The 72,089-nt window shown below is 37.6% G+C and overlaps 2 protein-coding genes and 1 non-coding gene across 4 annotated transcripts; 2 read left to right on the top strand and 1 right to left on the bottom strand.

Moving 5' to 3' along the window:
* Positions 1-35,302: 35,302 nt before the first annotated feature.
* LOC125236953 lies at positions 35,303-65,413 on the top strand. Its single transcript, XM_048143872.1, has 6 exons — positions 35,303-35,339; positions 38,570-38,655; positions 60,942-61,109; positions 61,849-61,992; positions 62,905-62,981; positions 65,169-65,413. The coding sequence occupies exons 1-6, from the start codon at positions 35,303-35,305 to the stop codon at positions 65,251-65,253; spliced, it is 597 nt and encodes a 198-aa protein (XP_047999829.1). The 3' UTR covers positions 65,254-65,413.
* On the top strand, positions 36,049-36,120 carry Trnat-ggu. The gene has a single exon. It is a non-coding gene; the product is annotated as a tRNA-Thr (tRNA).
* Positions 40,409-42,171, bottom strand: LOC125237081. Of its 2 annotated transcripts, none has more exons than XM_048144033.1 (2): positions 40,848-42,171; positions 40,409-40,530 (listed from the first exon to the last, which is right to left on the bottom strand). In XM_048144033.1, exons 1-2 carry the CDS (start codon positions 41,950-41,952, stop codon positions 40,439-40,441), a joined length of 1,197 nt encoding a protein of 398 aa, XP_047999990.1. In that variant the 5' UTR covers positions 41,953-42,171; the 3' UTR covers positions 40,409-40,438. The 2 variants fall into 2 exon arrangements, with proteins under 2 accessions (XP_047999990.1, XP_047999991.1); XM_048144034.1 differs by having other exon boundaries at positions 40,852-42,171.
* Positions 65,414-72,089: the final 6,676 nt, after the last annotated feature.

Raw genomic sequence — 72,089 nt, 5'->3', positions numbered from 1 at the left:
GTCGGGCAAACAATAGACAACCTTCGCAGAAACACTTTCGGTCGAATGGTAATTTTGCAGAAAACTTAGTTGGCATTATTACTACCACGCCACCAGTACTACAAGACACATTTGGCAGAATATTGTTTTACAGTACATTACTTTGGTCGACTTTGATTTAGCATAATTGTATGTAACATAATAATCTCATAGCATAATATTACGTTAGCAGAATTATTGCACGTTATCTATGTACGCGACCACTTTCCCAGAACAAAAACTTAAAAACTTTCCCAGAGTCACCGTCAGGTACGACGACGAGCGAAGCGAGGAGAAGTGTTAGGTATCTTGCATCCTCACTTACACCCATTCAACTCACTATCAAATAGCAAATTGCAACTTTAATTGCAACACTAAACCGCCTAAATATTATGCAAAAATATTATCTGCAAAAGTATTGTTAGACTAGAAGACTATTATGCTCATCAACATTATGACAACAGACGATTCGGTATTACATAAATCTGCGAAATGATTTATGCCAAAGCATATTCTGCGTAAGGTGTTTCTGTCAAACGTGACTTCTGCCAAGAATCAAATATATGCGTAAAAAGTTTCTGCCAGATAATAGTGAACCATGTATTATACCTATTTTTAATAAGTTCTATTCAAAAACTAAAAATTAAACCAAATATCTCGTCATTTCAGGAATTTAAGATAAATTGGCATATTTACAACGTAATAATGTTTTGTCTACTCAAATGCAGTACAAAGTCCACTGATTTCAAAATATCAGGGATATTTCGAATTCCTCTGACATAAAGGGCTTTAGAGTGAAAGAGATGGCTGCTTTGTTCTATGTGGAGTGAGGGAGAGGGTAGAGTAGGGTTGTGCGTAGACTGTTTTCGTTAGATTTTCTGTTGTGAAGTATTTTTAACACACGATGCAAAAATGACGGAGTGTTATAAGTTTGACGTGTCTGTCTGTCTGTTTGTCTGTCTGTTTGTGTGTGTCTGTCTGTGGGGTCAAAATTTTCAAGTACTTATATGACAAAATTACCGAAGACTAAATTTATGGCGCTCTCCGTCATCTCTGAGGTAGTTCGACCTCCTAACTGAATCAACACATGTGATTACGAGCTAGCGAAGAGAGATGGTGCTGCCATGCACTCATACTAAACGTTACGACTAAAAGTTATTATGAGTATGTCTGTGAGTATATACTCATACTCAACATCTTCTCATACTCATTTTCACAGTCACATCCCTAGCATATTGTCCTCATCTCAACATTACGATTAAAAGTTTAAGGTGTACATTTGTGAGTATATACTCATACTCAACATCCTCATACTCATTTTTACAGTCACATCCCTATCGAATTGTCCTCATTTCAATATTAAGACTAACAGCTGCGAGGATTGTGTTTGACTATATTATACTCATACTCAACATCCTCATACTCATTTTCACAGACACATCCCTAGCGTATTGTCCTCATCACAACATTACGATTAAAAGTTATAAGGTGTATATTTGTGAGTATATACTCATACTCAACATCCTCATACTCATTTTCACAGACACATCCCTAGCGTATCATCCTTATCTCAATATTAACAGCTACGAGGATTGTGTTTGAGTATATACTCATACTCAACATTCTCATACTCATTTTCACAGTCACATCCCTAGCGTATTTGTCCTCATCTCAATATTGAGATTAAAAGTGCCGCTCCGCCTGGCGCGAATTATCAGGTAGCGTCAACACAAGTAGTGTTGAAAAAAAAAATGTTTATTTTGCTGACGTTTTTACAAGATGAGATTTTTTGTGAGACAACTGAGTTGGGAATATGTTTCGGTGATTTCATTATTTTTTTTAGGGTAAAAGGAAAAACGGAACCCTTATAGGATCACTCGTGCGTCTGTCTGTCAATCTGTCACAGCTAATTTTCTCCAAAACTACTGAACCGATTAACTTGAAATTTAGTACACATATGTTAACCTGTTACCCAAATATGGAAATGCAATTTGAATTAAGAATATTTAATTGTAGGGGCCACTTTTGGGGGTAAAAGTGAAAATTAAAAATCAAAGTTTTTTGAACTCTATTGTGTTACATATCAAATGAAAGAACTTTTTATAAGTATTTCAAAAATATTTTTTTAATTAATTATTAGTCAAGTAATTTTCAAACAATTTAAGAAAATAAGCATAAAATTACCATTACATGTGATCTGAGATATCTCTTAAATACTTTACTGGTTTAGGTATGTGTTGCCTGTTATTGCCATGGTTACGGTCCCCTGAATCACGCTGGTTTTATGCAAAATTATGCTACTTAAAATGCAAACATGCATTTTTCTGGTTCAAGCCCTTTCCAATTTGCCACCTACAAACATGGACTACATGCATGCTTGCATAATTTCAGTAGGATTAATTTGTATAAAACCAGCGTGACTCAGGGGACCGTAACCATGGCAACAACAGGCAAGAAAAAGTTGATTCGCCCATGTATCTAATCTACTAAAACCTTAAAATAAAAGTATGAAATTACATACATACAATCACGCCTTTTTCCCAGAGGGGTAGGCAGAGATCACGGATTTCCATTTACTACGATCCTGACAAATCACTTTCGCTTCACACACTTTCATAACGTTTCTCATACACGCTCGTCGGTTTCGAGTACTTCTGCTTCTGACCTGGCCTTTTTGCAATATTTCCCCGATTTGAACAAGAAAAGTTCGCCTAGGGGCCTATTGCATAACAATTTACAACTTGTATTACAAGTGGAACTCTCTTTCTTATAAAATGAATTGGAGGGGGACTACCGCTTGTAATATGAGTTGTAAATTGTTATGCAATAGGCCCTAGGTCTTCCACTTCCAACTGACCCTTCCACTCTTTTTTCATATACTTTCTTCGTCACTCTCCTCTCATCCATCCTCTCTACATGCCCGAACCACCTTAACATACCCATCTCAATCTTTGTCACCACATCTACATCCACTCCACACTTCTCTCTTACCACGCTATTTCTGATCCTATCACTCAACTTCACACCAGCCATGCTTCTTAACGCTCCACGACGTTAAGTATGAAATTGTTTACAATATATGTAAATGCGTAGGATTGAACCTGCTCCCTATAGTCCCGATCAGTGTAATAAGGGTCGTACGGGATCGACAGTGGAAAGGTCCCGTAGGGCGACACCTTTATATTGTGCTCATTGTCGGCCAACGGATAGGCCGAGAGTCGGTCACCTTTTGAATAGTAGATTGTGTCAATAAGAGATCAAAATGACATATTTACTAGCGTAAATTGAATATAGAAATATTTTTGAACGCCTTTTTGTAAATAAAGTTTACCTAACGTGGAAACTATTTTGCTGACAAAAACCCATACGAATTGCATATTTTTAAATTAAAGGAAAAATGGAAAAATTCACACCTCCGGCAGGACTCGAACCTGCGACCTCTGGCCTTGCCGGGGCCATCCCGCTTCCAACTGGGCCACGGAGGCCTGCTTGATGTGTGCGAATTTATCCATACCTTCCCTCAATGAATTGCTTTTCACATCATCTATAGGAATATTACATCTGAAAAATATTATTTAACTTACTTAAATTAAAAATGTACGCAAAATTGTATCACCAACTTATTTCTTATCATGCAGAAACGTAGATCTACGAGTGATACTACATATTTTTAAATAAAAAAAATAAAAAATTTAATGGAATTGAGGGAAGGCATGGAAAGATTCCCGGTCGACGGAAGACGACCGGTCTGGCACAGTCGGTAGCGACCCTGCCTGCTGCGCCGCGGTCCCGGGTTCGAATCCCGGTAAGGGCATTTATTTGTGTGATGAACACAGATATTTGTTCCTGAGTCATGGATGTTTTCTATGTATATAAGTATTTATATATTATATATTATATATATCGTTGTCTGGGTACCCACAACACAAGCCTTCTTGAGCTTACCGTGGGCCTCAGTCAATCTGTGTAAGAATGTCCTATAATATTTATTTATTTATTATTTATTTATTTATTTATTTATTTCCACGCATCTAGCAGGCCAACGTGGGTAAGTTGGTCATGGGCTGCTCCGGCAAAGCCGTAGGTCGCAGGTTGGAGTCCTGCAGGAGGTGTTAATTTTTTTAATTTTTCCTTTAATTTAAAATTATAAGGTATCATTGAACAAAGAAGTGAACTATGTTTCGTCCTCTTAGCAGTAAAGTATTTTTACTTTGAGTCCCTTTTTAACCCCCGACGCAAAAACGACGGGGTGTTATAAGTTCTGTCTGTCTGTCTGTCTGTCTGTCTGTCTGTTTGTCTGTGTGTCTGTCTGTCTGTCTGTTTGTCTGTGTGTGTGTCTGTCTGTGGCACCGTAGCTCACGGGTGAACCGATTTCGATTTAGTTTTTTTTGTTTGAAAGCTGAGTTAGTCGGGAGTGTTCTTAGCCATGTTTCATGAAAATCGGTCCACTATGTCGCGGTCGGGGGTTTTTTCAAAATTTTAATTTTGTGGTTATACGAATAGACGATATGAAATAAATATGTCACTCAATCGATCGCGTCACAAAAATATCCATAGACATGTCCATAGACACATTATTTTAATTACATACGGAAGGAAACTCACAAAGCATAAATCGCACGTTATTTTTGTTCTTGATAGCACAATATAAATGTAGTGGAATAATAGAACAATGAGTGAGTAAATATTAAATATTACATATTTATTTAATCAACATTATTATAATACAGAAAATATTTTACTAGACGTTCACTCGAGCGTGATTATGGCAAAAACGACGGGGTGTTATAAGTTTGACGTGTCCGTCTATCTGTCTGTATGTCTGTCTGTCTGGCTGTTTGTCTGTCTGTGTGTGTGTCTGTCTGTGGCATCGCAGCTCCCGTCCGGATGAACCGATTTCGATTTAGTTTTTTTGTTTGAAAGCTGAGTTATATCACACTTTAATTCAATTCAATTCAATTCTTTATTGCTTCCATGTTGGTACATAATTATTACAGGTGGCAGATATAAAAGGTAAGGCACAACACAACATGAGACCCTGTTAGGGTATTGCAAAAAATATAAATAAAAACTATAACTAAAATATACACAAATAATAAATTAATAAAATACATTATTGAATACATTATTGAATAGCTTATTGAGTTACTTTTGGAATTTATATAAATTAAAATAATCTTGTAAGGAATAAAAACAATTGTCAATTAAGTAATTTTTCAATTTTATAACAAACTTATTATATTTAGTCTCTTTGGTTATCTCTTTAGGCAAGTTATTGTAAATACGTATAGTTGTCATATGCGGGCTGTTACTACTCATTTGCAAGTTGCTACTCGGGATAGCTAGTCTGTCTTTATGCCGCAGATTCATGTGATAGTTGCAATGATCTTTGACTTTAGAATACAGGGATGGGTGCTTTCGCACAAATTTACAGGCTTCTAGTATATACAAAGATGGTAGAGTTAGTATACGTAATTTTTTGAAGAACGGTCTGCAACTATCTAAGGTGTTTATATTTGCGAGAATTCTAACACACTTTTTTTGAAGTATGAACAGGTCTGGAGCGTCAGTGCTGTTACCCCACAGAATAATTCCATATTGGAGCCACGAGTGAGTGAAAGCGTAAAAAGCACTCATGGCCGTTTTCAAATCGGTGGTTCTTTTGATATTTCTAAGGGCATACGTGAAACTAGAAACTCTTTTCGCAATTTTTTCTACATGTGCTTTCCAATTAATGTTCTCATCAACGGTAATACCAAGCCACAGAGAACCTCCTATAGAGTGGCAGTCTTGTATATTTGGTTCGCGATACGAGTCACCAGTGTTTGGGGTGCGAGGAGCGGGCGGGGAATGTGTTAAGCGCGCTGTGATTGGCCGTTTCAAGGACGGCGGGCAGTCGCGCCAGATGAAAAGGGACAGAAGTATGACTGTCCCTCTACTGACGCGTAAGTGGCCAATGTAAGTTGACCTATGCCGGCTCTGAATAAATTATAAATATGACTTATTTGTGGAATGTAATGCCGTCTGTTTTTAAATTTGAGCTTCTTGTTACCTTTCCACACCATTTCACACTACAGGTGGACATCTTTAAGACATCAAAATACCCTTTTCCAATTTTTTGTGCGAAAAACACGCGCTGCTTTCGGGTCTGTTACTTGGTCGATACTGATCGGGCACGGCGAGCGCCCGCGCTTATATCAGTGCAAATACTAGGAAGGCTGGCGACCGCGAATCGTCTTGTAATAGATGTCTATAGGGGTTGGTCTGTGTACCAAGCAGACTACAATTATTTATTTGTTCAAATTCAAAATCTAAATACTTGTAATTAAGGTCTAGAGGTTCTCTCTGATAGGGTCGAAATTGAATTAGATTTGTCTTTTTTAAGTTCAATTCTAGGTTATGGTCTCCTAACCACGTTATTACGGTGTCAAGTGTGGTATTTAACTCCAAAATCGTATCATTTTCGTCCTGGCTGGATATCACAATGGACATATCATCTGCGTACATAAAACACTTAATATTATGAGTATTTAATATTTTTGGCAGATCGTTTACATAAATTAAGAATAAAATACATCCCAACACACTGCCCTGCGGAATAGAGCATGAAATTTGTGTTTTTTTCGATTGTGCTTGTGTTAAAGTGTTTGTGTTTTTATCATAATGGTTTATTTCGACATATTGTACTCTATTTTCTAGGTAGGATTTAAACCAGTTATGGACAATACCACGGACTCCTATCCCATACAGCTTATTTAGCAGGATATTATGTTGGACTCGGTCGTATGCTTTGCTCATGTCGAGCAATAACCCGAATGCATGTTGCTTTTTATCTATTATGCTAATAACTTCATCTATGTTCTATCTTTAATTACTTAATACTTTAATTGTCTATATCAAAACTATAATCAGACTTACTTTACAGTACATATGGCTCTACCTCTTTATTACTGCACTTATTAGGTAATGAGAATGAGCTTATTACGTAGCCATTTCAAAATTGAAATGGCCATATGTACTGTAAAACGTTGTACGATACATGTGCGAATAAGTAATCGAATCGAAGTGTCGATTTAAAACACTCGTAAGTTCGTGTTTTAAGTTATCGCCGCTTGTGTTCAAATTTATTATTTCGCACTTGTATCCTAATTTGTGTAAGCGCTGGTAGCCTAGCGGTGAGTACGTGCGACTTTCGTTCCGTAGGTCGCGGGTTCGAACCCCGGCTCGCACCAATGAGTTTTTCGGAATTTATGTGCGAAATGTCGTTTGATATTTGCCAGTCGGTGAAGGAAAAACATCGTGAGGAAACCGGACTAATTCCAATAAGGTCTAGTTTATCCTTCGGGTTGGAAGGTCAGATGGCAGTCGGTTTCGTAAAAACTAGTGCCTACGCCAAATCTTGGGATTAGTTGTCAACAACTCATTTTAATACCTTGTAAATAAAAATAATTATTTATTTGACTTCAATTAATCTAAATATGTATTTATGACGTTTGTTTATTATTTAAGCTGATGTAGTGACACTGCCTCTACACTCACTGCCATACAATGAAATAAATAAAAAAATGCTCTAAAGGACAATATTTTATAAAAAAAAGTTACTTTGCAGGCCTAGGCCTAAAAAATAATATGAAATCCCTTTACAGTCCTCTCGAGTTGTTGCGCCCAAAAAGCGATACTTCCCAGCCCATTTTAAGGAACGTAAAGACAATATTTCATTGCATGTTTGAGAAAATGTCATTTTTCATTTATGAGTACCTACCTATAGTAAATTAAACATTACCTGTAAGGCCATGCGACAATGTAATTATAAGTATATTATTTTTCAGTACAGATGGTGTTTTTTATACGCACTAGTGCGAGAAGTGGTTCATTATATGACAGGTCGAAACTTCGGGGGGACATCTGTACTGAAAAACGTCGTACGATACACGTGCGAAAAGGAAATTCGTAACTCGTGTCGATTTAAAACACTCCCTTCGGTCGTGTTTTAATTTATCGCCACTCGTTTCGAACTTCCTTTTTAATTGTATATAAATATGTGAATGTAAAACCTGACAATGTATAATCAATACTGAATAGAGAATATGAATATGAATATGAATACGCACTTGTATCGTAATGTACTATTTCAGAACAGATGGTGTTTTTTTTTGCGCACTGGTGCGAGAAGTCGTTCATTATATAGTATGTCAGGTCGAAACTTCGGGGGGACATCTGTACTGAAAAACGTCGTACGATACACGTGCGAAAAGGACGTTCTTAACTCGTATCGCTACTCGTTTCGATCTTCCTTTTTTTCGCACTTGTACCGTAATGTACTATTATGTACATACCTGTGTATTGGTGTAGTTCTAACTAAATACTTCGTATGAGTAATAAAAATATTCACATAAATAAGTTTATCTACTAATATGGTACAGTTAAAATGCGTAGAAAAAGGCTATTGTTAATATAATGCATTTTTAATCCAAATGCTTATCTGTAAATAATGAGTTAGGTAAGGTAATCGTTTATAATGTTATTGTTGTATAGGTTGTTGCCATGAGATATACTTGTATTTGATTATAAATAATAATAAAATAAAGTAAAATAAAATGCGTTTATTTTCAGACATTGGTCCATAGCTTTGTTAGTAGGTAAACTTGAACTTAAACACTAAAAACCGGCCAAGAGCGTGTCGGGCCACGCTCAGTGTAGGGTTCCGTAGTTTTCCGTATTTTTCTCAAAAACTACTGAACCTATCAAGTTCAAAACAATTTTCCTAGAAAGTCTTTATAAAGTTCTACTTTTGTGATTTTTTTCATATTTTTTAAACATATTATGGTTCAAAAGTTAAAGGGGGGGACGCACTTTTTTTTCCTTTACAAGCGATTATTTCCGAAAATATTAATATTATCAAAAAAACGATCTTAAAAAACCCTTATTCATTTTTAAATACCTATCCAACAATATATCACACGTTGGGGTTGGAATGAAAAAAAAAATATCAGCCCCCACTTTACATGTATGGGGGGTACCCTAATAAAACATTTTTTTCCATTTTTTATTTTTGCACTTTGTTGGCGTGATTGATATACATATTGGTACCAAATTTCAGCTTTCTAGTGCTTACGGTTACTGAGATTATCCGCGGACGGACGGACGGACGGACAGACAGACATGGCGAAACTATAAGGGTTCCTAGTTGACTACGGAACCCTAAAAATAACTAAAAACTTATCGATACCTTTGGGTTCAATTGGCGTAAAGGACAAAATGCAGGTTTTCAGGAGAAGCAAAAAACAACTTTTTTTTTAGAAAACTGTTAATATCTTTTTTGTTTTTTGACCTATATTTATGATGTATATAGAAAAATATGTAGATTTTTAGTATCCTTAACCTGGTGTAGCAACCGTAGTGATAAACTAAACGATTTAGAAGTTAGATGGTTGTAAAGGACACGTCAAAATGCTATGAACGTCCTTTACACCCACGATTTTTTTGAACAATTAGAGTTGATAGGGTCGTAAATGACTGTCTTAGATGATTTTTATATAAACTCGGGGGGTAAATGTAACCGAAATGGTACAAATGGCAACTGTTTTGAGCTTAGTTTACTATTAAGAAACTTGAAAAATGTATCAAAACGTAGTTAATATGGCATAGAATAGCAACATTAGTGTTACAGTGTATATTTGTCTAAATATTTAGCAACAACAAAGAACAAGACTATCGTATATCCAGTTTTGCAATAATAAAACAACATTTTCTTAAAAACTATCTAACATTTTGGAAAGTTATTATTTAGTACTCGCCGCTGTCTCAATAAGTAACGCATTCAGCATTTAATTTTAGCAGGGAAACGCTTTCGTAGTTTAAGTAAATATAAAAACACTAATGATAATCACGTAAACTTTAATCAGCAACTGTGAACAGAAGTGAAGTAATAGACTATACTAATACGACAGTAATTTTAAGTCTAATGTAGAAAGAAGTCTTAAGAATAACTAAGAGTTAAGTACCTATTTATAATCGCAAGTTAGGACTCGTATACAAAATGTGACCTACTAATAAATAATAGTCAAAATTAAATTTACTGTGTTGATTCATATTTTTGATAATTTTAAAACAGAAGATTGTTATTTAGTCTTTAAACCTGTTAAATAAGAATAATCTTAATTATGAGTTCAATCCTAGAAAATATAGTCTATGCTTTAAGTACCTGGGTACATAGCCAAGTCACCAAACGCAAACGCTCATTCGCTAGCGAAACGCACCTGTCATTGTCGCACTAATAAGGAAGAGTAATAGAGAGAGATAGTCACGATACGCTACTGAGCGTGAGCATTTAGCAAGTTGGCTAGGCATCCAGAAGACTTAACTCTTCTAAGTAGATAGGCTAGGTTCTTCTAGGTAGGTAGGCGTCAGACGCCGACAGAAATGCAGTCTGGTTGCAATACGCAAGAGCGATAAAGATATATAGCTACGAAATAAATATTATATATATCGTTGTCTGAGTACCCACAACACAAGCCTTCTTGAGCTTACCGTGGGCCTCAGTCAATCTGTGTAAGAATGTCCTATAATATTTATTTATTTATTTATTTATTATTATTTATTTATTTATTATTGTGAGCGTTTGTGCATTTGGGTACGTACCCTGATTACCATTAGTGTTTTTTTTAATTACCTACATCTCGCTGCAGTATAATATACTATGTAAACAACGAAAGCGTTTCCCTGCTAGAATTAAAGGCTGAATGCATAACCTACATGTATTGAGACAGCAGCGGCGAAGACTAAAATAGTAACTTTGAATTTGGTGCCAAAATATTAGATAGTTTTTAAGCAAATGTTGTTTCTTTATTACAAAACTGGATTTAAAATAGTCTTGTTATTTGTTGTTGCTAAATACTTGGATAAATAAAACACTGTATTAAATTAATGTACCTAGCTATTATATCAATTATACGCCATATTAACTACGTTTTGATACATTTTTCAGGTTTTTAATAGTAAACTAAGCACAAAGCAGTTGTCATTTGTACCATTTCGGTTACATTTGCGCCACGAATTTGTTTTAAAATCATCTAGGACCGTCCTTTACGACCCTATCAAATCGTGGGAGTAAAGGACGTTAATAGCATTTTGATATGTCCTTTACAACCATCTAACTTCTAAATCGTTTAGTTAATCACTACAACTGCTACACCAGGTTAAAGATACCAGTAATCTACATATTTTTCTTATACGACTCACAAATATAGGTCAGAAAACAAAAAAGATATTAACATTTCTCGAAACAAGGGGGTTTTTGTTTGTCCTTTACGACAATTGAACCTGAAGGTATCGATTACAGTTGCGGATAAAATATTTTTAGTGCTGGTCGTAAAGGACGAAGAACAAAAAAACTTGTCCTTTACGCCCAACTTTACCACACTATATAGAAAGTAATCGTTAAAAAGTAAGGGCTTAAAGGGCAACAATATATGTGAAGGTGAATTACGACTATATTTTTATTTGTCGATTTCCTTTACGATACAAACAATTATTTATAATTAATGACTTGATATTTACGCCCCTTCAGCTAAGCTATTTTTGCAAGTCCATAGTAGAAAATCTTGGTCGTAAAGGCAACTTTTTAAGAGATATCGAAATTTTAACTACACAGATCGATAGCGCTTGAAATTCTGAACAAAACTGTATATATAACTCATTTTCGCCAAAATGTCCTTTACGCCAATTGAACCCAGAGGTATCGTTATAACAGGATGGTTTTTGGTAACCATTTTGGTTTTATCGGATGACCGGTTTTGAAAAGTCGGGCCTAGTGCCCTAGGGCATAACGACTCTGCTCGCTAAACCTAATTTCCTAGGTTCGAATTCTGGTAAGGGCGTAATGTAATGGAAGGGTTGCCACGGAAGACCAGCGTCAAAGTATCTAAAAGGTACCTTGTCAAGCTGAGTGGAAACCTTTTCAGTAGACTTATATTGATCGGGATATAGACCGTGATTACCTTTTTGATTTTTGTCGAGCTCCCGATATTTCGACGCAGTTGCATGCATCATGATCACGGAAAACTGACGAAGGCGGGTGGATGTTAAAGTTGTTGCATAGACAGCGCGCGATCTACCCTCCTTCGCGCGCGTCGGCTGCGTTCACTTTCCGTTCAGTTTTCCGTGATCATGATGCATGCAACTGCGTCGAAATATCAGGAGCTCGACAAAAATCAAAAAGGTAATCACGGTCTATATCCCGGTCAATATAAGTCTAATGAAAATAACCGTGAATCATTCAAAACTCTTAACCTTTTCAGTGACGTTTTATTTCAATTTTTGTGACAATGAGTTTGTAATTTATATTGTTTAAGCGTCCTGAATAAAGTTTTTTCTATTTTATTCTATTTCTAGATGTGTATAGCAAGGTCAGAAGGCTAAATATGTAGTTTTGAGACAATACTAATATCTTTCATATTAAGTATTGAACATTAAATTTATTGTTTCTAATTTTCAGGCTAGCTTTCGGCCTACAAAAATCTTATATGATACTTCCGCATTTTACCGAGTTATACATACATACATACAACATACAGTCACGCCTGTATCCCATAAAGGAGTAGGCAGAACACATGAAACTACTAAAGCTTCAGTGCCACTATTGGTAAATAAGGGTTGAAAGAAAACGAAACTGTGACATTGCAGTGACAGGTTGCCAGCCTCTCGCCTACGCCACAATTTAACCCAATTTAACCCATATCCCATAGTCGCCTTCTACGACACCCTCGGGAAGAAAGGGGGTGGTGAAATTCTTAACCCGTCACCACACAGGCACCGAGTTATAATAATAAATATTTTATCTATTTTCTTAAACAACTTTCAAAATATTTATTTCAATCAGTTTCAACACTAGCTCTCGGCCTACAAAGGTCTCATATGATACGTTCGCATTTTACCAAGTTATAAAAGAAGGGGTGAGTCGGCAAAATCGTCGAATTGGCAACCCTGGGACACGCTATGAAAACTTGATGGCAACCCTAGCTATAATACTCGACCGTGGATAAAATACATGCAAATTTCAAGGTTTAGATTATATTATACTAGCATTTGCCCGCGGCTTCGCTTGCGTTAGAAAGAGACAAAAACCTAACCTAAAACGTTTTCGATGCACAACCGATATTATAACATGTGTTACTGATAACAGTGAGAACTGTTTTTCCGTTATCACATTGCCAGCTGTGATTCAATATTTAATATTGCAAGGACTTTTATATTATCAGTTGACGTAATTTGAGTACCTTGGTTCAACGAACTTCAAAGATCAAATAAAAAAATAATAATATAAATAAATCATTCTCGACTCTCGCTAGGTGGTTGGATCAAGGGTCAGATGCAGAAGGCGGTGATCTTGGAGACGGCGCGGATAGTCCGACGGTTCCTCTCTCTGCAGCCCTAACCACCGGCAGCTTCGGCCCTGCCCCGCTGCTGGCGGCACCCTAGGTTAGGTTTTTTATAATATGTTTATATTTTTTTTATTCTTTTGTATTTTTAACCCCCGACGCAAAAACGACGGGGTGTTATAAGTTTGACGTGTCTGTCTGTCTGTCTGTCTGTCTGTCTGTTTGTCTGTGTGTGTGTCTGTCTGTGGCATCGTAGCTCTCGAACGGAAGAACCGATTTTGATTTAGTTTTTTTTGTATGAAAGCTGAATTAGTCGGGAGTGTTCTTAGCCATGTTTGATGGTAATCGGTCCACTATGTCGGAGGTTTTTCAAAATTTTAATTAGTTTTTTTTTAATAAAACAAAATTACAATGGTATGTGGCTGATTCTTAGCGGCCCGAAATGTATTACAAAAACACCTAAATACTATTTTTTTCAGCCTTCTAGCTCAAAAAATAAAGATTTTACACCGGGTTAGATTTTTTTGAAAAAAAAATTATCCAAATCGGTCCAAAAAATGTCTATATATACGAAAATATAAAATTCGTGTGGCACTATTGTGCCACCGAAAGCCCAAATCTGAAGTCCATTTTGGTCTATCTCTTATCGTTTCCGAGATATAACGTCTTGAAAGTACGAAATGTACTAAACTTCTACTATTTGTTTGTGAAATCGTTGCTATCACATTCCATCAGGCGCTCATGACTAAATTGTATGGAAGAGTCGAAATCCGACTCGCACTTGACCAATTATCGTAGAAAGTTGTGTTTCGACGTAAAACGATGAGGTGTTATAAGTTTGACGTGTCTATCTGTCTCTGTGTGTGTGTGTGTGTGTGTGTGTATGTGTGTGTCTGTCTGTGGCATCGCATCGTGTCGTAGCTCCTGAACGGATCTACCGATTTTGATTTATTTTTTTGTTTATAAAAGGTGAATTAGTCGAGTGTTTTTATTTATATTAGCTGTAGGTGAGGGCCTTTCTTCCCGTGGGAGAAGGCGACTGTGGGATGTGGGTTAAATTGTGGCGTAGGCGAGAGGCTGGCAACCTGTCACTGCAATGTCACAGTTTCGTTTTCTTTCAACCCCTTATTTGCCAACAGTGGCACTGAAACCTGAGTAGTTTCATGTGCTCTGCCTACCCCTTCATGGGACACAGGCGTGATTGTATGTATATGTAGCTGTAGGTGATGGCCGCTGGTCCAAGATGGTCGCCGCCACAAAAAAAAATATTTATTTATTATGGATTACAGAGGCAAGCATGATCGCGCGATAAATGATAAAACCAGCAGGGTTAGCACATGATTGCCGCGAGAGTATGTCAACGCGAGATAGACTACCGGTTCTTATGTCATTAATACAATTACGACAAAGACGTATCATCTCATCTATCTCGCGGCGACATACTCTCGCGGCAATCATGTGCTAGGCCTAAAGGGGCGGCTCATTCTGCGATTCTATCGCCGCGCTACATGTACATGGCGGCGGCCGCGAGTTTCGCGGCCCGTTCACTGGTGACGACCTTCACGCGGCGCAATAGAATTCTATGTCGGCTGCTCGCGTGCGGTCTGTTTGTTAATGTAGGTAAGAATTTAGAATGGCGGCATTTTATGAACATCAAAGGAGTGAGCCTTCAGTATTTGTACTATTATATTCTGTGATATTCGTACTATTAGTAAGTGCGAAAAGGACGGCCTGGCGCGACCATGCTATCGGTGCTGATTTTTAACCGCCGCCTCAAATCTCAAAGGAAGGGGTTCTCAATTCGTCTGTATTTTATTTTTTATGTTTGTTCCTCGATATCTCCGTCGCTACTGGACCGATTTTGAATTTTTTTTTTGATAGTATATGAATACAGATTGGTCCCATTTTTGGTGTTACGAACCCAGTTCTGGGTGGCTAGCCGAATGGCACAATCGCTCACGAAACGCTCACGAAACGAAGCGCTAGTAGATATCTATCTCTATAGCGCTTGCGTATTGGCGCGACAGAGCCAGCGGCGTATCGCTTTCGTTTGGCGTCGGAGAAATGCCATTCGGCTACGGGGCCTGATGATGGGATCCTGGAGAAATCGAGAGAACTCCTCAAATCTGAAAGGCATACATATGGTGATTTTTGTGTTTTTAAAGGAATGGCATGCATTTACTTACGGAACAGTGACATTTGGTGCAGTGGAACTGCTGATGATGGTCAGAACGGAACTCCTCAAATCTGAACGGCACGCTTATAGTGACTTTAGTATTTTTATAAAAACAGCATGCACTTACCTCTAGAACATCTTGAACGTAAAAAATGTAGGTAAGTACTTAACATACAATTCGGTACTTGAATTCCAAAACACAAGAAATATGACAAAAGAAAGAGCCCCCTACAAAAAGAAAGAAATAAAAACCTTAAATTATAAATTTAAAAAACCCCCGACACAAAAAAAAGGTGAATTAAATTAAAAATTAAATAAAAAAAGGGTGAAAAAAACTAAAAGTGCGAGCTTTCAAAAAGTAATAAAATAACTAAATAAGTAGCTCTAGGAATACCTACCTTCCTTCTTACGAAATACCTACCTTCTTCTTCTTAGGAATATCTACCTACCTTCTACCTTCTTACGAAATACGTAAGATGAAAACCTAACTACGAAATTCTTGAACGTAAAAATTTTGGTACTTAAACATAAAATTACTTGAATTCTTAAACACAAGAAATATGACAAAATAAATTATTAATTATTATTCTCTTTATTGATTTCCATTATTAATTAATGGTAAAGTGTTGTCGCGTCGGGGGACCGCTCTTTGCCTGTCTAACTTGAAACTTAAAAACTAAATATTTACACAGCTAAACTAACTTAATAAATGTTTAACAAAAAATTCACTAGGTACATACATTAAACTAACTACCTGAACATGAACAATGTAACTATACAACCAAAATGTCAAAGGAAGTATTAGAATTACAAGTAACGTATATGTTTACAACCAAACAAACTAGATAAGTGCTGAGCAAAAATTTCAACACCCAATCTTAAAATAAGACTCTAAAGACTGCATCGGAAACACAACCGTCAACGACGTCTGCCCTCGCGCTAATATTGAGAGCGGTCCCCCGACGCGACAACACTTTACCATTAATTAATAATGGAAATCAATAAAGAGAATAATAATTAATAATTTATTTTGTCATATTTCTTGTGTTTAAGAATTCAAGTAATTTTATGTTTAAGTACCAAAATTTTTACGTTCAAGAATTTTGTATTCGTGTTATAAATAGCCTAGCCTAAGACTTCAAAGAAATAAAGATAATATAAATATTCAATATTCTTTGCAGAGATTTTTTTTTTATTTAAATAATATACATGTAAGTATATAATTATATTCCTATATGTATGAGCCAGTACATTTTTTGTCCTCATTAGCTACTTCCGTTTGATATAATAGTTAACTATTACTTATGCAAAAAACATTATCTAGTTAGGACATCCTGTACCACTTAATATACTAAAAGATACACTATACATTTTAATAATGATTCTAATAAAGTTTTACATAATACTGTACTAGCTTTTACCCGCGGCTTCGCTCGCGTTAGAAAGAGACAAAAGCCTAACCACAAAATTAAAATTTTGAAAAATCCCCCGACCACGACATAGTGGACCGATTTTCATGAAACATTGCAAAGAACACTCCCGACTAACTCAGCTTTCAAACAAAAAAATAGTTATTTGTTATACAAGAGGGCAAATTTGTATAACACACGAGAAGTAAAATACATTTGCACCCGAGTGTAACACAAAACTTTTCCCCTCACTATAGCGAGGAAACTACAACGCAAAAAATGCGTTTATCACTGCTTCCAGTAGTTCCACAGAACACATCTTTATTACTTCTCGCAGTTCATTTGACTTTATTCACGGTCAAATTACTTTACCCACTAGTTGATAAAATGCGTTTTTACCCGCTGGTATTAAAGGACAAAACACGTGTTTCCGAGCTAGTGAGGGTAAAACAAAATTGAAATCGGTTCATCCGTTCGGGAGCTACGATGCCACAGACAGACACGCGCAGACAGACAGACAAACAGACAGACAAACAGACAGACAGACAGACAGACAGACAGACGGACAGACAGACAGACAGATAGACAGACAGACAGACACGTCAAACTTATAACACCCCGTCGTTTTTGCGTCGGGGGTTAAAAAGTAGCATATGTCACTCTCCATCTCTTCAACTATCTCCACTTAAAAACCACGTCATTCGTCGCTCCGTTTTGCCGTGAAAGACGGACAAACGAACAGACACACACACTTTGCCATTTATAATATTAGTATGGATATTACAATCTCGATAATCCGGCACTGTTGCTGACACGGTTATCTCTATTCCTACAAATTGTATATAAACTGTTGTACACAATAAAGTGATTACTACTACTACTACTACTACACCACAGTATAATAAAGAGTACTATCGTACAGTATGGCCACTCCCGCTCCCCGCTGAAAGCGTCGCCCACCCCCTCTCGGTTACCTCACAGTTACCGCCTGTCAAAAACGCGAACAGTCAACCTGTCATATGTCACTCATACAAGCATAGTACGCGTTCACCTACACGAGCTTAGAATTAGAACGATCTCCATATATTTGATCGCCAGTGTCGGAGGAGCCGGGTTAGTGGAAAATTCGGATTACTGGAAATTAGACCCATTCTCCATATCCAAATCCATACTAATATAATAATAAATGGGAAAGTGTGTGTGTCTGTTTGTTTGTCCGTATTTAACGGCAAAACGGAGCGACGAATCATCGACGTGATGTTTTAAGTGGAGATAATTGAAGGGATGGAGAGTGACATAGGCTACTTTTTGTCTCTTTCTAACGCGAGCGAAGCCGCGGGCAAAAGCTAGTATTTTCATTTTCTTATTTATATCGTATAAAAAGACTGTGCTAAAATAATAAGTTTAAAAACAATCGACCATTATCTAGTTTTTAGCCACTTTTAACGTGACGTCAAACTGATAATTTACGCACAGATGGCAACTTGCACTTAAAATTGTCACTTGCATCTCTATTTTGAAAGTGGGTGAATCCAGTTTTTCTTGTCTACTATTGCCATGGTTACGGTCCCCTGAGTCACGCTGGTTTTGTGCAAAATTATGCTATTTAAATTATGCAAGCATGCATGTACTCCATGTTTGTAGGTGGAAAATTAAGGAAAGGGCTTGTTAACAACTTAACACCAGATAAATGCATGTTTGCATAGTTTAAGTTTTACGAAAGCGAATGCCATCTGACCTTCCAACCCGAAGGGTAACTAGGCCTTATTAGTCCGGTTTCCTCACGATGTTTTCCTTCACCGAAAAGCGACTGGCAAATATCAAATGACATTTCGCACATAAGTTCAGAAAAACTCATTGGTTAAATTAGGTTAAATTATTTAATAACCAATATTTTCATATACCTACCTAATCAATTTTAACTTAAATTTTCCTACCTTTGTCTTAATAACGTCTAAAACAATCCAACACAGTAAAATGTAACATTATCACACAGTCAGTTCAAATAAAACTACACCCGTCTACAATGAATTTATGCGACAAACTAAATATTAACTATTACCTCGTTTATATAGATAGATTGCAGAGACCCTTAGATGACGGCATGTGACGTCATTATGGCACCACTTTTCCTGTACGACAATATATGACTGATAGCCAGTTGTTGACCAAATATATTTTTTTATGATGTAGGCAGCAGAAGAGCAGAAGAGCCGCCTTGTGAGAAGCAGTCATCGCTGCTCATAGACAAGCAATATCAGGGTAGCCACGTATGCATTGCCGACCTTTGAGAACTCTAAATACCTACTTCTTGAAGAACTCCATGTCATAGAAGACCTCAGAATTAGCTCAATCCACAAATTGCACGTTTTTTTATACTACGTCGGTGGCAAACAAGCATACGGCCCGCCTGATATAAAGCGGTCACCGTAGCCAACTCAAACTGTGTCACATGCGCGTTGCCACCCCACTCCACGTTCTGGGCAAAAACCAGCGAGATGCGTTCTTAGTTTTCCACGTGTCGAGAAGTTATTCATATCATTTTCAAAGTTGGAATGAAAAGATGTACCACAGTACTGATTGAAGGTCGAATAGAGTAGCTATGTATCTCTCTTTTGGCATATAGTATACTTTATAAGAGTGTACAGGATGACATAATTTAAGACAAAAGTTGTTTAGATCCCGCTTACCTTCGGTCTATATATGTTTCTATCTATGGTATATCATTATCACATGCAAATATTTGAAATTCCATTCATGATAAACTTTATTCCGTTAGTATACGGTTTACAATGACTCAAAACTGTTCGTATACCATGAGTTTAGTACGTTTTGGAATTAGCTCTTAACTCGATAGCGTTAACACGGAAAATGATATTGTATGGAGAAAAAGAACAGCGCCACCAAACGGTTACTAGAAGAAGAAAATACTATTTTTCAGAACAGCGAGAGCGAGACGCAATATAAACTAATCTTGTAATTTTTGACAGGTCTTGGAAGGTCAGGTCCCACCCAGGTATTCACTTTACCGCCCTAGGGCGGTAAATGCATTCATGTAATAACAACGTTTACGAGCGGGTGTGATGAATAGTTATTCACGAGCGAAGCGAGTGGTTCGAGAATAGAATCCTGAACTTGCGAGTTTTTTAACACACGAGAAGTAAAATACATTTGCACCCGAGTGTAACACAAAACTTTTCCCCTCACTATAGCGAGGAAACTACAACGCAAAAAATGCGTTTATCACTGCTTCCAGTAGTTCCACAGGTAGTAAATCATCTTTATTACTTAGATTCACCTGCTTTTATCAATTTTAAAGTAGTTAATTTGACTATATTCAAGGTCAAATTACTTTACCCACTAGTGGATAAAATGCGTTTTTACCCGCTGGTATTAAAGGACAAAACACGTGTTTCAGAGCTAGTGAGGGGAAAAAGATATTGTAGTGTGACGGTAAGCGATTGTGACGTTAACCAGGCCCACTGAAGATGTTCACATACAATCCCCCCCTTTTCCCCCCTCTTTTGAAATTAGAACACTATGGTTTGTCTATAAATGCCCTAAACTTTATGTCTTCTTACCTTAGCAATAGAACACAAACAGTAGTTGTTAACAAAACTCGCTCTAGCGGGACTGTAGTCCAATTAGGAGTGCCACAAGGCTCAATTTTAGGTCCATTCCTGTTTTTGGTTTATATAAATGATTTGCCATGTATAGTGAAAAACTTTTGTGAAATAGTACTTTTTGCTGATGATACATCACTGCTTTTTAATGTTGACCGAAAATCTACGGATTACAATGTAATTAATAGCACGTTAGCTGATGTACTGCAGTGGTTTACTGTCAACAATTTACTTCTTAATTCTAAGAAAACCAAATGTATTCGATTTTCTCTGCCGAATGTTAAACCAATCGATACAAAAATACTTTTGAATGATGAATGCTTAGAGATGGTAGATACAACACTGTTTCTTGGTTTAACATTGGACAAAAATCTACAATGGAGTCCTCATATAAAGAAACTAGCAAGCAAATTAAGTTCAGCCGCATACGCCGTTAGGAGAATCAGGCAACTGACTAATGTTGAGACAGCTCGCCTAGTGTATCATAGTTATTTTCACAGTGTAATGTCATACGGTATTCTGGTTTGGGGCAAAGCAGCTGACATACAGACTATCTTTGTATTACAAAAGAGAGCCATTCGTTCTATTTACAACTTAGGAACACGTGAATCAGTAAGAGAACTCTTCAAAGAAATTAATATCTTAACTGTAGCTTCCCAATACATTTATGATAGTATAATTTATGTTGTTAAGAATTTAGACTGTTTCACTAAGAATTCTGATATCCATAATTATAACACTAGAAACAAAAATAAGCTTGCCATAAAGAAGTTTCGTGTCCGTAAAGTACAGAAGTCATTTGTTGGGCAATGCATTCATTTTTATAATAAGTTACCTGACACTGCTTTGAGATTACCCCTCCCAGCTCTTAAGAACTACTTAAAAAAATCATTGATGTTAAAGGCTTATTACAGAGTCGAGGACTATTTGACAGACAAACATGCATGGCCCGAACCAGAAACTACAAAAAACGAATAGCAATTAAAATAATTGTATTATGTATAGAGGACACAGTTCAGATAAGAAAGCACATCAAATATTTTATATTTTATGTTGTGTAGGTAAATTACATATTTAATGATATTGAGATTCATATTATCTTTTTCTTCTATGACAATTTGATATGTTTTCTCTGAAGAAGAACGACGTATTATTAAGCAATAATATAATTTATTGAAATTGATTTCCATAGAGTACCTAGTCTGTTCATATTCTTTGATGAATACTTTTGCATGTTAAATTGTATGTTGTTATTTAATGCATGTTAATTATAAGATGTAATGTTTTGAAAAGAAGTTGCCCGCCGAGTTTCTTGCCGGTCCCATAGTGGATACCCCCCTCCCAACTGAGGGGGGACTGAAATCTTCTCGAGGCTGAGGCGTAGGGTTAGAGCCGGCGTAGCTTTATTTGACGTTCATATGCGCATTGTAATATGCCTACTTGAAAATAAATATTTCATTTCATTTCATTTCATTTCATTTTACAGTATCTGCTGATTAGAGTATAATACTCGGCAAATGGACCGACTATAATACCTGGCGGCTTTGCGTAATCGACTTGATGCGTTTGTCTTCAAGTCATGAGAGGTAGCGATTCTTTTTTTAATTTCCCGCAAGATTAGAAAATCGTTGGAAATGGAAATTGTTGAAACAAAGATCGCCCCCCCTTTATTTGTCCCCCCCTCTATTCAGTGATATATGCTTTGCGTAGCAAATCACGCAGTAAAATTCCAGTTGTAATACGACTAGTAAATTACATCTAGAGGTAAATTACAAAAAAAACAAAGGTGCATAATTTTATAACAATACAACAAGTGATTGAAGACAGTAGACCGAGCACCACGAAATCTGTGCTTACTGTCATTCAACCAACATTGTATCTGTTGGCTGATGCGGCTTTCAATGAACTGAAATAATTTAGAATAAATTTAAAAGTAGAAAATGTCTGCCTTGGGTGAGACTTGAACTCACGGCCTCTGGATCGATACTCCAGCGCTCTGCCAACTGAGCCACCAAGACTTCAACCAAGCCAGCGAAATTTTCCACTACTAAGGTCAATGGGACCCGTAGCGACATCTACGACATTACGACATTTTCCACTTTTAAATTTATTCTAAGCCTAACGGTATCGATTGCAGACGTTTCTGCTAATCAGAAGTTGAAATAATTTAGCCTCAAGTACCACCAAATACAGTGAATGTACCCACTTTTGATGTATAGCTCAATATCATCGTTCGCTGACTTTTATGCATGATAAAAAATTCAAAAATACTTATGTCAATTATTACAGTTTTATTTATAGGTTTAACTTTAGTTTTAATGTTATTGTTTTAATTCATATTTATATTTTTTGTGCTAGTTTAATGTTATTACACACACACACACACACACTCTCTCGCACACACAAACAGAGCAAATATATATAGCTTAGCTACAGATAACTTATGTTGGTTTTAATAATTTTGTATATAAAACTTTAGTAATCTGTTTAAGCAGGGTAAGTATATGTGCTAAATATTGTTATAAAACTGCCTGTAGTGCCTGTAAAATTATCAGACCTGTATTCTCCGCACTTAATTGGTAAATCGTAGGATCAAGCTCCAGTCCTCACGATACAGGCTAGACCTAGTGTGAGGGCTACTGTTTGTTCTAAGAAGCTCTTGTATATTTCTATTGTTTGTTTTTAACACGCTTTTATTAGGTCGTCGTGTATGTAACTATGTATGTAATGGAATCTAAGGAAGCTAATTTAACCATCTTCCAGGAGTCGTAGCGTAATGAAAAAGAGCAAACAAAGGGGGGCTCTGGGGGCGAAGCCCCCCGCATAAAAGAAAGATCAACGTTGTATTTAAAATAAGTTGGGTTAGCGTTTTCTTGTGACCTTCAAGAGCAAACAAAGGGGGCTCGGGGGCGAAGCCCCCGCATGAAAGAAAGATCAACGTTGTATTTAAAATAAGTTGGTTTAGGGTTTTCTTGTGACCCTTAAGAGTAACGAAAAGGGGGGCTCGGGGGGCGAAGCCCCCCGCATAAAAGAAAGATCAACGTTGTATTTAAAATAAGTTGGGTAATGGTTTTCCTGTGACCCTTAAGAGCAAATAAATGGGGGCTCGGCAAAAAAGAGATACTTAAATTTTGTTTGAATTAGTTGAAATGTGACAATATTTTCTAATCGAGTCAAACAAAATCCCACTAGCTGAGAGCTTCAAAACAATGTATGGCGAAAGTATGTCTCTCTAATGTCTTCAAAAAGTCCGCGATGTCTATATTGTCTATCTTTTACGGATAACTTACTAGGTATAAACATTTTTATGATAATACCGTAATAAGAAGGTAGCCGCTAGTTATTATTAAGTAGCAATTAGCAATAAGTACACGTTAAGCCACAAATGGCATGTAAAATCCGCCTACTTGAAATAAATTTATGTAAAAGTATAAAATAAATTAATAGTTTAAAAAACACTATAAAACACGCTTTTATAAATGCACGTAAAAGCCAAAAATAAATTATGGATCGTTCAAGTTGTCTCTATTTGTGAGCTGAAGTTTAAAAACTATGTGCTTTTAATTATAATATTTGATTGTAAAAGCGTGGGGCGCTGGAACAGGAAAGACTTTCTTGTAAACAAATACTAATCCGAACTTCCTGGCGAATGAAGTTGCATAAGAACATAACGTTTACATATGCCGCCTAAGGGTTACCAAAGAGAACCAAAGATATCTCGTCCACGAACAAGAATTCTGCATCCTGTCACTGTAGACACTTTCCCCTTTTGTACTTTGATTACCGGATAAAAGCGGCGTTCTAAGTGTCGGTGACTGTCGACTCTCCTCGCTACTAGCGCATATTTTGTCTGAGTTCGACAAACTGATGGTACCTACTTTGAACACTGACTTTTAATTGATTTGACTGTTTAATGTAGAATCTATTAGTCATGCTGCAACTCCAGTTAGCGCGTCAATCTGTGTAACCTCCTTCCCGTAACATAGCATGATTTGATTTATCAGCAAGTTATACAAAAAGTCTTTCCTGTTCCAGCGCCCCACGCTTTTACAATCAAATATTATAATTAAAAGCACATAGTTTTTAAACTTCAGCTCACAAATAGAGACAAGTTGAACGATCCATAATTTATTTTTGGCTTTTACGTGCATTTATAAAAGCGTGTTTTATAGTGTTTTTTAAACTATTAATTTTTCTATTATTAACTTAGGCTTTATGTAATGCAGATTTGGAAAATAAATGTATTATAAAAATAAATAAAAATAAAAAATGTATTATATTGTATTCTTATTTTATAAGTTTAGTCTTGGACACACACTGGCGATCAAATATATGAAACAGGCGCGTTCCTAGCACACATTCGAAGCTCGTGTAAGTGAACGCGTACCATGCTTGTATGAGTGAGATATAACAGGTCGACTGTTCGCGTTTTTGACAGGCGGTAATTGTTAGGTAACCAAGAGCAGGTGGACGGCACTTTCAGCGGGGAGCGGGAGTGGCTATACTGTACGACAGTACTCTTTATTATACTGTGGTGCGGTGATGCGGTGCCATTATAATAGAAATCCGCTGTTCGCGTATGCCTTGGGCCACACCCTAATGAGTATTTGAGTACAGAGGCAGTAACGCTCACAATAGTAAGTGCTGTCTAATGAATATCTACATGTACACTTCTGTACTAGCCCTTACATTACTGCTGACTTTTATCTCATACTAGCTTTTCCTACGGATTCGCCCACGTACTAAAAGTAATCTTATTCAAACGTTGAGGTTTGAACCCCCATTTCACCCCCTTAGGAGGGGAATTTTGAAAAATCCTTATTTAGTGCTCCTCTACACCTTATGAGGAACCTATGTGCCAAATTTGGAATCTCTAGGACCACCGGTTTCGGCTGTGCGTTGATATCAATCAGTCAGTCAGTTTCTTCTTTTATATATTTAGACTAGTGCGTAAGTAAGTACAGTCAAGTGTAAAAATATGGGTGTACACATTTTATTCAAAAATATGTCCTATAGCATCTTAGTACGGTGTAATAAGAGCGTAGTACCATGTTTATGAGACGATTATTTCGATACGTATTTTGGCACTTGATTGTACAGTAGCTTTCAGAAATATCGAGCCAAGCCACTCATAAAATGTCTAACCGCGCATTTATGGTCAAGGTGTTGGAAAATGGATTTTTTTTTGGAATGAAAAATCGACAAACAAAATTAGGGTCAACCGAGGGGAATCGGATCACAGTTAAGCATTTCTTTCAAATTCAAATGACAGCGGACAGCTAATGAGCGTCCCGCGTTGAGTGTCACCTTCCCGCACGCCGCGGTTGGGGCCGCCATTAGTCAAGTCTCAGTGACGCATCGCGACAAAGCACTCGTTTCGGTGTGCTATGATTTTACCGGTGATATAAAAAACGTGGTTACAATATTTGTGATAAAATCACAGTATAAGAAAGAGTACTGTGAGTAACATGCATGGCCCGAACCAGAAACTACAAAGAACGAATAGCAATTAAAATAATTGTATTTTGTGTAGAGGACACAGTTCAGATAAGAAAGCACATCAAATATTTTATATTTTATGTTGTTTAAATTACATATTTAATGACATTGACATTCATATTTTATGTTGTTTTCTTAATGTGACAATTTGATATGTTTTCTCTGAAGAAGAATGACGTATTATTAAGCAATAATATAATTTATTGAAATTAATTTACATAGAGTAAATAGTCTGTTCATATTCTTTGATGAATGCTTTTGCATGTTAAATTGTATCTTGTTATTTAATGCATGTTAATTATAAGATGTAATGTTTTTAAAAGAAGTTGCCCGCCGAGTTTCTTGCCGGTCCCATAGTGGATATCCCCCCAACTGAGGGGGGACTGAAATCTTATCGAGGCTGAGGCGTAGGGTTAGAGCCGGCATAGCTTTATTTGACGTTCATATGCGCATTGTAATATGCCTACTTGAAAAATAAATATTTCATTTTTCATTTTTTTTCACCGTCGTACAGTATGACCACTCCCGCTCCCCGCTGAAAGTGCCGCCCACTCCCTCTCGATTACCTCACAGTTACCGCCTGTCAAAAACACGAACAGTCGACCTGTCATATTTCACTCATACAAGCATAGTACGCGTTCACCTACACGAGTTAAGACTGTGTGCTAGGGATACGCCTCTTTCAATATATTTGATCGCCAGTGTCCGAGGTGTGATAAAATAATATGAACTCACGCCTAAGTCACCAAAATGGTAGGCAGAGCACATGGGTCTCAGGCGCCGCTCAAGTTCTATTGCCAAGTTTGGCAATCAATGAGTTGAAAGTTAACGGAATTACCCGATTCAAAAATAAAACATCATCATCGTCATCGTCCTTGGGTTATCCCGGCATTTGCCACGGCTCATGGGAGCCTGGGGTCTGCTTTGACAAGTAATCCCAATATTTGGCGTAGGCACTAGGTTTTACGAAAGCGACCGCCATCTGACCTTCCAACCCGAAGGGTAACTAGGCCTTATGGGAATTAGTCCGGTTTCCTCACGATGTTTTCCTTCACCGAAAAGCGACTGGCAAATATCAAATGACATTTCGTACATAAGTTTCGAAAAACTCATTGGTACAAGCCGGGGTTCAAACCCGCGACATCTGGATCGAAAGTTGCACTCTCTCACCGCTAGGCCACACACGCATATAAACTAATTATTTAGATATGTGTATATTATGTAAACTGTAAAAGTTTAGTTCAACTAAACTCCTGTACGTATTAAGCTGACTTGTAACCATTGTTATAAATAAATATTTCATTTCATTTCATTTCATTTCACGCTTCAAAACAAAAACAAATTCTGAAAAAACATTTTCAATGATGTCAATCAATATCTAGGTCCTAGGGGAAAAAATTAAAACTTTGTATGGAGAATCGATCTTCCGGTTTTGAGTTTCTTGCCGGTCCCAATAGTGGATACCCCCCTCCGACTGAGGGGGGACTGAAATCTTCTCGAGGCTGAGGCGTAGGGTAGAGCCGGCGTAGCTTTATGTGACGTTCATATGCGCATTGTGATATGCCTACTTGGAAAATAAATATTTCATTTCATTTCATATAATTTCCGTTATTCTCTTAACAGTATTATGTAATGTTATAAATTACCAAGAAGTGACCGACCGACGGTCCAAGTTCCTTAACATTTTGTAATAATTCGTGTTTGTATTTTCTCGGGATAGTGATAAAGAATACGCGTAGTTGTGCAATCAACAGATTTAACACACTTGATTTAATTCGTTACTAGTAACAACTAGTAACGAATTAAATCAAGTGTGTGTGGTTCTCGTCTCCATCATCATCCTGCGCTAGCGCGTTTCATTTCATTTCATATAATTTCCGTTATTCTCTTAACAGTATTATGTAATGTTATAAATTACCAAGAAGTGAAGTTGTTGTTCCTGCATCTCGCTTCCTGAGCAACATAAACTTAGCTTCTACAAACATTTAACTAATGTAAGCTTTGTAATACCTTCACTAATAGCTCAAATTGAATATACCTATATATACATACATATACATATTCTCTTATATGTGTATGTTTATTCAATTTGTGTGTTGGAAATTAAAATAATTATGATTTTTTATTTCAAAGCACCTACTCTTTTTATTTCCGCTACCCAAAGGTTGTCTGGTAGAGATCGTTCTTTAGCGATAAGACCGCCTGTTGTCTGCCTCTATTTGTAATCATTTGTTTTGTCTCCACTGTATCTTTTGCTGAGGTGTGCCAATAAAGAGTATTCTATCTATCTATATACCCATAGCTGGGCATTAACTCGTTAATCCGTTAATCATTAATTAACGAAGTTAACATTTCGATTAACTTTTGAGCTGACTGTAAAAAATGTTAACGGACTCTTTAACTTCCGTTATTTTTCTCCGAGTAAGTTAATCGTTAATCTAGTAGAGTACAGGCGCCACGTGTTAACGGATTATCGATTAACTTTAATTTACGATAAATTTGTCTAAATGTATCGTCATGAAATAAAACTATGGAAACGGATTAAATCGCGTATAATGAATTTAAAATACATCCCGACGTTTCGAACTCTTTACAGCGTTCGTGGTCAACGGGTGACTGAGGAAAAATTAAAATGTGCAAAAACTACCCACTTACAAGAAATATTAACGAACCATGACCACAAATAATCTAGATTTCTAAGGCAGGTTCACACACTATTAATAAAGCTAGTTACTTATACAATATTCAAAAAAAAAAAAAAAAAACAAAAAAAAATTTTTACCATTACTCTGTTAAAAAATAATTAACCAATTAATCTAGTAATGGTAATTTTTTTTTTGTTTTATTTTTTTTTGAATATTGTATAACTAGCTTTATTAATAGTGTGTGAACCTGCCTTAGAAATCTAGATTATTTGTGGTCATGGTTCGTTAATATTTCTTGTAAGTGGGTAGGTTTTGCACATTTTAATTTTTCCTCAGTCACCCGTTGACCACGAACGCTGTAAAGAGTTCGAAACGTCGGGATGTATTTTAAATTCATTATACGCGATTTAATCCGTTTCCATAGTTTTATTTCATGAGTAACTATCGCGGTAACCGAAGACAATATAAATGTATCGTTTTAACAATTAATGAAAGTTAACTTTTTTAGTAATAATGGATTAGCGATTAATTATCGAAGTTAACTATTTGATTAACGGTGCCTAGCTATGCATATGCCACATATACCTTCTCACGCCTGTTTCCCAGAGGGGTAGATGGAGATCACGCCGATCACGGGTATCCATTTGCTACGATCGTAACAAACCACTTTTGCTTTACGCACTTTTATAACATTCCTCATACATGCTCTTCGGTTTCGAGTACTTTTCTTCGCCGCGCCGAATGGCACAAACGCTCACGAAACGCTCACTAAACGAAACGCTCGTAGATATCTATTTCTATCGCTCTTGCGTATTAGCGCGACAGAGCCAGACTACCTTTCGCGGCGTTTCGTTTTCGTTTCGCGTCGCAGAAATGCCATTCGGCTACGGCACCAGGCTTTATAAAAATATTTAGATTATTTAGCTAACTGTACCATTTATCTAATCCAAATAATTTGCAAACTAAACACTCAAACTCCACATCTCATTACAGAAGTTCCCAAACTTTGCCAGGTGAAATAATGATGAACATCCTTCCCAAACTTTACCTCGAAACAAAAAGGAAAAACTCACAAAGACTTACAATCAAGCTGGTAAAGATTTCGAAAGTAAGGACAGGTCAAACGGTTAGTAGAACCAAAGATTAGTATCTTAAATCATCAATCACTCTATAGGTACAAGTTCTGAACATTGTATTGGCCCTGCAAAAATGACTTACACTACTGAAGGCGCTTAGGACCATTTGTTAATTATATGTGATGATTCAACGAAGAAACAATTAACAGTACAGTTTATTTTAAAGAGCCAGCATGTCATAATTATGATTGTTATGTACGGAACCCTTGGATCGCGAGTCCCACTCACACTTACCCAGTTTTTTAATGCAACAGGATGCAAACGATCAGACATGCCGCCTGGTGGTAAGCGATCACTGGCGCCCATGAATACCCGAAACATGGGAGATGTTGGAGGTGCGTTGCCGGAATTTAAGATGGGAATACGCTCTTTTCTTGAAGATTTTAAGTTCATATCGGCTCGGAAATTCCGCAGGCGACACATTCAACAGTTTAGCTGTGCGAGACAGGAAGTTTCTAGAGAAACGCACAGTGTCCATAAGTTCGTTGACCCTAAGCCCTGTCCTTACGAAGTTATATAAATCAATGCAATCAAGCCTGTAGTTGATTGGCTCAAGCCTAACGAACTTAAAAAAAAGAAACAAAGGCTTCAACTTGCGCCCTCTTGATTGTTAGAAAAAAGTAAACAAGTTAGCACCGTTCATTTATTACGTAAGATTTTTGGCAGTTTTTGACCCTAACACAATCTAAGACAAAATAAGAATATTATGTACCTCCAAAAAAATACAAATGTAGTGTAAAAACTCTTTTTTTATATATTTACAGAAACGTGCGACTTATTTCAGTCATTCTCCGTACGGTCACATTTTTTTTTTTTTTTAGATAGCCCGTTTATGTGTCCCACTGCTGGGCAAAGGCCTCTCCCCGTGATTTCCACAGCTCCCGTTGGTGTGCTATTTCTGGCCAATTAGTCATGAAGGTGTCAAAGTCGTCCCGCCATCTCCGTCTGGGCCTTCCACGTCCGCGCTTAATTTTCTCCCCCACATCAGCTATTCGTGTTTTGGAGCGCAGTGTAGTGTTTCGGATGCGATCCATCCTAGTAACACCTAAAATACTGCGCTCCATTGCTCGTTGGCAAACCTTCAATTTGGACTTCTGACCCTCGGTGAATGACCACGTTTGGGCACCGTAGGTGAGGACAGGCAGAATACACATGTCAACGAGTTTGCGCTTCAGTGACATTGGAAGGTCGCCCTTCATTAGCTCTTTCATGGACCAGTAGCTCTTCCATGCATTTTGAACTCGGCGCTCAACTTCCTTGTCTTGCCGATCGTTGAAAGAGACTAACTGGCCCAAGTAAATATACTCGTTGACGTATTGTATAGTCTGTCCGTCTACCTTTACCCCAAGTTTCGTGCTATTAGTCATCACCTGGGTCTTTTCGCGATTCATTTGAAGTCCAACTTGAAGGCTCGCGTCGCTCAGGTCTTGGAGCATTTGCTGAAGTTCTGTGGCGGAGGAAGCAAAAAGAACAATGTCGTCGGCAAAACGGTCACATTACAATCAATATGTATTAATATTTCTAATGCATTAATATTTCTATGCCGTATGTGGCAGGATGTGCTGATCAAAAAATGTATTACCAACCTACAATGTACCACATTCTAAGAAATAAAATATTTGATTAAAAAAAAAATAATAATATTTAATTTAATGAATGAATGAATCTTATACTTTTAAACGAGTTATTTATTTATTTATATATATATTTATTTACACTGACGATCTCGGAAACCGCTCTAACGATTTCGCAGAAATTTGTGATGTGGGGGTTTTTGGGGGTGAAAAATCGGTCTAACTTATCCTTAGGTCCCGGAAAACGCGAATTTTCGAGTTTTCATGCGTTTTTCTTCGCGCGCCATCTCGTGTGCAGTAGTTGTACTGTTAAGACAGAATTCTTTCGGTCGATGTAAGTACTATTTATTGCAAACACTAGATGGCGACACAGGTCAAGGCTAAAACGAATAGAAAATACACTATTTGAGTTTTTGTGGCGAAATGCGCGCCATCTCGTGTGGAGTAGTTGTGTTGTTAAGGCTGAGAATTCTTTCGCTCGATGTAGGTACTATTCATTTTTGAACTAGATGGCGACACATGTCAAGGATACGAAACAGAACCGAGCGAAGCTCGGTTGCCCAGATATTGAAAGTTTATTCACATGAACATATGGTGCATTACAGTAGATGTTATAAAGTATTTACATTGGAAATCCTTAATATGATCTGCCACAGGGCATAGGAAAATTTCCATGTTCACTACATGTCAAATGCTATGTATGTGAATATTAATTGCGTACATGCATGAAATGTCTTCCTTACAAACTAAGAATATTAGGCTAAAACACCGAATACTTAGTGCTATATAATAAATGTTTAAACTACTTTCTTAACTGTTACTGTTATTAAAAATATATGTAAGAGTTCAATAAGTGTAATTAACACAACCTTTATAACGTCCTATTCCGAATTAAACGAAAAACCTTTTTTTTCTGCAAAAATTTAATTTTTGGCACAAGAAAGCTTTTATCACCGACTGTACCTTTCTTTCAACAGTCACCTACTGCTCTCCAAGGCGTTTCTAAAAAACCCTTACTCGGTGGGGATACGATATTTCAAAACAGAGTTCCTATGACCACCTTTCTGCTCCATCATCAGATCAGCTCCATGATACCATTAAAGCCAAATTTCAGCTCAATCGGAAAGTGGGTAAAATTTAGCTTCTACGTTTTGACCCAAATTAACATACTAACAAGGCAAGTTGAATAAAAGCTTGTAAAAACACAATGTATGTATAAGAAAACTAGCTTTTGCCCGCGGCTTCGCTCGCGTTAGAAAGAGACAAAAAGTAGCCTATGTCACTCTCCATCCCTTCAAATATTTCCATTTAAAAAATCACATCAATTCGTCACACACAAACGTCGTTCCCAAACAGACACACACTTTCCCATTTATAATATTAGTATGGACAAAGAGGATCGAGTATTAAAGAGAGTTACTGCCGAAGTAAAATGTGTAATCACACTGCATAGACTGCCATCTCTTGACACGGGCTTATAACTTTTGAACCTCCGTTTTGACAATTTGGCCCATATTCTTAGCTTGATATGTGTTAAAGTGTCAAATATTAATATTAGCGCCATCTAGCTGAGCGTACCCCAAAGGTGTAATGCCATCTAGGCCACCGTCCCTTTTTCTCCGTATGGGACTGCGGTACGTTTTTTTCTTAGACTTTATCTGTCTATACGGAGTTATATATGTCTTTGGTATGGATTACAATTTTGGATCTTTTTCTTCAATCCATTATTACTCTTACGTAATAAATAAACGGCACCCTAGAAATGAGTACAAATTATACATGCGTTAAAAGTTGAAAACTGCGGGTACACAAAAATCTGTAATTCAAAGAAAATTGTTGAAAAGTTTCCGAAGCTGAATCCCTAACTTTTCTAAGTGGAGTTTGAAATTATAAGTACTTATTCTTACCTGCATTTTGTAACTAATGCTGAAAATAAAATGGCCGCCATCATTTACTTTCGAGGAAAGTTTTTTACGTGGAATGTTTTTGCGAAGTTTTGTTTTAATGTTTTGAGGATTAAAATTTTACTTTGTCTATCAAAAATAAGATTAGAAAGTAGGTAGAATACTGAACTGAATATTGTATTCATTTTAGCTGGCAACTTCCTCACAGAAGACAACGTATTATCATTGCGAATATTATTATTACTATACTATACCGAGGAAATGATACCATCATCTTTGGACAATGCCTCAGTCACATCTAGGACACTGGCGATCAAATATATGAAAGAGGCGCATTCCTATCACACATTCTAAGCTCGTGTGGGTGAACGCGTACCATGCTTGTATGAGTGAGATATGATGGTCGACAGTTTGCGTTTTTGACAGGCGGAAACTGTGGGGTAACCGAGCGGGGGTGGCGGCACTTTCAGCGGGGAGCGGGAGTGGCCATACTGTACGACAGTACTCTTTATTATACTGTGCCTCAGTGGTATATTTAAGTATTAAGCGAGTTATTGTACTTAATATTGTATACTGCCCGTGTGGTGCCGGGTTTAGAATTTCACCACCCCCTTTCTTCCCGTGGGTGTCGTAGAAGCCGACTGTGGGATATGGGTTAAATTGTGGCGTAGGCGAGAGGCTGGCAACCTGTCACTGCAATGTCACAATTTTAGTTTTTTTTCAACCTCTTTTTGCCAAGAGTGGCACTGAAACTTGAGTAGTTCATGTGCTCTGCCTACCCCTTTATGGGATACAGGTGTGATTGCATGTATGTATGTGTATGTATATTGTATACTTAGATTAGAATTTTCTAATTTTTCGTCAAGTTCTAGGTAAGTATACATTTTTTATTAGTTCTTATTTAGCGTAAGTCTATAGCCACCAATTTTACTTTACAATCGTATTCAATAAGTTCATTATTCTCTTAGGTTAATTAAAATACCTATCTAACTCTACATTCACACTATAGTTAACTGGAAGATACGCACGCAGTAAGCCGGTCTGTTGACACACGTTATTGACAATAAGTTACACCGGAATCCGAGGAAGATCGCACAGAGTCGTGGAGTAGTTATTGTGCTTACATATATTTTGAGTTATAGTCAAGACAATAAGTTATTTTTCACCATACCAACTGGTAATGGCTTACATTGCTATTCGAAAACAGATAGCAAAATTTCATTTTATCCACAAGAGTGCAAAGTAATTTCATACAAATTTTAACTTGATGTCCTGAGCTGGCTGGTATAGTTTACGTGTAAATGATGATTTTGAATCATAAATATTGATTAGATTGATAGATTTGATTTAGTTTGATGTTTTATAGTCAGTATTTTGTTCGTATTGGTGTGGTGAAAAATTTTGTGTTTCACTCGGTGGCAAAATTTGTTTAACCTTCGTGCCTCGCAACGCTCAAATTTCCCTCGCGGTTCAATATTGGAATCTTTCGCTTGCTCGGGTATTAATATTGGCACGTGCGGTTAAGGGTCCCCCCACATCTAGCGTCTCGACTCTCGAGAGCGTCGCGTCGAGCCAACTGTATGGGCAAAGCCTCGCCGTCGACGCGACTTCGACGCGGCGTCTTTTTCCATACAGTTGGCCCGACGCGACGCTCGCGAGACGCTAGATGTGGGGGGACCCCTAACCAACAACTTTGCCCCCTTGTAAAACCAATAACTATTGTTTTCGACTCTCACAAAATATCACCATTAGTTAAAACGAAAGATTGGTAGTATCCTTGATGGCCGGTCTGGCCAAGCACATAGTGACCCTGGATCAGCCGCGGTCCTGATGATCACAGATAATTGTTCCTGAATCATAGATGTTTTGCCTTGTCTATATCCAGCCCACTATAATTTGGATCTTTTTAAATCATAATCAAAACATTTTTTGGGTAAACATGCTTCATCCTAGATTGCAACGGCATTTTCCATCAGGTGAGATTGTGGTCAAATGATTACCTGTTCCTCATTAAAAAAAATCATTGTCTGAGCACCCACAACACAAACTATTTTTAGCTTACCGTGGGACTCAATCAAGCTGTGTAAGAATGTCCTCATAATAATTATTTATGTATTATATCCCGGCGGTAAACGCTTATTTTTTTCTGCTACCTATTTATTAATTTGTACAGAAAAACTTAATATGTTTAGAGAGTTCGAAAAAAAGATGAACAATATACCTACAGCAAGGGATGAAGAAGTAAATAGCTGTGTTGTCGACTCCATAGCCAGACAAAAAAGATACAGATTTTTTTTTCAGCGGGCCATGGATACAAAAAATTACAGGAGAAAAACTTTTTACTCTAAGAACAAATTAAATTATTTTCATAGAAAATATTTTAACTTGTATTTTTTAAGTAGTAACACTACTATTATGTTATAAACATTAAATAAATGTCATATACAAAGAAAAAGTGACCAAGGCAAGGTACTTAAAAAATACAAGTTAAAATATTTTCTATGAAAATAATTTAATTTGTTCTTAGAGTATGAATGGCAGCGCCATCTCTCTTCGCTAGCTTGTAATCACCTAAGTTGATTCAGCTAGAAGGTCGAACCACACTGTTCTACCTCAGGGATGGCAGAGGGCGTCACGAGCCTTCGGGAATGTCATATACTTGGAAATTTCGACCCTTGCCTTCGTGCACCGATGGCCGAGTGGTTCAGGCATTCGCCTGGTAAGCGGAGTACGCTGGTTCGATTCCAGCTCGGAACACTGGAGGCCTTGGTCACTTTTTCTTTGTATATGACATTTATTTAATGTTTTGAAAAACTTTTTGCCAATATTTTTATCGTCGTCGACTCCATAGTTCCCGCTGGCCGGCCAGTCACGTCTGGAACGGCAATAAAACGGCTGCATCTCACCGGTTACTTACCAACTGCAAATATACTGCACTTGCCCGATACATAACTCGAACTCTATGTCTATACATACAGTTTACCGTGTGGTGACGGGTTAAGAATTTCACCACCCCCTTTCTTCCCGTGGGTGTCGTAGAAGGCGATTGTGGGATATAAATGTAGGTTAAATTGTGGCGTAGGCGAGAGGCTGGCAACCTGTCACTGCAATGTCACAGTTTCGTTTTCTTTCAACCTTATTTGCCAAGAGTGGCACTGTAACTTTAGCAGTTTTATGTGCTCTGCCTACCCCTTTAGGGGAAACAGGCGTGATTGTATGTATGTATGTATTGTATGTATGTCCATACAGAGTAGCATTTTACACATGCGGAAAGGGGGCTTTTCTTCCCTACTGGCCTAGGCGAAGTGAGAATCATTGACGCTGTGTGGCGATCAAAACGAAGTTTGACTGTCACGTCACTACAAGAGTGATAAAGTCAACCCACGATAAGTTTGCAACAATTTTGACCGCCTCACCGGTCCAACTGTTATTTTAAACGCCAAATTTCCATGAAATGATGACTTTTTAGGGTTCCGTAGTCAACTAGGAACCCTTATAGTTTCGCCATGTCTGTCTGTCCGTCCGTCCGTCCGTCCGTCCGTCCGCGGATAATCTCAGTAACCGTTAGCACTAGAAAGCTGAAATTTGGTACCAATATGTATATCAATCACGCCAACAAAGCGCAAAAATAAAAAATGGAAAAAAATGTTTTATTAGGGTACCCCCCCTACATGTAAAGTGGGGGCGGATTTTTTTTTTCATTCCAACCCCAACGTGTGATATATTGTTGGATAGGTATTTAAAAATCAATAAGGGTTTACTAAGATCGTTTTTTGTTAATATTAATACTTTCGTAAATAATCGCTCCTAAAGGAAAAAAAAGTGCGTCCCCCCCCCTCTAACTTTTGAACCATATGTTTAAAAAATATGAAAAAAATCACAAAAGTAGAACTTTATAAAGACTTTCTAGGAAAATTGTTTTGAACTTGATAGGTTTAGTAGTTTTTGAGAAAAATACGGAAAACTACGGAACCCCACACTGAGCGTGGCCCGACACGCTCTTGGCCGGTTTTTTTGTAGTTGAAGTTGTAGGTTGTAGTTGGAATAGGTAGCCTCCGCATTAGCCAAATAGCACTAGACCCTTACTCATAGTGTTAATTGTGTTCCTGCTGGTGAGTAAGGCGGCCAGAGCTCAACGAAGGTTCGGTGTGCTAGTGACGGAAAGACCTGCGGAACTAATTTGTTCCGTCTATTATCGTTTGAGTCGTTGGCAACCCGAACCCTCCTTGGAACTTGTTGTGTATACTTAACACAGCAAAAGGGAGTGTACAAGTTTCTAATGGATTGGCAACGCGCATGTGACACTCCTTGAGTTTCAGGCGTCCATAGGTTAAGGTGACCGCTTTCCATCAGGCGGACCGTATGCTTGTGTGCCACCGACGTAGTATTAAAAAAAAAGTAGACGTCTGACCACGATCACACCTGATGGTACCTAAGTGATGATGCGGACTAAGTGCGTTTTCACATTATCCGATCCGATATCGGATGCCGGACTGATATCCCATACATCACAGGCGCCATATTGTAATTTTGCCATTGAAATCCTTCCGACATCCGATATCGGATCGGATAGTGTGAAAACGGACTAAGGTGGAGCACGCTTACCTATGACCTATGAGTTACTTAACCCATTGTGATGTCGGCTAGGAACAGTAACGAGGGATCAAAGTGGCACTTTTCTGTTCAAGGTTTTATGTTGCAATTGTAAAATATTAATCGATTTAAATATTTTTTCCCCTCACTCGCTCGGAAACACGTGTTTTGTCCTTTAATACCAGCGGGTAAAAACGCATTTTATCCACTAGTGGGTAAAGTAATTTGACCTTGTATAAAGTCAAATTAACTGCTTTAAAATTGATAAAAGTAGGTGAATCTACTAAAATAAAGATGATTTACCACCTGTGAAACTACTGGAAGCAGTGATAAACGCATTTTTTGCGTTGTAGTTTCCTCGCTATAGTGAGGCGAAAAGTTTTGTGTTACACTCGGGTGCAAATGTATTTTACTTCTCGTGTGTTAAAAAACTCGCAATTTCAGGATTTTATTCTCGAACCACTCGCTTCGCTCGTGGTTCAACTATAAAATCCTTTCACTTGCTCGTTTTTCAATTCCACACTCGGCGTTAAAATACAACTTTGCCCCCTTGTATAACAAATAACTATTATAGGTTTATTACATATACACTTACCTATATATCTGCCTCCAGGTGTGTACGGGGCGATTGCGGGCTCGCTTTCCTCCTTGAAGTTGCCACTCGCGATACTGGCGCTATTGGCAGCTCCTCTTCGATGGGTATGACCGATCCATCTCTCACAGATCCTCATTTCTTATAGTCTTCGGCCACGGAACGAGCTGCGGGAATTCGGACTGAGCTGTAACGAGGCCAAGGCGGTGGCTCAAGATAGTAAGGCGTGGAAGGATTTTGTGGAGGCCCTATGCACCTATGGGTTGCCTTAGGACAACCAACAATAACATACCTATATCTAAGCTAAGAGCTAAGGCGGCTCCTAACCGCTTTCAAATTTGTCCTGGTTCTAAACTACTAAAACCATCACCCAATTCGGGTTTTTTTTTTTTTTAAATCTTTATTTATTTAGGAGCTTTTGTCTTTTTGACATGGCAGCTCCATCGTTTCAAAAACAGTTGTTAATCATCAGATTTTAGACATACACATATTTTATATTTAGAAGCCCCTATACTTGTGTATCTACTGGCGGCACTCCACTAAACTACACAAGTACAAGGTTGCGTCAGAAGCAGGGTTGTTCAGAATACTCTGAACATACCCTACATCCAGTCTATTTAAACAAAATTTTTGCAAAAATGCTTCTCTTTGCTGCCGATTTCGATCACATTCCATCCAATTCGGGTTAAGGGCGACCGTCCACTACTGCCTTCTCTCTTTAAATTTGGTATAATTAAGTGTTACGAGTAGTTTTTGCTTAAGATTTTATTTTTATACCACATGGTGGCAAACAAGCATCCTGCCTGTAGTGGCGCAGTCGGTAGGATTCAGCGTATTCTAGATATTATTAGATACAAAAACAATCAGTAAACTAAAAGTTCGATTAAAACGCAATCTAGTTGGAATTAAGAGCCAAGCTATAAAATACAGCTAAAGCTGGAATCCTAAGCGATGGAGCAAGTCCCTACTCTTCTCAGTATAACGCCATTACAGGACCTCTCTTCAGAGCCACAGTTGACAAAATAACAGCAGACCTATTAGAGGTCTCCTAAGAAACACTCCAAGGACTCCGAGCGCTTTTGTAAGTTTTAAGAATAGGAAAATATATTTTAAGGCAATATATACAGAAATCGTATCTGGTTGATCGAAAAACGGGAAACTTCCTCGCCCAATGCTGCATTATGATACATTTTCTCAAATTAAATGCGAGGCTCAGCAGTTCCATTTGTCTCCTCTGTTTTTTGACCAGGGCAAGAATATTGTGAGTGTTAAGTATCGCAAACAATAGAAATAAAATAAATTTATTATTTATTTTACTACCTTGAACAATCATGTTATTCATGTTAAGCTAATTGTGGGTAGTTAGGCACTTGTCCCACCGCGAGCTATTAAATTATAGCTACCGGCTATAAAAACGATCAAAAGATAAGCACTCCGGTGCAAATAAAAGAGACACGGCGATATTGATAGTTCACCGCCGCGCCGTGTCTCTTTTAATTACACAAAATTGATTATCTTTTGTTTGTTTTTATAGCAAATAGCTCATACTTACCCTCGCACATGCGATGTTATCAAAAGCGTTGCTAATTTATCTTGGTCTGACTCTATTTTATAATTTACTCGTACTTCCGATTTTTTTGAAAAATGTCTTAAAAATTCAATTTATAGCCTACTGTACTATATCCACTGCGCCATTACCCTCTGATTTATTAGATTCCTATCCATTACGGTGCCATGGGATCCGCCAGAATCGAATTAAAAAAACCCACGACTTGTTCACGAATAAAAGGAGCGCTTTAGAACGGGTCCATTTTATTTTGAGTAAGTTTGTAACCATAAGAACCAATGTCTTCACTTCACTTCACTTTTTAGTCTATGGCTACCGCGCAGTTAAGCACAATTCTGCCAAAAACGAGTATCGAACTTCACACGGCATGAGGATAGAAAATAAACATAGAGCAAAAAGATAGACTGGGTAATACCTGCAGAACAATATAAGAAAATGACAAACAAAAATTACTTATTCTAAACAAACATTCTTTTGATTATTATATTATTATAATTTAATACAAAAACAAACATTTATGTTCAACACTAAGTAAAAAAGGTGCCTTTTAAAGGACAATATTGTTTTTTGACATAAATTTACTTATAGCATACACCACTTTATTATTACTAGTTAGGTACAACAATGAAGACATATTAGTAGGTAAAGGTACATTAATATTTGGAAGGTAGGAATAAAGATCAGGAGATTTGTTGTTTAGCGGACAGTTAAAGAAAATATGATCAATATTACCAACTTCAGTACCACAGTCGCATATAGGAGAATCTTTCATTTTAAAACTATGTAATTGCTCGGACGAACAAACACGACCTAATCTGAGTCTAATAATAATGCTAGTGTGTCTTTTAGAAAGAGATCTATTTTTGAAAAACCATGGACGGGATGGGATAGATGGCTGAATTTCAGAAAAGAAGCATTTCTTAGCACGGGTCCATCGGGTAGCCCATTTTTTCTTCATGAACTCGAAGGGGATGTTCAGGATATCAGGCGAATATATTTTAAAAAAGGAGTCATCCCCATCAAGAACAGCTTCTTTGGCGGCTATGTCCGCCTTCTCATTACCTACTATGCCCGAGTGACTAGGGATCCAAACAAATACTATCTCTAAGCCAGCAGAATGGCATTCAAAAATTTTGTTTTTTAGTTGACAAATAAGATAGCTACGTGCGAAATTCTTGAAAGGGCGTAACATAATAGACTGAATTGCACTGAGACAGTCAGAAAAAATTACGCATTTTGGCAACTTATGGACAAAGATATATTCTAGAGCTTTTAAGAGGGCCAAGCATTCACCAGAAAATACTGACGCTTCAGGAGGAAGTTTAAATTTTGCTAAGATATCCGAGTTTGATATGAGAAAAGCTGCCCCTACACAACCCTGATCCGATAATTTAGATGCATCAGTAAAAAAGAGCCGATGACCTGAATAGTATGAGTGAACAAACTTAGAGAAAGTCGAATTAGCAGAAGGAGACCCTTTATCTATGCCAATATTAGTTACGACTTTGGGTACATGCGTAAGAGCCTCGAAAGGAACAGAATAAATAGGTAGAGTAGAAGATTTCATAATAGGGGGTTTAAGAGCTGCTATTTTCACTAGACTATTAACCAAATTGGGTTGATCTTTATTACGCCAGTATGCTTTGCTTGACCCATATAATTGAAGAAGACGCAGTTTTGGGAGAAGAGGATGAGAAGATAGTGCAGAGATACCAAATAAAAAGCGGTCTGCAAGAAGTTGCCGTCTTAAATCCAACGGAGGATCCACACATTCAACCTGGATAGCTCTGTTTGGGGAAGGCTTCATGGCACCCGTAACAATTCTGAGAGCCCTCATTTGAATACGTTCTAGCACAGTGAGAGCTGATTTATTACAGGGTTCGAATATAAAAGTACCAAAATCTAAAAGGCTGCGGATTAAAGCGTTATATAACAATTTTTGAGAATATGGGTGGGCTCCCCACCAAGCACCTGATAGGGCCTTAAGAATGTTAATATTCCTTTCGCATTTTTTAGCTATATAAGAAAGATGAGAAGAGCCCACAAATCTCCGATCAAAGAACACTCAACCAATGTCTGTTTGTCGAAATCAATGTGTGTTGACGTAGTTTGACAAATCTGTCAATGTCAAAAGTGACGTTTTTGGTAGAGGAGGGGTTGATTTTGACGTTGACACCCCAAAACGCAATATAGTTTTCCAATAAATTGTATTTTAATAGCAAGAACAATTTAATACTGCACTGACAAAGCCTTTTATGCTTAAAACTAGATGGCGCTGATCGCAGCATAAAAGTTGCCAAAATCATATTTTCCTTAAATATTTTGCGTGTTTTTATTTTTTATAAGAACAATGGACATATTTATTTATTTTAAAATCATGACATTACTTCAATTTAACTGCGTTTTAATGCGTTTAGCAAAATCTCCACATTTTAAGTCAGTCCATATTTTAACCATAAAATACCCGCAGATATTCTCCTCAGAAAATAAATAAACTTTAGCATTCGTTAAATTTCTCCCTGAAACACTCTCAACTCGTGTTCTAAATTTGAACGGAATTCAAAATGGCGGAAACTTTATGGTTTTGTTCGAAACTTTTTAACAAATGTTTCGGCACGTCAACTCTTTGCAAGTCCAAATTTCGTGACATTCGAACCTTTAAAGAATTCCAAATTAAGATAGGGACGATTGACTATTGTCCCGGATTTGTAAGTTCACATTTTGGACACATTTGTTTTGAAGTATGTTGCGATGTGGCTAAGTCGTATCGTTTGCCAAATCTAACGATTAATTTCGAATTGGTTGAATCGACTAGGCCATATATACAAAGAGGCGCTTAAATAAATATACGATTTCTATCAACTTACTGAAATGTCATTTGAATCGAAATGACAGACTGCCACAGCACTAGTTTAAAAAAATGAATGATAAATGTCATAATAAGTAAATCCTGCGTGATAAATTCGTAAAATACTAACGAAGATCCGCAAAAATGTAACACGTGCTAGATTATGTTTAAAGTAAGCGAAATATTCTTTTTAAGTACTTGACTTTTTTAAATATTATTACAGAATTTTATTCAAAATTTCATTAGGACCGACCGGTCCGGTTTGACGACCGGTCTGGCGCAGTCGGTAGTGACCCTGCCTGCTACGCCGCGGTCCCGGGTTCGAATCCCGGTAAGGGCATTTATTTGTGTGATGAGCACAGATGTTCCTGAGTCATGGATGTTTTCTATGTATATAAGTATTTATATATTATATATGTATATCGTTGTCTGAGTACCCACAACACAAGCCTTCTTGAGCTTACCGTGGGACTCAGTCAATCTGTGTAAGAATGTCCTATAATAGTTATTTATTTATTATTTATTTATTTATTTATTAGGTTGCGCGAGTTTACGTATTGTGGACGCTGTCATGTGTCAAAAAGAGGTTCTTACAAATCTGGGACAATAAAGTAACAGTTTTTGTTGTTCAAAAACCTCATTGGTACGAGTCAGGGTTCGGATCCGGGATCTCTGAATTGAAATTCCATTTTACCGCTAGGCGACCAGTGGTCTATTTAAAATAAAGAAATAAAATAATAAATAAATAAATATTATAGGACATTCTTACACAGATTGACTGAGGCCCACGGTAAGCTCAAGAAGGCTTGTGTTATGGGTACTCAGACAACGATATATATAATATATAAATACCTATATACATAGACAACACCCATGACTCGGGAACAAATATCTGTGCTCATCACACAAATAAATGCCCTTAGCGGGATTCGAACCCGGGACCGCGGCGCAGCAGGCAGGGTCACTACCAACTGCGCCAGACCGGTCACCATATTGGTTATTCACCATATTGACTGACACTTGACACTGACAATTGGGTGCTTATTTCTGGTTTGATAAGTAACATTATTACTCAGCGTCATTCCTAGTTGAACAGGCAATGAACGGCGAAGTGTAACTGTCGGGCGAAATTCTCATTGTTGTTAAATAGGCCACAGAACTTCATAAATTCATCAATATAATATAGCCTTTGCCCGCTTTCGCTCGAGTTAGAAAGAGACAAAAAGTAGCCTATGTCACTCTCCATCCCTTCAGCTATCTCCACTTAAAAAATCACGCCGATTCGTCGCTCCGTTTTGCCGTGAAAGACGGACAAACAGACACACACACTTTCCCATTTATAATATTATATAGTATATAGTATAGTATAGTATGGATATGTCTGCTAAATATCTCTTACCAACTTCGAACTTCCGAATAGTATTGATAGATAGCAATATCGCTCAGAGCTTAGACAAGTCTATCAATTCAGTTTTGAGACTTGCAACAAGTCATTATAACTTTGAAATTACTGTATTTGCATTTCAATTGCTAGTACGTGCAACATAATATCTGCATATATTGACATTTGTACAAATGTTTAAACGTATTCTGTGTAATCGATAGTTTGGGGTTCGAATCCTGGTAAGGGGTTATTTGTGTGATGAGACTGACGAGGTGAGTATGTTTGTTCTTAAGTTATAAATAAATCATTCATTCATTCCTTCGCATTCATTTATTCATTCAATCATTCATTTCTTCATTTATTTAACATTGATCTATTTATTTATTCATTCATTGATCTTGGATTCTTCAACCTTTATTAGACTGACTCCACTTACCTACTTAGTGGAACCTATTATTGTCTTGAGAAGGCGTTGATCGTCGGACCAGTGGAGGGCCATCGTAAAAGAGCCGGATTACCCACGCGCTGGTTCAACACAATAAAGAAGGTCACGCGCGTTGGGCTCCAGGGATCCTTAGGAAGGCAAAAGATCGGCCTGAGTGGAGAGCACTGCAACGTACAGCGACTTTGGTGGTCACGACCCTCAGTCATGAGGTTTCGACGAAGAAGAAGATTATTGTCCCGGATCTGTAAGTTCACATCACAGAGAACCTCCTAGGGGTTGGTCTGTGGTTCACATTTTTGACACATTTGTTTTGAAGTATGTTGCGATGTGGCTAAGACGTATCGTTTGCCAAATCTAACGATTAATTTCGAATTGGTTGAAACGATTAGGATTATTATGTACGGATGTTCGAGGCGCTTAAAGAAATATACGATTTCTATCAACTTACTCAAATGTCATTTGAATCGAAATGACAGATTCTGCCACAACACTAATTTAAAAATAATAAAAATGAATGATAAATGTCGTAATAAGTAAATCCTGCGTGATAAATTAATATCGTAAAATACTCACAAACGAAGATCCGCAAAAATGTAACATGTGTTAGACTATGTTTAATGTTATCATTTATTTCAGGCAACTTTAGTCCACACATATTCACAAATAAAGAAAATTACAACGAAAACTTAGGTATATCAAATTAAATTAAATTAAGGATAGACATTTAAATCAATTTCACTGTGCACTGATTCATCAAATAATTCGATAACTCAATAATTCTTATAATTTAAAATAAAAATGTATGACATCCAATAATAATAATAATAATATGCAGCTTTAATATCCTTCCTGGCTGCATGTATGAGGCAGTGGACCACATGACAGTCCTTCGTCAACCAGGAGGCAGGGATGGCCCCCCTGGCCCGCAGGACTTCATAAGGATTGAGCGAGGAATATTCCAGGGTGACAGTTTGAGTCCATTATGGCTCTGCCTAGCTCTGAATCCCCTCAGCACGCTGCTGAAGGATTCTGGGCTAGGTTGCCGGCTTCGGAGAGAGGGTGAAGTCATCTCTCACCTTCTGTACATGGACGATCTCAAACTATTTGCACCGAACACCCAAGACCTGATGGTGCTATTGAAAACCACAGAAGTTTTCAGTACCGCCATCAGAATGGAGTTTGGTGTCGATAAGTGTGCGGTTATGCATGTACAGCGGGGGGAGGTTGTAAATTCAGAAAATTTACAACTTTCTGAGACGATTTCGTTCAGATCTATCTCTGAATCAGAAACCTATAAGTACCTTGGTATGTCACAGTCGTTGGGTATTGAGGATGTTGGCATTAGACGGTCGGTGAAGGAGCGTTTTTTCAGTCGGCTCACAAAAGTCCTTAACAGTCTTTTGTCAGGAGGCAACAAAGTGCGCGCCTTTAACGCCTGGGTAATGCCTCTACTCACATACTCCTTTGGCATACTACGGTGGACCCAGACTGAGCTGGACGCCCTGGATCGGAGGGTCCGTTCACTGCTTACCACACATCGTATGTTACACCCGCGCTCGTCTGTTATGAGATTGTAAATCCCACGGAAGTGCGGAGGTCGAGGCTTCCTAAACGCCAAAGATCTCCAGAACCGTGAGGTGTACAATCTCAGGAATTACTTCATTAACAACGAGTGTGGGATGCATCGTGATGTGGTGGCAGTTGACGGAAACCTCACGCCGCTCTCCTTGGCGAAAGAGAACTGGCGCAAACCCGTACTTGATTTCTTTAAATATTATTAAGTACAGGGTTTTATTTAAAATTTCATTAGGTTGCGCGAGTTTACGTTTTGTGGACGCTGTCATGTCACATGTGTCAAAAAGAGGTTCTTACAGCTCTGGGACAAAATTTAATTTATGTCATGTTCTAGGTATGTGGCTTGTCTTAAAAACACATGTTCTTTTAACGACACAGCGATTGCACCATCCTTGCGTTATCCCGGCATTTGCCACGGCTCAAAATTCAATATTTATGATTCAAAATCAACATTTACCAGCGGTATTTCCGGACCGATACGACCTTCAAATCTTCAAGAAAAGAGCGTACACCCATCTTAAAGGCCGGCAACGCACCTCCAACACCTCTGGTGTTTCGGGTGTCCATGGGCGGCGGTGATCGCTTACCATCAGGCAACCTGTCTGCTCGTTTGCCTCCTATCCTATAAAAAAAAATATAGACAAACTCTATCAGCTAGCTTAAGGCTATCAAGTTAAAATTTGTATGAAATTACTTTGCACTATAGTGGATAAAATGCAATTTGGCTATCTGTTTTCGAATAGCAAAGTAAGCCTTTACCCGTTAATGTGGTGAAAGTTACTTTTTCAGATCCTCACATCTGATTTCCAAACGCGCTATTTAAATTGAACCTGCGAAATTCATTTCACTTCCAAAAATACGTTAAAAATCCACCGATATTCCGTTAAAAAAACTTTAGCAAACTACCTAGTCCCTCCATCACACCGTCACCAAACTGCGAACAGAATTTACCGTCAATATATTCCTGTAATTTGATTTGCTTCGAATAATATCCCAATTTCAACTTCTAAAAGTCCTAAAAGCGCAGAAAATTGTAGGGAGATAAGACCTTTTTTAACTGCGAGAGTATTATGTCCTAAAAGAACGGAAAATTGTTGAGATTTAAGCCCTTTTTGAACTTAGAGAATAATATAGTGCCATGTTTTTTGCGTACATTGGTCCGCGCTCTGACGTATGACGGACATTAAATTTGCATCTCTCATCGCGCGCGGTGTTTGATAAATTGGACCTTTTAAGTTGGACGATGTTACACCGTTGCGTATATTCATAAACATTTATTTTGTTTGATTGTCTGAAGTTGAACAAGAGGACATTACAATACAATACAATACAATTGGGACCGTGCGCGACGACAACGCCACGTGACAGTGACAATATTGTAACCGCTGTGAAGCGAGAAGTAAGTAAACATTGTGAAAAATTAATGAAATCTTGTGCTATTTTACTACATTAGACAATTTTGGACGATGGTGGTTACAAACATTATCGCCAATAACATTAAATCGTTGTTTTCAGTGAGAAATTAACAAACTGGTGACTAAAACGGGGTTTCGTGCCATCGCTCAAGAAAACATTTTCCAACCTGAGACGATGAATAAAGGCTATAAATTGGTGCTAGCTGGGCATTTTCTACAGATTGAAGACATTATTCCACCATTTATACCTATGTGCAATAAAGTATAAATAAATCATTGGCTTTTGAAATAGTTGATCAGTTCACTGTCTCTGTTCATCCTGTCATTTTCATAGGCTAATTACTTATAGGAATTATAAATATCATTGCAGGGTACAGGGTTTATTGTAAAATAAAAACAAACTTGCTATAATAACGTTTAATTATAATATACATTACAAAAACTTGTTTCATTTACTTGAAAATATTGGAGGTTTACCAGATATCACATCAAATACAATCATGAATGCGATGAAATAAGTTCTCAGGAATTTTATTTAAAATGTGATAAGCCTTCAGTGGATGGACTGCTTCTGCTTCTATTGTTATCGTGCTCCTTCTTCCCATTGAAACCTTGATATTTACGCATTTTCGTGAATCCGTTTCGATTTGTAAACAGGAGCACAGATGAGGAAACAAATAAAATGATTTTCGAACATAACTGGGATTGGTTTCCACGTCGGCTTTTCTACCTCCAATAAAATTTGCACTATAAATTCACCGTAAATTCAATTCAATACTTGTATCCAACTTGTATCAAATGATTACGCGCTATAAGTAAAACTTCAGAGATTGGACGACACTTTTCTTCTTACGGCAACTATTCACTTAAACGGTGGTTTCGTTTCCACTACGGTCTTGGAAATAGCTAGAATTTAGTCGCTACTTTTCTTGGAGTTATTACAATTCACCATAACAAATTTTACTGGGCCCGTATTAAATTTATCTCAAAAACGACATGAAAATGTTTACTGCAATATGGATTTGACAGCGCAAGTCAGCGACTAAGATGTCAATTTTGGCCGTAGTGAGCGCTGTGATCGTTTTAGCAACCCCTCCACCCGCTTTGCACCCTGCCAATACAATAATCTTTATTACACACCTCACAGAGTTTTCAAGTAATGTACATTGTTATCTCCTCTCAACTTAAATTTCTGGGAAATCGAGCTTTGCTCGGAAAACACACTGAAACTTTAAAATGCGCGTTTTGCCATAGATAAGACCTACCTAGGTCGATTTTTGGCAAATCACGTCGGGTGGAGGCGCGACTTTGCCAGAACTTACTGTAACACCACGAATCATGTCCCTACCGTGTGTAGAGTCATATGATGTCAGAGTGTTGGGCGAACTTTCCAGTACTTTCAGCAGAAACTTTAACACTTATCAACGTGGAAAATACATCAGTCACACTCATACTGACACACTTGCCCTCACGTGACGGGTCCCTTGTAAAACACATTTACACAAGTATCATTATAGACCTACTGAAATCGCATGAATTCGCATGAAATTCGAGTAATCTTGCTCAACTTTGTTAGACAAAATCACGAAAAACTTACTTAGAAAATATCACGTAACGGCCAAATCACAATTCAATCATTTTTTTCTTACTTTCTTTCTTTTTTCTAACTTAACTCCCGTGAGATTCAAACATATTTCAATATATATATTTTAAGCGGGTTACTCACGTGTTAAGTCGATATAGCGTTCGACATGTTTCCATCCATTTTCGAGGATCTTTCTCAAGAGTAGCGACCCCGCCTTTACATGTCGAGAGCAAGACGCATACTGTCTCGACATGTAAAGGCGGGGTCGCTACTCTTGAGAAAGATCCCCGAAAATGGATGGAAACATGTCGAACACTATATCGACTTAACACTGTGAGTAACCCGCTTAATAGTTATTTGTTATACAAGGGGGCAAAGTTGTATTTTAACGCCGAGTGTGGAATCGAAAAACGAGCAAGTGAAAGGATTCTATAGTTGAACCACGAGCGAAGCGAGTGGTTCGAGAATATAATCCTGAACTTGCGAGTTTTTTAACACACGAGAAGTAAAATACATTTGCACCTGAGTGTAACACAAAACTTTTCCCCTCACTATATAACTACAACGCAAAAAATGCGTTTATCACTGCTTCAAGTAGTTCCACGGGTGGTAAATCATCTTTATTACTAGATTCACCTACTTTTATCAATTTTAAAGCAGTTAATTTGACTTTATTCAAGGTCAAATTACTTTACCCACTAGTGGATAAAATGCGTTTTTACCCGCTGGTATTAAAAGACAAAACACGTGTTTCCGAGATAGTGAGGGGAAAAATATATTTTAATTTTTTATTTTCCGTTTTCAGGCTTGATATCATTGTAAAATACCAAGATGTTAATACGTATGTATACTCGTATTATTACAAGTGACTAAATAGTTTAAATACTGTAAAAAAATCGTCTTAACGGTGTGACAGGCGGACAGCTTTCACGATTTTTTGTCGACCAATAAAAAACAATTGGCTCCAATGCAGGGTGAAATCAAGCGCTTATTTGTTCTATAAATTCTACATAAAAGAATTATTTACATATCGAATCATGCCATACAAATATTATGTCTGCCCAAAATCTATATTTGTCTTTTCATATTTGAATACAACTGTAAAATACATACTCTAAAGGCAAGCGGATTGATTACTCGTTTCGAATTTTAATATGGTTCAAAAATTAAAAAGTCCATAACTATAATAATTATTATATTATTCATATGTCTTTCCCATCACGGAACAATGGTGTTCCGGACCTTTGGGAGGCGTGCGCGGGGCCGGAGCCAACGCGTAGAGGCCCTTTTGACACTTTAATGAAATGTAAGGGGTACACCGAGCGGATGCTGCCCTTGACCGTATCATGGGACACACGCAGAGGCAGCACCCGCCAGGGTGTAAGGACTATTTGAGAGTTAATGGAATCTAAAATGAACTGGGCTATTTTGATGAAAGTGATGGACTAAATACTGGGCTATGGATAAAAAACCAGACGCCTGCCTAATAAAATGGTATCCAATTTTATTTCCGGCAGACGGTGACTCGTCCCCATAAGATGGGCCCCCACAAAAAGCGACATTCAAGATGGCTCAAGGGCAACACCGGTGTGGGAACTCAAGGGTGTTGAGAGGTGTACACCGCTTTCTGCCCAGTGGCTGTCAAGCCACTGTACCAACTCGCGTCTTATGCAAATTTTCACTTCCACCCCTGGAGCATATAGCCCTAACGACTCCACTCTGGACGGCCAGCCAAGGCAAGCCAGAGGTAGAGAGTACTGTCCCACCCACCCGCCTTACGGGTAACAGAACTCCCCAGAAGCACTCGGGTACGTGGGGTCGCTGTTCCCCAACAGCTCGCCACAAGCTGCCCTGCGTTGACTGATTGCACTGGTTAAACCAATGGGCGATGGGGTCGTCACATTTTTACTATCATATTATTCATATTATTAAACTGAGTTCAGACGTGCAAGTTATTGCTGCAAGTTTTGAGACAGAAGTATATGCAAGAAAGAGATGCAGATATTTGCCACTCACTCTTACCTATAGTTGCGTCTCAAAACTTGCAGCAATAACTTGCTGGTCTAAACTCAGCTTTACAAATGGGAAAATTTCTGTGTCTGCTTGTTCGTCTGACTTTCACGGCAAAACGGAGCTACGAATTGACGTGATTTTTTAAGTGGAGGTAGTTGAAGAGATGGAGAGTGACATAGGCTACTTTTTGTCTCTTTCTAACTCCCCGCTTTCCTAAAATTGGCGGTGGAAGTTTGTATGGATCAGTCCGCAAGTTTCGAATTTAACGCGAGCGAAGCCGCGGGCATAAACTGTTAATTTTTAGGGTTCCGTACCAAAAAGGTACAACAGGAACCCTTATGGTGGGACTCCGTCTGTCTGTCCGTCTGTCAAATTCCTAAATATCTCGAGAACTACTAATGCTATCAACTTGAAATTTGGAATAGTTGTGAACATTGTGAACCTCTACAAATAGAAGGTATAATTTTTTTAAATTTATTAATTTTAATTGTAGAAAATGGCCAAAATGAAAGGGGGGCAAACTGTAAATTTCAAATTACTAGGTCAAGTGGGGTATCGTTAGAAAGAGCTCAAATTGAACGTAAATAAACTATTTTTTATATTTTTTTTGTTATGAAAAAAAAAAAGAATTTTGAAGGAAAATGTAAAAAAAATACCGTTCCCCCCCCCCTTATCTCCGAAGTTTACCAACGAAAAATTATGAAAATTTTAGGAAACAGTGGTTTTATGCTAAATATTATAGAAAAAATATAATCGTGTTTGTATCTTGAAAACTTTTTTTTTTATTCACAAAAAACTTTTCACATTTTTACTTTTAATTTACCCACCTTTGCGGATGTATATAGTACTTAAAATTAATACGAGATGTTACGTAAATCATCTTCTTTCCAATAAAGTAAAAATTGTTTAAATCGGTTAACATGTGACCTATACTTTTGTCTTCTAGTCAAGTCGTTAGTTATGTGAAAACATGAGATTATTTTAACTGGCGAGTTTGAAAGTTTGTACGGAACCCTCGGTGGGCGAGTCCGACTCGCACTTTACCGGTTTTTTATAAATAATGTCAATTTCCAAGGAAGAAATTAACTGCGTTCGTATGGAAAATTAATCATCACCTCTTCTTTCAATTGAAATGAATGACGAGTTAATATTACTTCCGAAATAATACAGTTTTATCTCGACAAATTGTCTAAAACAATACAAAAACGAAGCTATTGAAAATCCAGGAAATCATCTTAAATACGAACCGGCGGCGGAAATGAAGGGCTTTTCAGACAAAAGACGGGGAACAAAGGTGCGACGAATTATAGAGTTGGGAATAAGTTTTTCGCAAAAAAAAAAAACATTTTTTGCAAGAAAATTTATTGACTGACCTTGAGACTACCTTTCTTTAAACAGTCATCAACTGCTCTCCGAGACGTTTCTATAAACCCCTTAATCGGTGCGGATACGACGTTTCATAACAGAGTTCCTATGACCATATTTCTGCTCCATCATCAGATCAGTCCATGATACCATAATATTGCATTGTCACGTGATTTACGTATACTGTGTGAAAAATATCAGCTCAATCGGAAACCGGGAAGTGGGTCAAAAGCGTCTACGTTTTGACCAAAACTAACATAAGTAAGTACTAAACAAGGCAAGTTAAGAAATAAATAAAAGCTTATAAAAACTTAAGTCTTAAGGCTCTTAACTAGGGATGTAATGATGAATTGAATGAATGAATGAAATACATAGAATGAACGAATGAAATGAAAAATAGAATGAAGGAATAAATTAACAAATAGAATGGATAAATAAAATGAACTAATGACATGAATGGAATTTTATTCAAGAAAACGTTTAGGGGATCGGCATTTATTTGTGTGATGAACACAGATATTTGTTCCTGAGTCATGGATGTTTTCTGCATGCATTTATCTATATAAGCAAATATATAAGTAAGTATATCGTCGCCTAGCACCCATAGCACAAGCTTCGCTTAGTTTGGGGCTAGGTTGATCTGTGTAAGGTGTTCCCCAATATTTATTTATTTATATTTATTTATGATTAAAAATTATCATTTATTGGTAAATTTTACCAGCCAGCTTAAGATATCAAGTCAAAATTTGTATGAAATTACTTTTCACTCTTTTGGATAAATTGCAAACACAACACAATTTTGCTACCTGTTTTCGAATAGTAAAGAGAGCCTTTACCAGGTAGTGTGGTGAAAATGCAATTTCGATACAGATACTTTACAGGAAACATTTTTAGTAACAGTTGATGGTACCGAAACATTTTCAAACAGTAAATTGTCCGTAGAAGCGCCAAGTCTAGAAATATGATATGATATTTGCGATAACAAATGATTACTCGGATATAAATCGGTCGAGACGCGAGCTAGAAGTGAGAAGTCTCTGCCATCTATAAGTATTGGGGGGCTACCATTGGTACTTCCGTTTAAAAATTATTATGGAATGAAAAACCGGCCAAGAGTCGAACTCGAGCACCGATGGTTCCGTGCAAAATTAATTAAAAAAAAATGTGAAGTCAGTAAAACTTTAAGGTTTTCAAGATTTTTCCTCTTTCAAAATGTCATAATGAATTTAAATACCTAATGTGTCCATAATATTGTCTTCGATTATCGCGATAGTTACTCAACTTCATTATACGCGATATAATCTGTCTCCATAGTTTTATTTCGTAATGTGTCCATGGTACCTACTAACGAAGTACCATAAACAGAAGCTATACAAAAAATAAGAAAACTAAAAACAGCGATTGACAATCTTAGCCCATATTAGAGTATATTGTGCAACAAGGGAGGTAAGGGGGATTTTGTCGACGAGTGTAATAACTCCCGAGAGCCGCAGGCTGGAGAGAGTTATAGACATGACTTTACAAAATCCTTACCTCCTGAGTTACACACAATATTTTTCATCACATTTGAGAGGAAAACACAGAGGAAAAAAACCGGCCAAGAGCGTGTCGGGCCACGCTCAGTATAGGGTTCCGTAGTTTACCGTATTTTTCTCAAAAACTACTGAACCTATCAAGTTCAAAACAATTTTCCTAGAAAGTATTTATAAAGTTCTACTTTTGTGATTTTTTTCATATTTTTTAAACATACGGTTCAAAAGTTAGAGGGGGGGGACGCACTTTTTGTTTCTTTAGGAGCGATTATTTCCGAAAATATTAATATTATCAAAAAACAATTTTAGTAAACCCTTATTCATTTTTAAATACCTATCCAACAATATATCACACGTTGGGGTTAGAATGAAAAAAAATATCAGCCCCCACTTTACATGTAGGGGGGGTACCCTAATAAAACATTTTTTTCCATTTTTTATTTTTGCACTTTGTTGGCGTGATTGATATACATATTGGTACCAAATTTCAGCTTTCTAGTGCTTACCGTTACTGAGATTATCCGCGGACGGACGGACGGACGGACGGACAGACAGACATGGCGAAACTATAAGGGTTCCTAGTTGACTACGGAACCCTAAAAATCATAAGGCAAAACCTTCAATGAATGGCGGTGTTGTAGGTACTGCCCGTTGCTATGGCAACGCGGTCAAACACAAATTGAGATGCCGTCACAATTTCCTTTTAGATTGCAAATTATAACGATTTATCTACGTGAAATTTACGAAATAAATGTAAAACACACTGAAATAATTATAAAGCACAAATAAAATGCATTTTTCATATCGTATAATATTTTTTTATAGCTTAATAGTCAAATTTTAGTAGTGCAAAAAAATCCTTGGCTGATTGAAACATCCTTTGCCTGAAGTATTGTACGGATTGTATTAATTTTTAAAACTAAATCCATTATTCCCTTGGGAATAAAATAGTACATTATTCTTCAGTACACGTGGACGCAATGAGACCTTTAAACAGCAAATGTGATGAAAAATATATTTTTAAAATGACATGTGTAATATGTAAATATGCTACCTACTCTACCTAGTTGTGTATTAGTATTATAAAGACCTTCTAATTTTCTAAAATAAACATTTTCATTTCATTAAAAACACTGACAGTTTTTAAAACAGTATGAAAACACGAAGGGAATATTCCTTACAAAACACTGTCTTTATTAAAATTTATTTAAATCCGGGAGTTTTTTGTGCCGCGTTGTCCCACTGTGCATAATTCTGTTTCGGTATTTTTTCGTCTAAATTAGGGACTAGTTCATTTTTAAGACGGACAAACTTTAAATAATTCTACGTAAACTCACGTCCGCTTTCAGAAGATGGATACTGCTCAAATTTCAGTGCTAATCTTAGCAATCAAGAGATTGAATGAAAACGAAATCGTGATAACCCAATACCAAAGACAAGTCTAAGAAAAAAAAGTACCTCAAAGCCCTAGAGAAAAAGGTACGGTGGCCTAGAAGGCGTTACACCTTTGGAGAACGCTCGGCTAGATGGCGCTAATATTAATATGTGACATTTTAACACATATCAAGCTAACAATATGGGCCAAATTGTCAAAACTGAGGTTCAAAAGTTTTAAGCTTGTGTCGACAGATGGCAGTCTATGAACTGTAACTACACATTTTACTTACACAGTAACTTTCTATAAAGCCTCCGCCACACATAAAGCGTTTTGATAGCGTAGCGTTAGCGGAGCGCAATGATAGCGGTGCGCCGGCGGAACGCTGGCGTTCCGCTGGCAATCTGCGCGCATTCAACTCGCAATCCGCGCTCGTTAGTTCCCGCCGGCGTCCGCTGGGCGCAACGCCAGCGTTCGTGCGGCGCACCGCTATCGTTGCGCTCCGCTACCGCTCCGCTACCGTTCTGCCTACGCTATCAAAACGCGCATGTGTGGCCGAGCTTTAATACTCGATCCTCTTTGACCAATACCTACGTCAGGTCGGCTAGCCGAATGGCGATCAATCGCTCATGGAAACGCTCACGAAACGAAGCGCTAGTAGATATCTATCTCTATCGCGCTTGCCTATTGGCGCGACAGAGCCAGCGGCGTATCGCTTTCGTTTGGCGTCGGAGAAATGCCATTCGGCTACGGAGCCAACAGAATAGACCTCATATCCCACAGTCGATTTCTACGACACGCTCGGAAGAACAGTGTGTGGTGAAATTTTTAACCCGGCACCACACTAGAAATAACCACAAAATTAAAATTTGGAAAAAAACCCCGACCGCGACATAGAGACTGATTTTTATGAAACTGGCTAAGAACACTCCCGACTAACTCAGGTTTAAAAAAAAAAAACTAAATCGAAATCGGTTCATCCGTTCGGGAGCTACGATGCCATGCTCAAGAGAGAGCTCGGGTACACATACAGACACTTGTAAAACAAATAACACAGTTTTTTTTAAATAGACAGATAGACAGACAGACAGACAGACAGACAGGCAGACAGACAGACAGACAAACAGACAGACAGACACGTCAAACTTATAGCACCCCGTCGTTTTTGCGTCGGGGGTTAGAAAACTGCGTTCGCCGAAGCCGAGTTGTCAGTCTTTTTATATACTAGTCACTTGTCCAAATTTACATACACTACACGTATTTTGATCCCACTTTACTTTATGGCTTGCATTTTAAGTAGCATGCAATTTCTTTAGCATTATGAACTAACTGACGAGCTGTTTGTTTTTGACTTTATTTAACGTTCATTTTGTTTTGATTACTCTAAAAATTAAAATTTTGAAAAAAAAACCCCACCCGCCACATAGTAGACCGATTTTCATGAAACATGGCTAAGAACACTCCCGACTAACTCAGCTTTCAGACATAAAAAACTAAATCTAAATCAGTTCATCCGTTCGGGAGCTACGATGCCAAAGACAGACACACACACAGACAGACAGACACGTCTAACTTATAACACCCCGCCGTTTTTGCGTCGGGGGTTAAAAATAGGTTTGTTGTTAACTTATGTTTTAATTTTAGTTCTTATTTCATAGCCTACTCCAAAAACAAACAAATTAATGTCAATCGCCGATCAGTCTGAAATGAAATGAAATGAAATATTTATTTTCCAAGTAGGCATATCACAATGCGCATATTATGAAGGTCAAGTAAAGCTACGTCGGCTCTAACCCTACGCCTCAGCCTCGAGAAGATTTCAGTCCGTATCCACTATGGGACCGGCAAGAAACTCGGCGGGCCACTTCTTTTCAAAACATTACATCTTATAATTAACATGCATTAAAAAACAAGATACAATTTAAAAAGCAAAAGTATTCATCAAATACCTACTCTATGGAAATTAATTTCAATAAATTATACAAAGTACAAAGCTACTATGATTAATATGAGATGTTAGAGATGTATAGAGTCTCTAAGTGTCAAAGTACATCTAAAAAAAAAAACAACTTTTTTAAGACACCAATGGGTGGAAAGAGTGTGGTGATTCATAACCCGTCACCACACGGGGGTTACTTGATTGTTTTGTACCTATTTGTATGTAAAGATCAATTTTGCTATTCGAAAACAGATAGCAAAATTGCATTTTATCCACAAGAGTGCAAAGTAATTTCACACAAATTTTAACTTGATGCTTTGAGCTGGCTGGTAGAATTTACCAACAAATAATTATTTTGAATCATAAATGTTGAAAACGATTGCTAGATTTGATTTAGTTTCATGTTTTATAATAGTCAGTATTTTGTTGTGTTGGTGTGGTGAAATAGTACATTACGATACAAGTGCGTAAAAAAGGAAGTTAGAAACGACCGAAGGGAGTGTTTTAAATCGACACGAGTTACGAATTTCCTTTTCGCGCGTGTATACGACGTTTTTCAGTACAGATGAGCCTCCGAAGTTTCGACCTGGCATATAATGAACCACTTCTCGCTCTAGTGCGTAAAAAAACACCATCTGTACTGAAAAAGTTTGTTTAACCTACGTACTTTGAAACCCTGGCAACGCTCAAGATTCCACTTATTGGAGTCTTTCGCTTGCTCGGGTATCAATATTGGCACGTGCGGTTAAACAACAACTTTGCCCCCTTGTAAAACAAATAACTATAGTTAAAACCAGTTATTTAGAACGTGAGTTCTAGTAACATTAGTAGCTCCAAACGGCTAGGCTATAACTCAGAAGGATTACAGCACTGATCAATAGATCAGGGATGTGATCTAGAATTCTAGGTCTAGCGGTGTTCCTAGATTTTTAGTTTTCAATAAGATATTCTTTCTAGCCGGGCATAATATTAAACACCTATATGCATATTAAAGCAATTAATATTATGCTCAGCTAATTGCAGTAAATAGTTATTTGTTTCACTCGGTGCCAAAATTTGCCTTGAAACCCTCGTAACGCTCAAGATTCCACTTTTAGAACCACTCGCTACCCTCGCGATTTATTATTGGAATCTTTCGCTTGCTCGGGTATCAATATTGGCTGATAAACACAAACTCCCACCCGTGTTGCGTTGCCCGTGTGGTGACGGGTTAAGAATTTCACCACCCCCTTTCTTCCCGTGGGTGTCGTAGAAGGCGACTGTGGGATATGGGGTAAATTGTGGCGTAGGCGAGAGGCTGGCAACCTGTCACTGCAGTGTCACAGTTTCGTTTTCTTTCAACCCATTATTTGCCAAGAGTGGCACTGTAACTTTAGCAGTTTCATGTGCTCTGCCTACCCCTTTATGGGAAATAGGCGTGATTGTATGTATGTATGTAAACACAAACTTTGCCCCCTTGTAAAACAAATATAACTATTTTAAACCCCCTAAGCAAAAACGACGGGGTGTTATAAGTTTGACGTGTTTGTCTGTTTGTCTGTCTGTCTGTGCGTGTGTCTGTCTGTGGCATCGTAACTCCTGAACGGATGAACCGATTTAGATTTATATTTTTTGTCTGAAAGCTGAGTTAGTCGGGAGTGTTCTTAGCCATGTTTCATGAAAATCGGTCTACTATGTCGCGGTCGGGGGTTTTTTCAAATTTTTTTTATTTTGTGGTTAGGTTATACTATAGATAGATAGATAGATAGATAAATTCTTTATTCAACCACAAACTTACATGCTTTGTAACACAAAACAAAATAAAGAAAGACGAAATACTAAAAAGACTTAACATAACATTATACAATAATTAGGACACTTATTAATTTAACTGAAGTATTGGTCGTGGAATGTCAGTTGTGGTATAGAATAGGCGCTGACTCAGCATACATGCTACGGAAGCCGCAGCGCTGATCTTCCGTCAGAACCTTATAAACTTAATACTAAGGGAACGACCTAGTGCAGCGCAAGTCGATATATATTATATTTATAGAGTGTACGAGTAGATAATAAATAAGCAAAATATTATTACAAGTATATAATGTTCATTAAACGCAATAAGAGTAAAGTAGTAGTAAAACTATCAAACAATCTCATAAGTACAATGATTTGTTTATGGCCTGAAAAATATCAAAACAAGTATTTACATCGTACATTAACAGATGATCTACATTATCCATAATAATGTAACAATCATAATTATTTTCTGATTACGACTAACATTATTTTTTTTACATTTCCCACTCAGTCGTTTATCAGTTTCGTATTGAAAATGATACGCCATTTTTGTTTTGTGTTTATTTTTATTTCAATAATTGGGATTCTTGAAACGGTAAAGTATTTTGACTCCTAAAATTATGAAAAATATATATGTAATAGGTATCCAAGCTAACATCTGCAGTGAAAAAGTATCCATACTAATATTATAAATGGGAAAGTGTGTGTGTCTGTTTGTCCGTCTTTCACGGCGAAACGAACGGACGAATTGACGTGATTTTTTAAGTGGAGATAGTTGAAGGGATGGAGAGTGACATAGGCTACTCTTTGTCTCTTTCTAACCCCCCACTTCCTTAAAAGAGGGGGTGGAAGTTTGTATAGAGTATGGAGCAATTTTCGAATTTAACGTGAGCGGAGGCGCAGGCAAAAGCTAGTGGCTTTATAAATGTAATTTTTAACGAAAATAGGTCGCATAATGGTCCATCACTTTACTATTTATTCAAGATGATGAGAGATGTTATACAGGTTGCACTTCGGGGAGTGTGCTCAAGAGCTACACGAGCTTATTCCACCGTCCCCATTCTACCATCGGACTCTTAGACGCACGGCAGGTCTCCATCCTTACTTGGTGGATATTCCACGAATCCGCACGAAGCGCTTTGCTTCTTCTTTTCTTATGCGCACTGCCAAGGAGTGGAATTCCTTGCCGGCGGCTATATTTCCGAGCTCATATAACCCGGCAACCTTCAAATCAAGAGTGAACAGGCATCTTCTGGGCGAGCTCACTCCATCGTAGGCCACGTCTTTGCCTTTGGCTAGTCTGTGGTCAAGAGTAAGCCCATTTATAATAAAAAAAATTAAAAAAAAAAAATATTCCAACTATCTCGTTTACATACTTTATTTATTGTGGCTTAAACTTTAATAAGGTACAGGAGGGATACCGGGTAATTAGCGCACTCTAGTTAATTATCTAAGACATAGAAAATTATATATACTTATTGATTACTTGAAAGAACCCGCCAGACGAGTTCCTTCCCCTGTGGCTTTTATAAAATGTACAAATATGAATTTAGTCTAATTTCTATAACTTCCAGAAAAAGTACAAAGTGCAACTCATATCCGCAACCGCTTGCGAGTCAGAGTGTAAAGAGAAGTTGGACCCGACAGCAGTGTCCTACGTCACGGGAGTGAGGGCTTTGAACAAACACACTAATGTCGCCACGACGAACTTCACAGTATTGCGCGAGGCGGGACCTATATCAGTAAGACATTACATTCATTCATTCAGTTGATCATTCATTCAGTCATACATTCATTCAATCAGTCATTCATTAATTCTTTCATCTATTTATTTAGTCATACATATTCTGTTCATTCATAACAGCGGCAGCGCTTTACTACACGCCCCTTCTGTACTAGAAACCAGTGTTCTATATCACTGGAATGAAAGGCTTTGATAAAACACACAAATGTCCTTACGACGAACTTCATAGTGTTGCGCGAAGCGGGGCCTATTTCTGTGAAAATCATTCATTTATTCAGTTGATCATTCATTCATTAATTCATGCAATCAATAATTCGTTAAATCACGCAATTATTCATTTATTAATTCATTCAGTCATACACTCATTCATTCATTCGTTCATCCATTCATTCAGTCATTCATTACAGCCCTTGACATGCTTCATATTATAGGAACCAGAGACTAATAACACCGGAGTAAAGGCTTTGAACAAACATACAAATGTCGTTAGAACGAACTTCAGTGCGTTTTCACATTATCCGATCCGATATCGGATGTCGGAAGGATTTCAAAGGCAAAAATGTATCAATATCGGTCCGACATCCGATATCGGATCGGATAATGTGAAAACGCGCTTACTGTATTGCGAGCTGCGGGGTATATTGCAGTGAGAAAATCCCGAAACACCAGGGTTGGCGTGTTCCGGCACTTTTAGAATACCACTTACCTACCACTTTTAGAATACACTTTTGTTCCAGATGAGTCTAAAGATCTACCACCTAAAGGGATCCCGAAAGTCTGAGACCTTCAGAATGGAGAAGGTGGATTGTCACAACCCTATCACATATCAGCTGGTTAGATTGATCAACCTCAAGTTGACTGACGACTGTAAAATTGTGCCAGTAAGTCTGCACATAAGATATAAGGGACAGCGGGGCAAATCTCGACTGGGGGGCAAATGTAACTGGTCCATTTTTCCATGTTTTACAATGTTTGCATTATTAAATAGAGTGTCCACCGGTTATATATGGTAGGCGTGTTCGGTAGATACATGTAGAACTCAACATCACAGTGGAAGAATGGAGAAAATTGATCAGTTACAATGGCCCCCCAGTCGAGATTTGTCGCGCTATACCTTAGGGCATAATTTTTTTTTAAATATTCATTTCATTATTTTTCATACCTTTTTCTATTCTGAACTATGAGTTCTTTCAATTATTTATTGTTAGGAGTAATGTTAAATCATAAATCATAAATAAAATCATAAATCATTTATTTGCGTGAATAGGGTCAGATTACAGGTTACATAATACAAAATGTTCTCCTTATTCAACCGTCCACAAACAGCATGCAAATATTGTTCTTAAACTAAGTATTCACTACAATACCTAAGTATTATTTTATATACATTATGTCAGATAGTCTTTGAGTGAGTAAAACATTTTATTTAATAACCATTCATGCAAGGCTTGCTTAAATTTATTAAATGGCAAACATTTGATGTCAGATGGCAAGTTATTATATATTTCCACGCACATTGCGGTACAATTTTTATTAAAAATAGCAGTTCTCTTTTGGGTTCCCGCTACCAGTCTTTCACCGTTTCTCGTATTTCTAGGGTATATTTCACTAGCAGTAACAAATAATTCAGGATGTTGTTTTACAAACTTGGCAATTTCAAAAATATACAAGCAAGGTAATGGCAGAAGGTGAAGGATAGGTGTTAAAATGTCCCAATTTATTTTTCTCTCCTCTGAGTTACAAATTTGTAACTAAAAAATCCAATTATATTACTTCTTTTTGTCAATTTTCAGGGCAACTATGTAACTGAGAACATTAATCCTCAGGACTTTTCCTGGATTCTTGCAAAGGCTGTTGGTGAAACTGGCCGGTAAGTATCTACCTATGGCGTTAGAAAAAAAAACAAAAGATAGTCGTTTTAGACGAATACTCGTAACGTGTCGTAACTCATGAACTGGGATAGATACCAGTCAATAAAGAAAAAGCGATCAAGCCCACTGGTGACGAAGCCGGGAATCGAACCCGGGTCTCCAGGCTGACGTTATAAACCGCTACACCACCCTAAGTGTGTTTTCACATTATCCGATCCGATATCGGATGTCGGACCGACAACCCATACATTAACCGCACGTGCCAATATTGATACCTGAGCAAGCGAAAGATTCCAATATTGAACCGCGAGCGTAGCGAGTGGTTCAAAAAGTGGAATCTTGAGCGTTGCGAGGGTATCAAGGCCCGAAGGTTAAACAAACTTTGCCACCGAGTGAAACACAAAATTTTTCACCACACCAACACTAACAAAATACTGACACAAAACATCAAAATAAATCAAATCCGTCAATTTATTCAATATTTATGATTCAAAATCATCATTTATAGGTAAAATCTAGCAGCCAGATTAAGACATCGAGTTAAAATTTGTATGAAATTACTTTGCCCCCTTGTGGATAAAATGCAATTTTGCTATCTGTTTTCGAATAGCAAAGAAAGCCTTTACCAGTTGGTGTGGTGAAAATTATTTTATCAAATATTGTAGCGGGGGTGCGTGCGGGGAGAGAGAAGGGAAAACGAAGTATCGTGAGAGGTGTATATTATGGGTGCGCCAAAGTTCATATAAAATTGTTATATAGATTATTGGTAGTCCGAAAATGTTTCTCATACAATTTTACATTATAACGATCATTATTTATAACAATTTTATGTTAATAACTATCGTAACTTCGAATGACTTATGTTCATAATGTCATTCATCATAAATACGTTTTATACTAATGTTTATGTTTATATACTTATTGATCATAACGATTGCGAGTAATATAATTTATAGTTATATTATTGTTAACAGAACAGACATCACATGTGACAGTCCAGTTAGGTGCGACGACGAGCATAGCGAGGAGGAGCGTGTTAGGTTGACCGTGAGCGAACCAGAAACGAATTTTTAATGTAAATTGTATATGTCACTGTAAAAGCTTCAAGCGCGTTTCTATAAATGGCACAAGTTTTTCATAGAACTTCCCCAAATCTTTTTATAGTATTTTATGCAACTGGTGGTTAAAAGAGGTCAAAAAAGGTGAGTGGCGTGGGTAACAATTTGAGGCGGAGCCGAAAATTGTTAATAAAGACGCCACGAGCATTTTTTGACTCAGTTAAACACCGTTGCATACAATACTTTTTCTACGACCAAGCACTTATTTTGAAAGAAAATTATAAATTCAACAAATACCTACTTTCAGTCATCTTAGTTATCTAGTGGACCGCCTACCATTTTGAATATGCAGTTTGAGTGCAAACATGAAAATAAAACTGTCTATGGTATGGTTCTTTGAAGCCTGGCCACTAAGACGAATCGAGCCGAGTTGAATCGAGTTCTCATACATTTGAATGCGATTCGACGCGTCGCCAATGAACGCAGCAGAAAACGAAGGAGTCTCGACTCTGCGAATTGGTTTGTTAAGTTGGTAGCAATGTATTTACTGAACTTTAACAGCTATATCGTGCTACTGCTACTAAATGTTTTCAGGGTATAGACTAGATAGACTTGTCCTGACATCTTTTATGTAGGGTTTTAAAGTTCTATGCACGACCTTGTAACTCACGAATAACAGTACGGGAGTAGAAAAAATAATTTTATGATGAATGATTTTCTTAAACACAAAATTATGAATGTTATTAAATATTTGTATAGAATTTATGATTAAAAATTGATATATGACTAAATGATTATTATGAACAGTGATAGTAGTACTATTGATAATAATGAAACAAAATTATGATAAGTAAAATTATGAGAAATGATCATTCGGAGCACAAATCGGTATAAACAATAATTTTATAACAAATAATTTTATATGAGCCAATATGGACCCGTATATTATATACAATAACACGTACAGTAAAAGTGAAAGATTCAAAAGAGAGAGAGAGAGAGAGAGAGAGAGAGAGAGAGAGATAGAGAGAGAGAGAGAGATCGCCGAAAGCTCATCGCTTTTGGTGGGAACCAGTGACATAAGTATTTTTTGTATAATATTTTAGATTTATTTAATGTATGTTTCAGATACGATTTCTTCATGTATTATTATACTGAAAAGGGGCTCGCAATATGCAACAGTATTATTTGTGACATCCGAGAGAGCCACTGATTATTTAATAATATTTATCAAGAGTACCTATTCGGATTCGGAATAAAATTATAATCAACATTTTTGTTTCATTTTTTTTCCATCTCACGTTGTAATAATATATAATACATAACACGGTTATTAGGGTTGCGTACCTTAAAGGTACAAAAGGAACCCTTATGGTGCGACTCTGCCCGTCTGTCCATCTGTCATTGTGCCTACTAAATATTTTGAGAACTACTTGTGCTATCGATAAATAATAAATTTGGAATAGTTATGAACATTGTTTTTTTTTTTAGGGTATCTTTTATTTACGTGTTATTTAATTGACTAAGTGCGTTTTCAAATTATCCGATCAGATATCGGATTTAAAACTGATACATTTAAGCCGCCACATTTGATTTTTGCCTTTGAAATCCTTCCGACATCCGATATCGGATAGGATATAATGTGAAAACGCATTAAACATACAGAGAAAGTTTTGAAGACCTGTTCACTTTCGCCATACTATTAATTAATTTTTCACCACACCAACCTGATAAAGGCTTTCTTTGCTGTTCGAAAACAGATAGCAAAATTGCATTTTATCCACGCAAAGTAATTTCATGCAAATTTTAACTTAATGTCTTAAGCTGGCTGGTAGATTTTACCTATTATTTATTTATTTAAACTTTATTGCACAAATTATCAATAAAAAGTACAAATGGCGGACTTAACGCCTTAAGGCATTCTCTACCAGTCAACCATTGGGCAAACCAGAAATAGTTAGTTTGGTGCACAAGATTATAAAGCCTTTAATGATGATTTTGAATCGTAATACAAAATGAATTGATGGATTTGATTCAGTTTGATGTTTTATTAGTCAGTATTTTGTTCGTGTTGGTGTGGTGAAAAATTTTGTGTTTCACTCAGTGGCAAAGTTTGTTTAACCTTCGTGCCTTGAAACCCTCGCAACGCTCAAGATTCCACATTATGAACCACTCGCTACACTCGCGGTTTAATATTGGAATCTTTCGCTAGCTCGAGTATCAATATCGGCACGTGCGGTTAAACAACAACTTTGCCCCCTTGTAAAACAAATAACTATTTCCTCGACGCTTCTTCTCTTATTCGTATTCTCAACCCATCATCATCATTGGCCACGACATGTTAGCAGATGATTGTTGCAGTGTTTTTATTGTGGTACCGGTACATCGTCTTTGGTGGCTTAGTAGTCCGATGGCAGTCCGACACCTTTTGCCACATCTGTCACAGGTGAAACGCGAGTCAAGAGGAGGAGGAGCTCTGGAACGGAGCCTTTTCTGCTTAAGGTTGTCGAGCCAGGCTTTGTCGTGCTCCATCACCCCGTCGGATAAGTCGCGGCGCCATTCAGGTCTCAAGCGCGTGTCTCCCAACTGTCTAGGTTTATACTAAAAGATTGCATATCCAGTTTACAGGAACCTTTGAACCTTAACATTGGGCGGCCCACAGGTCTTTTGTCGTCAGCAATTTCCCCAAGCAAGACTTCACGCAGCAGTCTCTCGGGACCCATAGGTACTCTGAAAAGCAAAAACTTCACTCTAAAGCAACCCAATGATTCAGTGAGTTCGGGAGTTAATTCATACAAACGTGTGTCTCCCAGTTTTGGCGAAATTAATTAATATTTTTTACAATAGGCGCCTTGAGTCATTTGTTACTCCTGTTCCGAGGGAACTGTGACTGCGGACTTGAGAAAAATAATGTTTTCCCCTCACTAGCTCGGAAACACGTGTTTTGTCCTTTAATACCAGCGGGTAAAAACGCATTTTATCCACTAGTGGGTAAAGTAATTTGACTTTGAATAAAGTAAAATTAACTGCTTTAAAATTGATAAAAGTAGGTGAATCTAGTAATAAAGATGATTTACCACCTGTGGAACTACTGAAAGCCGTGATAAACGCATTTTTTGCGTTGTAGTTTCCTCGATATAGTGAGGGGAAAAGTTTTGTGTTACACTCGGGTGCAGATGTATTTTAGTTCTCGTGTGTTAAAAAATTCGCAAGTTCAGGATTCTATTCTCGAACCACTCGCTTCGCTCGTGGTTCAACTATAGAATCCTTTTACTTGCTCGTTTTTCAATGCCACACTCGGCGTTAAAATACAACTTTGCACCCTTGTATAACAAATAACTATTCTCTTTTGACGGGTATAGAGTAAACTAAACTCGCCTCATTCGGTGATTTTTTTTATACCACGTCGGTGGCAAACAGGTATACGGCCCGCCTGATGGAAAGCGGTCACCGTAACCTATGGACGCCTGCAACTCCAGGGGTGTCACGTGCGCGTTGCCGAAACTTGTGCACTCCTTTTTTGAAGAACCCCATACTGTAGTTCATTGGGAATACCTCGACAGGGAGCTCATTCCACAGCCGGAGCGTTCGCCTAATTCGGTGAAACAACCAAAAATCGTGTTTCGGAATAGTGTTTCAAAGCTTATCACCGAATTAGGCGTGTCACCGAATGAGACGAGTTTACCCTACCTAACCTAATAGAGCAAGAGCCTTGGGCCACCAGACATTGATTTCTTTTCTTGAGAATGAAAAAAAATGGGTTAATGTACAGTTAGTATCAACCACGTATCAACATTCAACGTTTAATGGCCAGACGAATTTTTTTTTTGCTAGAACGTTTAAAAGACCTTACTTTCCTTAAATTTTCAAAGCAGATTTTTATGTCTATGTGTTATATTAAAAATACCTACTGTTAGGAATTAATAAAATCATTTGCCTGGCCATTTCCGCCGGCGGCATCAGACGCTTGGAAATCTTTCTAACTTACCCTAATTTCTCAAGCTACGCACGGCCAAAACATAGTGTCCTACAATAACTTTCATTGTAAGACCAAATTTCATACTCCCATCTGAGAGCAGTACCTACCTATCAAATTTTATATGTTTAATAAGTTTATTATTGACATTAATATCCTAATCATTTTTAAGAAAAAAAAACCGCCGCCTTTGGGTTTCTGGTGAAAGCTATGCTAAGTTGGATTATGTAGAAATGTATAGGTATTTTTTAAAACTGCTTTTAATGCTTTAATTATTTGATGGCAACACAAATGAATATACGTATAACGTTAAGGTTTGAGGAGTTTCCTCAATTCCTCATTAATCCGATTATAAGAAATCAAATCTTGACAAAATTTGACTTGAAAACTCAATAATTATGCTTAACAAACATAACTAAATAAATGTCACTGTTCTGAACTTAAATGCATGCTGTTCTTATAAAAATACCAAAGTCACTATGACAGTGCCGTTCAGATTTGAAGAGTTCGGTTCTGACCATCATCAGCAGTTCCACTGCACCAAATATCACTGTTATGGACGTAAGTGCATGCTGTTCTTATAAAAATACCAAAGTCACTATAAGTGTGCCATTCAGATTTGAGGAGTTCGGTTTTGATCATCATCAGCAGTTCCACTGCACCAAATGTCACTGTTCTGGACGAAAGTGCATGCTATTCTTATAAAAATACCAAAGTCACTATAAGCGTGCCGTTCAGATTTGAGGAGTTCGGTTCTGACCATCATCAGCAGCCCCATCACTGCCCGGAACGCATTATTGTATTGGACAAAAATCACCATATGTATGCTTTTCAGATTTGAGGAGTTCCCTCGATTTCTCCAGGATCCCATCATCAGAACTGGGTTCTGGAACCGTCCTTCTTGAGAGATTTGAGGCGACGGTTAAAAATGTAGTCTAAAGGCCCACTTGCACCAAACATTTACTTATAACTCGGGGTTAGTGGGCTGCCAACTGTCAAACTCCAAATAAAATGGTGAGTTAACCCTCTATTTTCGTTGGTGCAAGTAGCCCTAACAGGTATAATCCAGACCTATATAGGTACAAAATGAACCCTAAGTCCGTTTTCACATACCGTGCATTGGGGTAGTTCCGAATGACAGAAATGCTCTGGTAATTCCGAAAGGGGAATCTTGATATAATGGAAATAATGGTGAAATGGTCCTGGGTTCGAATCCCGGTAAGGGCATTTATTTGTGTGATGAGCACAGATATTTGTTCCTGAGTCATGGATGTTTTCTATGTATATAAGTATGTATTTATCTATTTAAGTATGCATATCGTCGCTTTTAGCACCCATAGTACAAGCTTTGCATAGTTTGGGGCTAAGTTGATCTATGTAAGGTGTCCCCAATATTTATTTATTTATATTGGTGCGATATCGGAAGGATTTCAATGGAAAAAATCCAAGATGGCGCCTGTAAGGAGAAAACGCACTTATTGGTGCAATTCTCTCCAACTCCACAGTTTTCGCGTTACCCAAGCACTGAAGCAAGCAAAGACAAATTACTTATTTCTTTCCCCCTATTTATTTATTACGTCCCCTTCTGCTTTCGTTATTTTTTGTTTATAAGTGTCATTTGTTTATTCGGCTGAATTATATGCTGCGTTTGTCGGGAGCTGGCTTAATTTGGACCAAGTTTTTAAACTGTTATTTTGGCGGTTAATATTGGAATTTATGTTTGAATCAACTGGGGCAAAATTCTTTTCGTTTCCTTGTTTTTTACCTCTAAAAATGTGAAATTTTGACTTGGCATATACTTAATGAACCACTTCTTGCACTAGTGTGTAAAAAAAACATCATCTGTACTGAAATAGTACATTACGATAAAAGTGCGTAAAAAAGGAAGTTCGAAACGAGTGGCGATAAATTAAAACACGACCGAAGGGAGTGTTTTAAATCGACACGAGTTACGAGTACGACGTTTTTCAGTACAGATGAGCCTCCGAAGTTTCGACCTGGCATATAATGAACCACTTCTCGAACTAGTGCGTAAAAAAACGACCATCTGTACTGAAAACGATATTTACGATACAAGTGTGAAAAAGAGGAAGCTCGAAAGAAGTGACTTACTTAGGTATACTTACTTTAGCGCACTAGTGCGAGAAGTGGTAGGTACTTTACTTTATGTACCTACTTAATATTATAATGCGCGTGCGGAGTGGAAATTCGTAACTCGAAATTCCCTTCGGCCGTATTTAATTTAAACCTATCATCACTAAGTTTCTAATCTCGTCCTATCCGCGCTTGTATCGTAATTAGCTTTTTCCTGCGGCTTCGCCCGCGTACTAAAAGTAATCTTATTCAAACGTTGAACATTGAACCCCAATTTATCTAAATATATAAAAGAAGAAGCTGACTGACTGACTGACTGACATATCAACGCACAGCCGAAACCGCTGGTCCTAGAGATTTCAAATTTGGCACGTAGGTTCCTTATATAGTGTAGAGGAGCACTAAGAAAGGATTTTCCAAAATTCATCTCCTAAGGGGGTCAAATGGGGGTTCAAAGTTTGTATGGGGAAACAAGATTAGTTTGACTATTTTATTCGAAACTTCACAGGAAGATTCCTTAAGACATATGACTGAATACATGTTTCAGGTTTTTGAAAATTTAACCCCTAAAAGGGTGAAAAGGGGGTGATAAAGTCAAAAAATCAATATGGGTATCGTTTTTATGGTTTATCGGGTCGCTGATCACGATAAATACAACGTTTTTAAAATCTAACGAGGCGGAAGTGAAATACCTTCTCCCCTGTTGTGGTGCAATGGGGTTTAAATATCAAAAAAATATATAAAAGAAGATATTGACTGACTGACTGACATATCAACACACAGCCGAAACCGCTGGTCCTAGAGATTTCAAATTTGGCACGTAGGTTCCTTATATAGTGTAGAGGAGCACTAAGAAAGGATTTTCCAAAATTCACCTCCTAAGGAGGTCAAATGGGGGTTCAAAGTTTGTATGGGGAAACAAGATTAGTTTGACTATTTTATTCGAAACTTCACAGGAAGATTCCTTAAGACATATGACTGAATACGTGTTTCAGGTTTTTTGAAAATTTAACCCCTAAAAGGGTGAAAAGGGGGTGATAAATTCAAAAAATCAGTATGGGTATCGTTTTTATGGTTTATCGGGTCGCTGATCACGATAAATACAACGTTTTTTAAAATCTAACGAGGCGGAAGTGAAATACCTTCTCCCCTGTTGTGGTGCAATGGGGTTTAAATATATAAAAGAAGATATTGACTGACTGATTGACATATCAACACACAGCCGAAACCGCTGGTCCTAGAGATTTCAAATTTGGCACATAGGTTCCTTATATGGCGTAGAGGAGCACTAAGAAAGGATTTTTCAAAATTCTCCTCTTAAAAGGGTGAAATGGGGGTTCAAAGTTTGTATGGGGAAACAAGATTAGTTTGACTATTTTATTCGAAACTTCACAGGAGGATTCCTAAAGACATGTGACTAAATACATGTTTCAGGTTTTTTGAAAATTTGACCCCTAAAGGGGTGCAAAGGGGGTAAAGTCAAAAACACAATATGGGTATCGTTTTTATGGTTTATCGGGTCGCTGATCACGATAAATACAACGATTTTTAAATCTAATGAGGTGGAAAAGAAATTTTCTCCCCTGTTATTGTGCAATGGGGTTAAAATATCCAAAATAGCCATAAGTATAGCTTTAGTTTTTATCTTTACTTCTGGTTCAAGAGATTTCAAATTGACACGGAAGTTCCTTAGAGGAGCACTAAGAAAGGATTTTTCAAAGTTCACCTCCTAGCATGATAATTTGACAGGGGCAAGGACAGGGACAGGGCCAGGGACAGGGACAGGGACAGGGACAGGGACAGGGACAGGGACAGGGACAGGGACAGGGTCAGGGACAGGGACAGGAACGGGATAGGGTTAGGGATAGGGATAGGGATAGGGATTGGGATTGGGATTGGGATTGGGATTGGGATAGGGATAGGGATAGGGATAGAGATAGGGATAGGGATAGGGATAGGGATAGGGATAGGGATATGGA

Source organism: Leguminivora glycinivorella, chromosome 20 (genome assembly GCF_023078275.1).
Source record: "Leguminivora glycinivorella isolate SPB_JAAS2020 chromosome 20, LegGlyc_1.1, whole genome shotgun sequence".
Taxonomy (NCBI): Eukaryota; Metazoa; Arthropoda; class Insecta; order Lepidoptera; family Tortricidae; genus Leguminivora; species Leguminivora glycinivorella.
This window is presented reverse-complemented; position numbering and strand designations above follow the sequence as displayed.

What these genes read in the sequence shown, in the direction of transcription:
- LOC125236953 (XM_048143872.1), top strand. Translation starts at nt 35,303, where the DNA reads ATGCTTCATCCTAGATTGCAACGGCATTTTCCATCAG. An exon ending in TGGCAGCTCCTCTTCGATGG is followed by an intron (nt 38,656 to 60,941) that starts GTATGACCGATC and finishes TATAACTTCCAG; the next exon opens with AAAAAGTACAAAGTGCAACT. An exon ending in ACGACTGTAAAATTGTGCCA is followed by an intron (nt 61,993 to 62,904) that starts GTAAGTCTGCAC and finishes GTCAATTTTCAG; the next exon opens with GGCAACTATGTAACTGAGAA.
- LOC125237081 (XM_048144033.1), bottom strand. Translation starts at nt 41,952, where the DNA reads ATGAGGGCTCTCAGAATTGTTACGGGTGCCATGAAGCCTTCCCCAAAC. An exon ending in CGACTGTGGTACTGAAGTTG is followed by an intron (nt 40,531 to 40,847) that starts GTAATATTGATC and finishes ATTGTTCTGCAG; the next exon opens with GTATTACCCAGTCTATCTTT.